We start from the raw sequence: 72,089 nt of genomic DNA, 5'->3' as shown, positions 1-72,089 counted from the left end.
GAAGCTTCAAAGCTAGGTTAAACATCCTCTATACACGTGTATGGAGGATGCAACAAATGCCTTCCAGCTGGTACAGTTGGAACATACTCATTGACATAAACAAGGAGAGAGCAGGCCGACCAGTTCAAAAGGGTTAAGGCGGTCAGTCACCCCCTATGATGAAGCCCCAGAAGTTAGCTTTCCAATGGGGCAAACCTTGCATTAAAATTTCATCTGTGCAAAAAGTTATGCCTGTTTTGGTGAAGCCGCGCAGATTCAGTCCGACCGGATTGATACCCTACTTCAACCAACCATATCTCCCCCGTCCGAATTTGGCTTTAGGAGATTCTTGAGTGCAAAATGAAGCCCCCGAAGTCTTCTTTCCAACGGTGGTGGCCTCATATCTTAAATCCAAGTGTATAGACAGATAAGCCTGATTTAACGAGGATCGCTCGACTCTCTCTTAGCGATTCATGCCCATCCTCTTCCTCAACTAGGTTTCTTCTCTCCACTCTTCTTTTCTTCAACTCCAAACCCCCAAACAAGGTGTTTTAAAAGATTTTTCAAAGATCTCATCTCTCTTTCGTTCATTTCCACTTTGCTCTTGCTCAGTTTACCGAAAAGTGCGACATTTAACAAAATGCGAGCGTCGGAACATCGTAGAACTTTATTTTCAAAACATTTTGAAAGAGAGGGCTTCAAGTCTAAAATCTTTTGATCAAGATTATTTTGGTCCAAAAAAAAGGGGTATGAAGTTGAGATTTGACTCTCTCCTTGCCGAAGAAACTGAACCTTTGCCCTGCACACCTTTCTCCATCAAGTAAATCATCAATAGTGCCCAAGTCTTAAGAGCGGTCAAAAATTGGGTGTCTACAAATATACGCTCAAGCGACCACTCGCATTTGGTATGTCCGCTCAAGCGAGACCCCTGTTTTCAGCAAATTTTGTTAGTATTTTCAAGTATATTTTAGCATCCACATTGCATCCTAGGCATTCCTAAGCCAAGATTAAGACACCATACTGAGGATAAGAAATAGAAACACACCAAGATAAGAAAAAATTAAGTTACTGTTTTTAGGTGTGTAATTCAGTATGTGTTCGTTTTGTACCTGTGTAGGTCATGCACCACATGATATTTGAATTACCTACTCTATTCGTCTACTTGGAGCCATCTGTTATTTATGAGTAATAACTTTGTAAAGTTATGTTTGACTTTAATTACTTTCTGATGATATGAAATGATTAGTTTTCTGAAATGTTGTGTTTCAAATGAATAAACGATCGTTCAAGTTTCTGAAATGTATTCGTGGCATCCTTAGCATCATATGATATGCATCCCTTCATGGGTCATCTGAGTGCCTCTATGGCCGTCCCTTTATGGGTTATCAGAAACGTCTTCGTACGTATGAGTCATCGGAATGCCTTTGTAGCCGTCCTTTTGTAGGTTATCAGAAACGTCTCTGTGCACGTGAGTCATCGAAATGCCTTATAGTTGTCCCTTTATGGGTCATCGGAATGCCTTTACGGCCATCCCCTCGTGGGTCATCGGATTTGTTAACGCTAATGGATATGCCACGCATTATAATGTGTAATGTACAAATTTTGATCATGAATACGAACATGTATAAGATCTATTTCTGATTTGAAATCTAAATATGCATTAGACTATGTATCTACATGGACATCATTCAGTAAACTCCTTACTCTGTTATTATTCACTGAGGCCCAGCTCACTATTTATATTATGTATGTAGGTGACAGGTACGTGACCAGGCCCAGAGTTGATGGCCTAAGATTCTATTTTGTCAGCCAGCCTTTATGCCTCTCAAGGAGGTTTCGGATTAAGTTAAGTCTAATGGTTATATTTTTATGAATGTAAAAGACTTTGCTTCTTTTGATTTACGGACAAGTTTTATGTTTATATGTACATGGAGTGACATGTAAATACTGTATCTTTTGATGTCACTTGTATGTTTATAAAAGTTTAAGATTATCTGTCCCATGTATATTCTCACAGTTCGACGGAGTATGTATATTTTATGTATTTGCTTCCGTAACCCCTAATTATATGTTATTCTGTTAAGAGGCCTTTAGTAATCCAAAGATTACTGGCCAATTACGACGCTAAACCTACAGAGACAGGTTTGGGTCATGACAATAGCGGTAGCAATAGTGATAATGGTAGTGGTGGCGATGGCATGATGGTGGTAGTTGTGGTAGTAGTAGTAGCAGTGGTGGCATAGTGGTAGCGGTAGTGGTAGTAATAGTGGTGATAGCAGTAGCAGTAGCAGTAGCGTTGGTGATAAATTTATAATAGTGTATATTAATACTTACAGTATTTATAAAATTAAGGTTTATATGGCTTCAAATTTTAGCTTACATTTTAAGAGACACTTAAATTTTTAAGTGATATTAATTGTGTTTATCAAGTGAACTTAATTGATTATCACTTAATAGTTTTGAGCGTTGAAACATGTTATCAAACACCCCCTTACTTTTGAGTTTTGTAGAGTAAGTGAGATAATTGACTAATGATTATAGGGCGAATTACACTAACAGTCCATATAGTTTGGGGCTCATATCACTTTGGTTTTTTGACTTTTCAATTGTGATACATTTCACCTTGGATTTTGAATATTATTCCAAATAAGGACAGTTGAAGATACCATTACTCAATTTTAAAGGCAAAATCGTTAATTTGATAAATTATAGACTAATTTGACAAAAACAAATGTCTAAAAAATATTTTTGAATTTTTAAAAATAATTTCTACCCACCAAAGATTAAATTATGTAAAATTGATAAATCTTTTAGATATGTAATTATTTATTTATTTTACCAAATTAATTTTTATTATGTGTTTGGATGATGATCATGTAATTGGTGGTTGTTAGACTTTTAATGTGTAATCGCTATATTTAATATATGAAATGTTTTTAATTTTAGATTTTTTTGATTTAATGAATTGGTTTAATAATGATATCAAAGTTGTCGCCATATTTGACTTTTCAAAAAATAGAAATTAATTTAATGAAAACAAAACAACCACCTATTACATAATAATAATCTAAGCACATAATATAAATTAATTTGATAAAAATAAATAAATAAATGTCTAAAAAATTTATTAATTTTATATGATTTTATCTTTAATGGATAAAAATAATTTTAAAAATTCAAAAATAAATTTTTTACATTTATTTTTGTCAAATTAGTTTATATTTTATCAAATTAATGACTTTGACCTTAAAATTGAGTAATGATATATTCAATTGTCCTTATTTGGAACAAGATTGAAAATTCAAGATCAAATGTGTCATAATTGAAAAGTTAAGGACCAAAGTGACACAAGGCCCAAACTATAAGGACCATTAATGTAATTCGCCCATGATTATAAGATAATTAACTAATGATTAAAGAATATATATGAGTGAGAGTTACTTTAGATAGTTTAATTGATTGTCACATTATTAGAAGATAATTCACTAATGATGAGAGAATATATGTAAGAGAGAGTTACTTTAGATATTTTAATTAATTATCACATCATTAAAAGATAATTAAATAATGATTAGAGAATATATATAAGAGAGAGTTATCTTAGTTATTTGAATTAATTGTCACATCATTAAAATATCATTAACTAATGATTAGAGAATGTATGTGAGAGTTGACTTAGATATTATAATTGATCGATATATTATTATATTTGGAAAATAAATCTAATTTTTAAACTTAAATAACAATGCTCGTACACAAAATTTTCTTTTAACGAATTTAAGGAAAATAGTATATAAATTCACATTTTAGATTTATTTTTTAAATCGCGTAGGCATGTAGCAAACATAGCTAAGAGTGTGCATGGTGCGATTCAGGCAATTTAACAGTACAATTATAAACCAAACTATAAATGACGGATTGGTAAATAGCCAAACCGTTGTTTGGGCAGTTTCAATTTATTAGTTGATTAAATAATATTCTTAAACAATTATCAGGTATTTACATCATATCTAATATTAATTTATATAATATTTTTTTCATATACATGACACAAAAATATTTTACATATACACAACTACTAATTTGCAACAAATTTCATATTTATTTTTACTTTAATATTTTATTAAAGGGGTTTCAAATTGTATATGCATATAGGAATGAATTGTGTGTATTTGATTGTGATTCAGAATTTTTTTTATTGGAATCGTAAATTTTAAATTTTAATCGGCAATTAATGAATGGATCAATGTATGTAGGTGTAAATGAGCGACATTTTGCACAATTTTAAACACATAAATTTTCCAATTGCAATTTGATTGAAAAAACAAAATAGGCAATGATTGGGGTTTGGGAATTTGGTAAATTACCCATAAATCCTTATATAAATCCGCTAGTTCTTTTTAGATCTCGTTTGGCAACATCATTTGTTAGCTTAAAAGCCAAAATGTCGCTAAAAAATAAAAAAGTCAACAACCTATACAAAAAAGTCAAATATTCATTTTTCTCTCTACTTTTTGCACATCTTTTCATAAAAAATCAAAAAATCATATCAAACATGCTAGTTTTTTTTTTTTACATTATATTTTAACTAAAAAGTTAATAAAAAAACTTGTTCCCATATGAGGCCTTAGTCCCAATGTCCCATACTTTTTTATATAGACTCAAAAATACAAAACCTTATTCTATTTCTTTTCTTCTTTCTCTTTTTGATATACACTCGATAATTTCCTTTCTCTCTTTTTCATCTTGATATATAGATCAACGACCACTATCAATGAGGGTTTACTAGCAGCCATCGACCGCTGATTCCTTGTTTCGCTATCACTGACAATGAAAGAGATAAACAGATTTACTCGAATTTAATGTAGATATATTCACATTTGAGTAGATTTACATCAGATTCGACCAGATTTATACAAAAATGATTGTCAGAGTACAATTCTCTCTCTATATCTGTCTCTCCTTCAATCTTTCAGTTTTTATACTTTTTCTCTAGTATGTAATTCTATCTTCGTGTTTTAATGGAGAAAATTTGCAAGTTCAGAACAATTTTTTCCAAGTTTTAATTTATAATTTCCTAGTTTCATTTTTTTTTTTGGTGCCGACATGAATCATACTTTAAAACTATAAAATTTTATAGTTTAATGGCATGCTTTAAAACTATAAAATTTTATAATTTTCATGGCATACTTTTACTGCAAAATTTTACAGTTTTATAACATGTTTTACAGTTTGATTAATAAAGAGAAATGCTTAAAAGAATCATATTTTAAAATTGTAACAATTTTACAGTTTCAAATCATATTTTTCAGTTTGATCAATATTAGAGATTATTATTCACCTAAAAAAATATAGGAGATTATTTGCTTAAATTTTAAAATAAAAAAAATGTGTTTTTTTTTTTTTTTAGAATTTCAGTTTATTATTATTTAGTACATTTTATTATGCTTTTTTTTTGCTCTAATTTTTCATTTTTTTTCCTGACAATATTCTGGACATTCCAATAAGTTTTTGGCAATATTCTTGTTGTCCAGCGATATTCTAGATATTCCGGCGACTTCCTGTTGACATTGAATATTCCAATGAACCTCCAGTGACTGTCTAATAAAAGTTCGGCGATGGTGAAATGTAATAGTGTTAGAAAAATTATGGTTTTTATAGGCTTATTTTGGGCCAATTTTGAGCTCAAAATTGAGTGGGTTCCACACATCTTTTGGGGTGGGTCCAAAGAAATGACGTATTTCTTGCCGCACGGCATGTCACACAATGAAGACGGTTCGTTAAAACCATTTATGAGTGAATGGAAAATTGATGTCATTTTTGGATTCGTGGATTAGGAAATTGAAGAAGTCAAATGTGGGTTTCTTTGAAATGATTATCTCACATTGGAAACTTAAAAGAACTTATATGTGTATATAAGTTGTAGGTGGCAACACTTGGGTTGGACCCCAAGGGGCACCCCAAGTTTGTAAAAAGAAGGAGTTATGGACAATGTAAACCTTGACTCAAACCACCGCACACGCACGCCACTGCCAACGACCGATCGAGCCGTGCCAGGTGTGGGTTGTGGGTCTGGTCGGTTCTAACATTAATTTTTTTGACAAAATTTATTAGAATTTTTTTTTTCAAATTCTTGCGGGAAAAATTATTTGAATTTCAAAACGAAAATAATTTTATTTTTTGCGCCAAAATTTTCTATCCAAACAAAGCCTCATTCGGTCTAATTTCTAACTGTCTAAACTGCTCTAAACTGCCCAGTAGTTCGAACAGATTTAGTTTTCTCCCAGATAGATTTAAATCTGCTTAGGCAGATTTGAATAGATTCAATCTGGGTTTCAACAGATCTAAGTTTGAATTGCACCTGTTCATTTGAAAAATGTACCTGTTCGAATCTATCCACTAGTCACATGTGTGTCTATAAATTTAGAATTTCTCTAGCAGAATTCTACATCTGAAAATATCCAAGAAAAAATATGTTCTCTTCTCATTTTGCTCTTTCTTTGCATAATTCTTTATATTAATTTTTAGGGAATACGTTGAAAGTATAAAGCACAGGTTGGGTTCGCCGTACAAATTGTTTGGAGTGCTACTAAAATTTGTGAAGATCATTCTATCTTGGGAGATAGACGCCATTTATCCGTAAGCACCGAAGCGGGGCGAATCTGTCTTAAGGATAAAGTGTCACACACTCGACTTGATCTTTTAAATATTTTTTTTCTGGTTCAGTAAAATAAATTCGGTAAGTAATTTATTTTATTTGTTTGATTTGTTTCATTATTTATTTTACACAGAAGATTGTTCAAACAATCTTAAGACATATTCGAATTATTCTGTTTATAAAGAATTTTTCGTTTGTTTCCTTTTCTTCATTTCTTCTTACAGAAATTATTTTTTGTGATTTTACAAAATAATATTCTGATTGAAAAAACAAATAGTAGTAATATACTGTTTGAAAAATAGTAGTAATATACTGTTTATTTTCTTTGACAACTAGTAGTAATATACTAGTGTCATTAACAATTTAGAATATTTATTTGTGAAGTTGGTTAGAAATTAATTTTGATTTTCATAAATAATTTCTGAGTTTTCACTAATTAAAATTCTGTTTTCAGTATTTTAATTATTGAAGTGTTACAAAAATTTAATTTTCTCTGTGAAATTAATTTGTTTAAATAAAATTTTATTTTATTTTCAAATTAATTGAAAATAAAAGTTACAATTCTTATTTCTTTTATTTTTACAAAATTTAATTCTGTGATTTGGTTTTTAATTTTCTGTGTAGTGTAAAATTCTAATTATAATTTTTTTTTATAATTTAGAATTCATGGCTACTGAAACTGGTCAAACTAATACTCAAACAAGTATGAGTATAGTGGCAGCAATTGCGCCAACCCCTCCTCCTGTTATGACTGTGCCAGCCAATCATGGTGAGAAGTCAGAGAAGTTCTCAAGAACTGATTTTAAAAAATGGCAACAGAAAATGTTGTTCTATCTTACAACTCTGAACCTGACTCGTTTTCTCCGTAAGGATGCTCCTATTATGAAATAGGATGAAACTGACCGGCAAGTGGTTGTGGTGGTCGATGCTTGGAAACATGCTGATTTCCTTTGCCAGAACTACATCTTGAACAAACTTGACAACACATTATACAACGTCTACAATCCTATCAAGACAACAAAGGAACTTTGGGAGTCTTTGGAGAAAAAGCACAAAACAGAAGATGCTAGCTCAAAGAAATTTATGGTTGGCAAATTCCTAGACTTTATGATAGTTGATTCTAAGACTGTGATTAGCCAAGTTCAAGATCTCCAACTCATCTTGCAGGACATTCATGCAGAAGGCATGTCTCTCGGTGAATCCTTCCAAGTTGCTGCATTAATTAAGAAATTACCACAAGGCTGGAAGGAATTTAAGAACTATCTCAAATACAAGCGCAAAGAAATGACTTTAGAAGAATTAATTGTGTGTTTGAGAATTGAGGAAGACAACCGTAATTCTAAGAAGCGGGCTGGTAAGCATCCAATGGAGTCTAAGGCAAATATGGTGGAACATGCTCCAAAAACAAAGAAACGAAAATTTTTTGGAGAAAGTTTTGCACAAGGCTTTAAAGGAGAGGAAAATAAGAAGTACAAGTTTAATGACAAATGTTATATTTTAATGACAAATGTTATATCTATGACAAAGAGGAACATCGGGCCAAAGATTGCCGTAGCAAAGGCAAAGGCAAAAGGAAAAGGAAAAGAAGAACAAATAAAAAGCCTGCTCAAGCCAATATGACCTATGTGGACAAAATATCCAATGGTGTAAATGACATAAATCTTTCTGCAGTTGTTTCCAAGGAAAACCTTGTTGAAAACCCTAAAGAATGGTGGGTGGACACTGGTGCTACTCACCATATCTGTGCCGACAAAAAGATGTTCACATCTTATTCTATAGTGGACAATGGCAAACAACTTTTTACGGGCAACTCCTCAACTTCCAAAGTTGAAGGACAAGGAAAAATTATTCTGAAGATGACTTCTGGAAAGAAACTCACTCTCAACAATGTGCTGTATGTACTGGACATTTACAAGAACCTTATTTCCGGATCTTTGTTGAGTAAAAATAGGTTTAGGCTAGTTTTTGAAAGTGACAATTTTGTACTTACCAAAAACGGGATGTATGTAGGAAAATGTTACATGTCTGATGGCTTTTTTGAAAATGAATGTACTAACTGTTGTACCCTCTGTTATTAATAAAAATACATTTTCTTCTTACTTGCTTAAATCTTTAAATTTATGGCATGGTAAACTTGGACATGTTAATTATGGATCTTTGCGTAGATTAATTAATATGCAATGTTTACCTAAATTTGACATTGATTTAAATTATAAATGTGAAATTTGTGTTGAGGCAAAATTATTTAAATCTCATTTTCATTCAATTGAAAGAAGTACAGAACCACTTGAATTAATTCATAGTGACATTTGTGATTTTAAATCAATTCAAACTAGAGATGAGGAAAAGTATTTATCGCTTTTATAGATGACTATACTAGATATAGTTATGTTTATTTAATTCGAACTAAGGATGAAATTTTGGAAACTTTCATTCAATACAAGAATGGAGTTGAAAATCAACTTGATAAGAAAATTAAAAAAACTTAGAAGTGATAGAGGTGGTGAATATGAATCACCTTTTGGTTAGTTTTGTAAAGAATATGGAATAATTCATCACGCCACCGCTTCTTACTCACCTCAGCAAAATAGAATTGCTGAAAGGAAAAATAGGACTTTAAAAGAAATGATGAATGCCATGTTAATCAGTTCTGGTTTACCTCAGAACTTGTGGAGGGAAGCAATACTTTCTGCTAATTATATACTTAATAAAGTACGCCGAAAAAAAGTGTATCAAACACCTTATGAAGTGTGGCATGAGAGAGTACCATCCTACAAATACTTAAAAGTGTGGGGGTGTTTGGCTAAAGTGGCTATTCCTAGTCCTAAAAAGACTAAGATAGGTTCTAAAATCGTTGATTGCATTTTCATTGGTTATGCCATGAATAACAGTGCATATCGATTCTTGATTCATAAGTCAGAACATTCCGAAATGCATGTAAATACTATTATTGAATCTCAGAATGCGTCTTTCTTTGAACATGTGTTTCCAAACAAGACTGGACAAGAGACTAGTACTAATAAAAGATTTTATGATGCTATTACTAGTCATGATTAAGAACAAGATAAAGAACAAGAGCAAGAGATAAATCAAAATAAGGAAGAGGAACTTAGGCGTAATAAACGTGCTAGAACCTCAAAATCTTTTGGTTCAGATTTTCTAACATTTTTGTTAGAAAATGAGCCCTTAACTTTTAAAGAAGCTATGTCCATTCCTGAGGCTTCTTTATGGAAAGAAGCTGTAAATAGTAAAATTGAATTCATCCTGTAAAATCACACTTGGAAATTGGTGCATTTGCCACCAGGTTGTAAAACTTTTGGGTACAGGTGGATTTTCAAGAGAAAAATGAAAGCGGATGGATCAATTAACAAATACAAGGCAAGACTTGTGGTCAAAGGTTTTAGACAAAAAGAAGATCTTGATTACTTTGACACATACTCACCGGTTGCTAGAATAACATCCATTAGAATGTTAATTGTCATTGCATCTCTATACAATTTAGAAATTCATCAAATGGATATGAAAACCGTTTTTTTAAATGGTGAGTTAGATGAAGAAATTTACATGGAACAACCAAAAGGATTTTCTATTCCAGGAAAAGAAAAGAAAGTGTGTAAATTGGTTAAATCATTATATAGTTTAAATCAAGCACCAAAGTAATGGCACGAGAAATTTGACAAAGCAATGATGTCAAATAGATTCAAAATTAATGAATGTGACAAATGTGTTTACATTAAAAACACAAACAAAGGCTATGTTATAATATGTCTTTATGTGGATGATATGCTCATCATAGGTAGTAATAATGACATGATTAAAACTACCAAAAAAATATTGAATAAACATCTTGACATGAAAAGACATGGGGATTGCTGATGTAATACTTGGTATGAAAATTACCAAATCATTAGAAGGTTATGTTTTGTCACAATTTCATTACATTGAGAAAATACTTGACAAATTCAGCAAAGATGATGATCATCTTGCTAGAATACATGTAGATGTTAATTTGTTTCTTTCTAATAATGTACAGGAAAGTATTTCTCAATTAGAGTATGCCCAAATTATTGGAAGCTTAATGTACTGGATGAATTGCACTAACCTAGATATAGCTTATGCAGTAAGTAAATTAAGTAGATATACAAGTAATCCAGGAGTAGAACACTGGAAAGCTATTATAAGGGTTCTAAGATATCTCTGATTTACTCGTAACGTTGGGTTAAATTATACTAGATATCCAACAGTACTTGAAGGATACTATGATGCAAACTGGATATTGGATACTGGAGGCTCAAAATTCACCAATGGGTATGTCTTTACTCTTGGTGGTGCGGCTATATCTTGGAAATCTTCCAAACAGACTTGTTAATTATGTTGTTTAATTTTAATAATGTCTAAAATATTAATTGAAAATTTGTTAATAATATTCATATTTTATATTATTTGATACAAAATATTATATATATTTGTTAAATATTATTTAAATAAAAATATTTTTGAAAACTCTACTATTCACTTTTTGAAAAATTAGGCTGATCACTACTCATATTTTGACAAATTGATTGATTGGTTGGCTGATCACTATTCACTTTTGACAAAATTAAAATTGATTAATTGTATTATTTTGACAAAATTGATTGATTAGTTATATTATCTTGACAAATGTGATATTGATGGGTTGTCTTCTTTTAACAAAATTGATATACTCACATGGAGTAGTATGTTATGTTTAGTTTAAAATCTTTAAAAAAATTTAAAAGAAAAGGGTATATATATATTTTTAGATTTATTATAAAAAAAGATTTTACTATGTATGCAAATATTTGATTATAATATTTTATATAATGCATTTAATAGAATACATCACGGAACAATTAAACTACATTTGAGTATATCATGTTACATATATGCATGCTCGCATGTGGAAAGTCATACAAGACATCATTTCCAATAGCTTTTATTTTTGTTTTTTCTGTACAATTTTGACTAAAGTCTAAAAAGGTTCAGATTTGCAAGATTGCAACTTTTCTTTCCACGTGATTCTCTTCCAATTGATTCAACTGACGTCTTGAGGAGCGTCTGTCTCTTCCAACGGGTATATTTTTGGGTATAAATGGAAGTGATGTGTGTAGAGAAAAATTAAGAACTTGAAGAGAAATTTTTTTTATGTACTCCAAAATTTTGAGTATATTGTATTATGCTCTTTCACTTTCAGATCTAAGTATAGCCTTTATTCTTACACTTTCATATCTACTATTTGTGAGAGATTTATTATAAAAGAGGGTTTAAGTACCACTTATTTTTATTTATTATTTTTGTAAGAGATTTTTGTAAGGGTAAGGCATTTATTGTTGAGTGAGGCTCAATAGATAAGAGTAAGTTCTATGCAAAATGCACAAGCATGGTGAAGACTTGGTGGTGTATTAATTCATTTTGATAGTAAAGAAATTCTCAAGGAGGTTCCTTGGGGAGTGGACGTAGGCCTAGCATGCCGAACAACTATAAATCTCAGTGTTTGATTTTCTCTCCTTATCTCTCTTACTTTTATATTGATAATTATTATTCTGTTTTTTATTTTTTAAAATTCTGAATATTGCGTTTATAAATTTTAATATTGTAAAATTTTTTAATAACCCAATTCACCCCCTTTCTTGGGTTACCTACTTTGGATAACAAGACTTATATTGCTAGGTCTACTATGGAATCAGAATTTATGGCTTTAGATAAAGTTCGGAAAGAAGCTGAATGACTTCGTTACTTCCTTGAAGATATTCCAATGTGGCCAAAATCGATGCCTGCTATATGCATACATTATGATAGTCAATCAGCAATAGGTAGAGCACAGAGTGATATGTATGGCGGTAAGTCGCGACACATTCGCCGTCGACATAACACCATGAGACAACTACTCTCTAATGAAATTATTTCCATTGAATATGTGAAGTCTAAAGACAACGTAGTGGATCCACTAACCAAAGGGTTAGAAAGAGAGTTAGTTGAAAATTCATCGAAGGAAATAGGACTTAAGCCTATTAAATAAGAGTTACCACAACGGCAACCCAACCTAGTTGACTAGAGATATTAAGATCTAGGTTCAAATGGGACAACCGAGTTGTGTATGACTCAAAAGGATCACTGGGGAGTCAAACTCCTACCCATTTCTATGATGAAATAGTGATGTCTACAGAGCTTTAGGTTATGTAAAATTTTAATGATTCTTATATCTAAGTAAACCTAGTGGAGTATGGTAGGATGCTTTTCATAAGAATCACCTATGTGAGTGTGAACTGGGCCGGTTCTATGAGATTTGTGAAGGGCTACAATTATCTAGAGCACTCATGAAAGATCAGGTTGTTCAGGGCCAAAATGAACATAACAGTGAGAACTAAATTGTGTCTGGTGATATACTGTGTGAGTTTTGTGTAAGTTCCATTGTCTTAGTTTACACAAATGACTGAATAGTTCAAGACATCATGTTCACTGGTTAGTTAGTAAATCCGATAGTGTCTCGCAAGGGAAGGTTCACAGCCAAAAGCCACCTATCCTTTGCAGAATATTCACAATTTCTGTACTCTCTGTAATTAGATCATATTGTTACTTTTTCTCTTCGTTAAATTCCATTCATGCGGGGGATTGTTGGAAAAATTATGGTTTTTATAGGCTTATTTTGGGCCAACTTTGAACCCAAAATTGAATGGGTCACACGTCTTTTAGGGTAGGTCCAAATAGGTGATGTGTTCCTTGTCGCATGGTAAGTCACACGGTGAAAACAGTTTGTCAAAACCATTTATGAGTGAATGAGAAGTTAACGTCGTTTTTGAATTCGTGGAATAAAATATTGAAGAAATAAAATATGGGTTTCCCTGAAATGGTTATCCCACATTGGAAACTTAAGAAAAATTATGTGTATATATAAGTTATGGGTGGCAACACTTGGTTTGGGCCCCAAGGGGCTCCCCAAGTTTATAGAATGGAGAAGTTATGGACAATGCGAACCTTGACTCAAACCACCACACGCGCGCGCGCCGCCGTCCATCCGTCCAACCGGCCATATCGGGCACGGGTGTGGGTTGTGGGTCAGGTCGGTTCTAACATTAATTTCTTAGACAAAATTTATTTGAATTTTTTTTCAAATTCTTGTAGGGAAAATTATTTGAATTTCATAACAAAATTAATTTTATTTTTTACGCTAAAATTTTCTGTCCAAACAAAGCCTCCTCCGGTCCAATATCCAACTGTCTAAACTACCCAACAGTTTTTACAAATTCAGTTTTCTCCCAGGCATATTTGAACATATTCAAACTGGGTTTCAACAAATCTAAGTTTGAATTGCACCTGTTTATTTGAAAAATGTACCTGTTCGGATCTACCCAACAGTCACATGTGTGTCTATAAATTCAGAATTTCTCCAGCAGAATTCTACATCCGAAAATATCCAAGAAAAAATCTGTTCGTTTCCCATTTTGCTCTTTCTTTGCATAATTCTTCATATTAATTTTTAGGGAATACTTTGAGAGTATAGAACACAGGTATGGTTTGCCGTACAAATTATTTGGAGTGCTACTACAATTTGTGAAGATCATTGTATCTTGGGATATAGATGCCATTTATCTGTAAGCACCGAAATGGGGCAAATTTGTCTTAAGGACAGAGTGTCACACACTCGACTTGTTCTTTTAAATATTTTTTTTTCCTGGTTCGGTAAAATAAATTCGGTAAGTAAGTTGTTTTATTTGTTTTATTATTTATTTTACACAGAAGATTGTTCAAACAAATAATATTTTTAAACCTAATTTTTTTTTATAATAATTAAAAATATATAAGATTAATTGGTACAAATATTTTGTTTTTAGATTAGATTGACCTATGGGTAGGTGCCCCTTGCGAATTTCAGGGAAATTCTATTTCCTCCCACTTGAATAACTCAGAATACATCTTTTCTCAACACACATCCCTGTTAATTTATATATTGATTAATTTTCTCAATGTACACACTAAAAATTACAATTACAACCTTCACTCAATATTATTATACACACACCAAATACTCTTCATTTCCTTTCCATACACTGTTTGAACACTTGAAGACCAAATTTTGAACTTCCACCCACGTGTGACGCCTTGAAGAACAGAGTTCGAAAATTTTCATATTTTTGACCCACCCCTGTGAACAGATCAGACTTTGCTCAAGTGAAAACCTCCATTGAAGACATCCATGGAAGGAAGACCTCGTTGAACCTGTATTGAAAACCTCCAAAACAGTGTTGAAGGTAAAGAATCTTCCCATTTTGTTTTTACATTTATCATTTTGTTATTGCATTTTACCATTTTCAAATTTTTTTACACTCCATTGCCTTGAAATCGTCGAATTTTTCCATGTTGGATACGATTTGGCGATGTCGACACTGGTTTGTTGAATTAGTGCACAAAATTCAGAACTCAAAAACCAAATAAAATTTTATATTTCAACGAAATAGGGTCGAAAATAGAGAACCTATTCGACTTTTATATTCGGAATTTAGAAATAAATTTCGGTTATATAGTTTTGAAGATTTTGAGTGTGTTCGACAGTTATCTTCCGAATTTAATTGAAATTTTTGATTTTCTAGTTTCAAAAAATTTCTATTCTTTCGGCACTGAAGTTCCGAATTTATTTATTTATTTATTTCCTTTTTTTTCTTTTTTTGTTAGACCAAAGTTAGGCCACCAAGATATACTTGTAAAAATTTTGTACATAATTCAATCTATGCTCTACTCATAACAAGTGTAGACTCAGGGCTATTGGACAGCTTATGGGCATAACATAGCTATGAAGTTACTAGTAGTTCTTAGTGAAGGACCTTAGTGAGAACTAGTACCTGGTTTCAGTTGTTGGACAGCTTTACCCTGAGAATTAGCATGAATTAATTTTCACTGTGATATAAAGTTACCAGATAATATTTAATTCTTTAAAGATCTTCATTTTGGAACCCATACTTCAAAGTTGATAAACATGCATGTATTACTCAATCTAATGACTTCAAATTTTCGTCGTCTTCTTTATATTATCTATTCTAATTAGACATGTTAGGATAGAAATACTAATCTCATAGAATAGTTATGTTATGCCTATAAGCATAGATCAAGAGGTTTGTTACAATAAGCTGCTGCTAACTATTTGTTTTTACACGAGTGTCAATGTAACTTGTAACCCTCTAGCATGACTAACTAAACATTTATCTTTTCTATCCTAATGAGGTTATTTATGTGCTCAGAGATTTCTATAGGTAAAGTTTTCAATGGCTTTAACAGAACAGAGCATTGTTACCATTTAATTTACAAAGCTTGTAATTGTGAAACTGTCTGGAATAGGGCAAGGAAATACATGTAGCCTATGAAATTTTGAGCCAATTGTCTCCTGTATTGTAGTGAAATCTTTTAATTTTGAAAATGGGTTTTATTATATGTCGTCTACTCATTGTATTGTCCCAAATGTTACTTTTTTGTTTTTCTTCTCTCATAAGAGGAATCAAAAATAGTTTTGAATTTGAAATTTACGTTTTTAATACAATTTTATTTTCTCTAGAAGTAGCCTTTGTGACAATGAACTTTCTTCATGCTAGCTTGTGAATTTTTCTTACTTTTTCTAGTAATCCCAATTCTGATTAACAATTATAGATGTGAGATAATTTATATATATATCAATGAAGTAGTCAGACTAGAGCACAAATTGCTCATAGTCAAATTGCTTCAAACCAAGTTGGTAAGATAAAAAACAAGATCAAAAAATTGTTAACTGAACTTCAACTAGGCTTAGTTTGGCTGCATATTAAATTCATGAACTCTGGTACTATATAATATATAGTTTTTTTTTCTTCTCCCTTTTGCTATTTGTCATGTCATTTATCCTCGATTACAGGGAAATCTTCTTCTTTGTTTGAATTTATTTTGCTTGATGGCTATAATTCAATTATTTGATTGTATATTTGTTAGTGTTTGCACTATAAATGCTATATTAAATTGATGTGAACAATTTTCCGTATGTAGATGGATGCCAGTCCCTCTCAACGTCGGTTAGTAATAGCTTCGAATAAAAGACTTTGTGAATTAGAGAATGCTGAACGTGGACGTGCTCGAGTGCGTAATGATGACACACACATTGCTATGGATGATGATCCTGTACATGATGCACCAGTTATGGATGATATTGCTATGGATGATGACCGTGATGATGCTAACATTGTTGATGAAGATATCCTTACGCAACCATTTATGGGAGGGCCAACTGATCCTTTAATCCTTAAAAGTTTTAAAAGTCATATTGCTGCAGCTATTTGGAATAGTGCTGATGAAATGGGGCCGTTAAAGTGTCATAATTACTCATCTAAGATTTATTCGTGGTTGTGGTGGGAACAAGGAAACAACGCTACATTTGTAAACATTGTAGAGATGTCAGGACTTGCACACTTAGCTTGTTACACGTATCGCTTTGTTAACAAAATTATAGTGTCTAGTTTTGTTGAGAGATGGCAACTTGAGACAAACACCTCCCATTTCATTGTTGGAGAGATGACTATCACATTGGATGATGTCGTCACTATCCTAGGGCTTCCCATTGTAGAAAAATCTATTAGTCTGCGTAAGTTGTCTGAAAGGCAGGCCATTGCATTAGTAGTTAATACCTTGGAAATTTATGAGCAAGAGGTCAGACATGATGTCTAGTGCTGGAGGCAATTTAGTGCGGCTTGAGTGGTTGAGGGCACACTTTCATAATATCACAGACAATAATTCAATGGAAAGAATTGCATGTGCAGGTAGAGCATACTTGCTATTTTTGTTGGGTTGTACACTTTTCAGTGACAAGACTAGTACTAGGGTCCCCATTGTTTATTTGAGTTTGTTGTTCGATTTGATGACTATATCTTCATATGTTTGGGGTGCTGCTGCATTGGCATACTTTTATAAATAGATGGGGTATGCTAGCAGGTCCGGCGTGAAACAAATAGCCGGTTACATGACACTCCTTGAGGGATGGATTTATGAGCACTTTTGTGGATTTCGACCACACTTGAATATGAATTACACTCGAGACATGCCACATGTTTACTGTTGGACTTCTCGGAGAGAGTCTGGTAAAGAGACACAGTTGCAAGCTTTCGAGAGGAGCTTGATAAGTTGGGTGTACTTAATGTAAGTTAAAAAGTCCTTCAAAATTTGAAACTCTATATCATACAACATTTACAGTTGTTGTTTGTAGGTTATTTGGGACCCGTACTAGAGTTGTAGAGATGTTCATCCGTGTCACCCAGTTACGTTTTACCACGGTTGCCTAAAGTGTTTGGAAGCAGTTGAACCATATCACCCCGATAGAGTTTTGAGACAGTTTGGCAGAGTGCAGACAATCCCTAATCCACCACTTAGCCCTATGCGTGCTTCTCGAGGAGCCATAGCTCCATGATACAATGTTATGTATGCATACTTGGACATCATTTGCGAGACATGGGACAACCATGTGTTATCTGATTGGAGGAGGAGTACACCGGTACGACAACCTTGGGATTGTGTTTCTGGTTACATGGATTTGTACCAAACCATTACCCATATGTATGTACAAAAACCAGCGCGTAATTCCCAAGTGGACCTGAATATCTATCATTATCAGTATCTTAGCCAAGACGCACAGGTATCATTTTTTTCATTTACATTGCAAATTATTTATGTAAATTGTTACAAGTTTGTATATGATGTTATATTTGTTCTCGTAATGCAGTGTATGTCACAGATATATCAGATTACTCATCATTTCGTTGAGGCTAGCTATGAGGACAGTATTCAATATCCTGATAGGCTTTACTACGCAATTGATGCAATCGAACAGCTTCTTCAAAATCAGTACATTAGTGAAGCTGTGCCCAGCACATCCACTCAGGGTTGGTCTGCACCCAGCTTTTCCACTGCACATCGCTTTGGAGCACATTACACCTGCCGGCCATGTAGTTAATAGTAGTTCATAATGTTAGCACAAGTAGTTTCTGATGATGTTGGTAGATGTATAGGGACACAAATATTATTATTATCTTTGGATTATGTACAAGCACACATGTAGTTTGTAATGGTGTGGATGGATTGAATTATTATTTAATATATATATATATTACATATTTGTTTAATCTTATTACTTTTTAACAACAGTTGCATTTGGTTAATATTATTTTCATTACGTTTTGTGTTCAGACAATGTAAAAATAATATGACATCCATTCCATAAATTAGAGAACTATAATGCATATAATATTCTTTTTTTTTAAAAAAAAAACTGACTATTACAAAATCCAATGGCAAAATGATATCCATCTCGTTATTCAATCCTAGTAAATCATAAAAACTAAGGTCTTAAAGCTGTCATTACTACTCTGTAATACATCAATCTATGTTAACTACATCAAATGTCTCTGGAGTAGCTACATTAGGTCTTACATTGTCTTTAAATTTTTTAATGCAACTAACGTATGCATTCTCCTATTTTGATGCACAAGGGTGATGGTGAACTCGCCAAAGCACGACAATGGGAGGAACTAGATGACCAACCTCCAAAAATACCTGCACGTACATCCAAAAAATTGCATATCTTTACCAAATACATAAAATTTGCAATTACACAAATATTAGACAACAATGTTTGGCTATTTTCATAACTTATACCTGCACAAAATGATTTCCATTGACAAATCCAATGGCAATCTCGTGACGATTGGCTAGGGTTACTGGCGGTGATCTCAAAGGTAAGAAAGTGAGACACTGTTGCAATGACAAGTGGTACAAAACTACATTATAAAATGATGCAATAAGATGCCTCGTGTCAGGCATAGTCATCTAATGATCAAAGCCTGGGCTGTCTTTAAAATATGAAAGGTTATGTGTCAGCTCCTTAACCCTCTCATGCGACCTGTATAGTACGGCATATTCATCTGTATGATTATTCAATTCAAGTAGTAGATCACACATAACTTGCACCCAGTCATTCTGTCTAAGACCAAGTAAACCCGCAATAGCTCTAAAACCATAATCCCATCACCATCTACGTCTTTCATCAACTTTATGAATGGTATTAACATAGGCGGGAAGTCATCAGCATATGCACTCGGTAAACTTGTTCTTATACGATATGCCTTTGTCTTCACATTTCGCTTATTCTCATGCACTTTTGAATCTTTTTTTTTTCTTTGACTGACTGGAAGCTAATGTGCTCTGGTTATCATGGCCATTGTCAACCAACTCAAATGCACATGAGTCACGACGACAAGATATATCAATTTTCTTATGTCCTCGACGTGGATTAGGTTTCACATCAGGCTCAATAAGAAAAGTGCTTGCAGGATTTGCAATTTTCCTTAACTTTTTCAACATATCCAATTGTGTGGCAATATCAGACTCTTTGAACCGCTTTAAAATCGTCTAAATTTCTGGGATACAAGTCAATTCCAACTTCTCAATCTTTGGATTATGCACACATATAGTAAGTCGCATCCAATGTACATGTATGCTACTGAGTGGAATAGGACGTCCTTGTCTCATGTAATCTGCAATTTCGTGAGCACAAAGTAAACTATGCGTGCACCTAAGAACACACCCACATGCTGCAACATTAATTCCAACTGAATTTGCTCTCTTGCTCTTTGCCAACACGTACTCCAATGCACAAATAGCCACATTACCTCGGAGCTCTCTGAATTGGGAAGGTTTGAATTGATGTTGCACAGTTGTCAAACTCTTATCGAATGATGCTTTAACTTGAATGTGCTACAACTCAATTAAACAATGTATTTTTTTCAAATGAAATCTCAAATGTTGTTTGACTTGAACCTAACTACCTCTTCAATCTAGCATGAACACTCTCAACCTTATTCATATGGATGTAACCCAAAATAGTCAAGCATAATAATTAAAAATAACAATATGATATATAATAAATTAAAAAAAAAAAATAAATCTTACCGATTGGTTGTAACATTGTCAAAATGCATACACATGTTTGTATGTATCGCAATGAATTTTTTTTGATACGGATTCAACCAACTTACAGTAACATACTTGATTACCTCCGAATAGTTACTAAAATCCTTATATAGTGTTGCAAGGTGATCATTGTATTCATCTTCAGTCGATGACAATATCAAATAGTTCCATGCAGTGTTAAACTTATCCCATTTTTCTTTTGTCTCAAACATTTTCTTGCATTTTGTCAATACGTTTCTATTAATATGCCAACGACATAACAAATGTCGAGCATTCGGAAATGTGTTGTCAATGGCATTCATCAAAGCAAGCTCTTTGTCTGTGACAATGACTTCAGGTAAAACACTGTTGTTCATAAGATCACACAATGTTTGTAACGCCCATGCATAATTATCAATCCACTCAGTTTGCAAGTATAGCCATGAAGAATGTCATATGAGTTGATGTCACTCCCACAATTTCAAGAAGACGAAGCTGATATCTATTTGTTTTATATGTGCAATCCATAATCAACACACGAGGGAATGTACGAAGCAAATCCAAACTCACTGGATGTGCCCAAAACAAGTCCGTGACAGTCATAGAGCCTTCCTCACATTGATGACACTCAATGTACTTATGTTTCGCTAATTCACCCATCAATTGTTGCATCTGGGATCTACCAGCTTTCTGTAGAACCCTATAACAATGTTGTACATTGTAAACTGTCTTCATTGTACTCATATTAAGGGCATCCCTCTGTTTGAGTGTAATGAGTATCTTTGAGTATCTTTTTTGGTCTTATTAGGCTCTTTAACATGTCTACTGAGAGGGTAATTTTTGGGAAGAATTGGGCCGAGCTGCGTGATTGGGCTTTGAGGCCCAAAGTGTGAAGGACTCAGTAAAAGGCCGCAATGATATTCCGGTCCAGAAGAAGCATAGTTACTCCGGCCCAGGAGAGGTATGGTTACTCCGGTTTAGGAGAGGTGTAATTGCTTCGGCCCTAGATGGTATAAAGCTACTCCGGTCTGGAGGTAACTTGATGTTAGTTCGGCCTCACGGTTAGTTTATAACTAGAGTTAGTCCGATCTCGGTGTTAATCCGGTCGCGGTGTATTGTGGTTAGATCGGCCAGAGCTTGCTACTCAGAAGCTTGGTCTAAACGCATCATGGTTGAACAGGGGAAAGCCGAGATAAGGAGTTGGAGGAGAAAACCGAGCTAAGGATAGTTCGGTCTTCACTGTGGCTCAGCATAGCCAGTGTTACTTCGGTCAAATGGTGATTCGGCCATGGAGAAAACCATCCCACTTGGTTTAAGCAGTGGGGGAGGGTGTAAAAGGATAAGCATTATCCTTAGGAGTATGAATCCTAGGAGGACTCTGCATGGAGAAATACAAGTCCTACTAGGATTGTGACACGGGAAACTTATAAAAGCTCACAAACATCACCTTGGAGGAGGTAATTGAACACAATTCTTTCTGAGAACATAGAGCTTTGTCTATTTGTCAAGCTTACTGACTTAGGCATCAGAGAGGTTTCCGGCACACACCCGCCGGCTAGCTCACGTTTGTGTTTTCAGGTGATAAAGCGACGTCGTACGGAGGAGCGTGGACTTGGTCAACAGGATTATACGAGGAGAATTATTTCCTCCCCGTACATCTACTAACAACGACTTTTCATTAGCTGACAATCTCTCTTCATATGAATGTCCTTAGAGATACTTTGCAGCAAGATGATTATGCAGCCCACAAACTACATTCAATGTCCATTCATCGTTTGTTTTCAACTTGAATGCCTTCAAATCAAATGGACATTCGCACTTCTTCATACCAGTTTGTCTCAATAAGTCTTTTGAGCCATCTTTCAGCTTTTTACGCAATCTATACTTCCCACTCCACTCATAAAGCAAGATAAATTCTTGGTCTTTTATGACCGCCACCATAGTCTGATATCCTTATAATAATAACAAAGCCATTTATCCTTTCAATGCCACGTACCCAAGTGAGCAATTTATCTTTGTTGTCGAAAACCTATATATAATGTCACACGACTTTCATAAGAACAAACTAAACAAAGTAATACAAATTATGAACTTACGAATTTTATGTTAAAAGTTATCTGTTTAGCTGTAAAATGACTAGTACAATCCACCTTAATATCCAATCGAACCTCAGGTTCTTTAGTGCATGCCATCTTAAAAGGCGGGGAAAATTTTTTTATTCAGTTTTACAGAGTCGAAATAATTAAAAAAAATTCGGCACTTAAAAAACGAAAATAATAAAAAAATTTCAGCACTATATAGCCGAAAAAATTAATTATATTCGGCACTTAATAACTGAAATAAATTTAAAAATCAGGATTAAAGTATTGAAATGTCTAAAAAAATTCAAAACTTTTTTATCGAAATATTAATGTTAGTTCGGCCATTGATTTTTGAATTAATTGATAAAATTCGACACTGTGTTTCCGACTAAAAAACGCAAAAAAATAAAAAAATTACTACACGATTTTACCTATTCATCATTGATTTTGCTGTTACCATTGTTTGAGTTTGAACTTCCATAGGTTTACAACTCTTTCATATCAAAATCAAGTAAAAATTGTTAAACTAATAATTAAATAATGTAAATAATCGAGTATAAACCTAGAGATTAAAGTAATATAATAGATGTTTTGAGAGTATTGCTCTTTACAAGTAACAGAGGAGTACAAAGTATGTAACAAGCAAAATGACTACAGTAGAAAAAATAGGGTTTAATTGTTTTTATTCAAAATGTGTATATTGAGATATTTTTGTTCCTAGAATATGTATATAGAGAATTTATGTATATAATATTAAGAGTGTTGATAGATGTCTATTATAATAATTTTTAATTAAGATATAATTATCATTAAATTAATTTTTCATTAGGTGTGCGCTTTGAATTGATCAAGTGGGTAGAAATAAAATTTCCCGAATTTCATCTAGAGAAGGGCTTTTTGGGCCTTTTTAGATGGGCTTGACCGACCCGTTACCCGAATACAGGATTCCTCTTTGTGTGGAAGCAAACGCAAACAGCGAACACATCCCCCACCCCCATGGAATTTTGATCTCCAAACTGCAGCAAAGCATTTTCACAAACCAAGTGTTGAGTAGAAGACAGAGAATCTAGAGAGAGAGAGAGAGAGAGAGAGAGATGGGATTAGGGTTGCTAGCTTCTAGGGCTCTGAGATCATCTAGGATTTTCACATCCCCAGTCTCTAGAAATGCCATCGTTCGAACCATTGTCTCAACACCTGAGCTCCAAAACCCAGAAGCCTCAGCCGCGGCCCAATCGCCGCCCGAAGATCTCCCGATTCGAACCCCGGTGGCCGGAGCTAGGGTTGAATTCACCAACCCTGACGACGCAATCGAGGTCTTCGTCGATGGCTATCCTGTAAAAATCCCTAAAGGAATGACCGTTTTACAGGCCTGTGAGCTCGCCGGCGTCGACATTCCCCGATTTTGTTATCACAGCCGCCTTTCCATCGCCGGAAACTGCCGTATGTGCCTCGTCGAGGTCGAGAAGTCCCCCAAGCCTGTCGCTTCTTGCGCCATGCCTGCTCTTCCAGGTTTTCATTTATGATCTACGCTTTGTTTGATTTGATTCAATTGTTGAATTTAATTCCTTAGACTGGTTGTTGGGTTTTAGTGTTGTATGTAGTTTGTGATTGGATTTGTTTCTGTCTGGCAAATATTTTAGAATAAAATTAGAACTTTAGCAGTCGTGGATGACATTTAAAATAAATAAATAAAAAAGAAGAAAAAAGGTCGGAGATGTCTAGGTAGGGATGAAGAGTGCCCCAAATCAGCCATTTGGGTGCGGGGCTCATTAAAATTTCAGGAAATTTGGGTTCATTATTGCTTTTTAGATTTTAGTTCGTTTTTTAGTTATAATAGAAGTAAAACATATACACACATATATATATATTTTCTGGATTACTTGATGTAGGGTTGTTCCTTATTAACATTGCATTAGAATTTTACACAAATAGGGAACTTACATGGGTCTGCTTTGACTACCCTGGTGATGTGGCATTCTAAAAAATAAGAATATAGAGAGAGCCATGCTAGGAAGCACGGATACACGGATACGGATATGATATGAATACGGCAATTCAACAGAACTTAAAAAAATAGGATTTGGCTAAGGCTATGATATGTTTGTAAAAAAATAATAAATAAATAAAATTATTAGTAGTTACATATAAACTCAAGAATGTTGAGAAATCACATTGTAATTTTATAATGCAAAATACCAACCTTTAAAAATTAAGTATTAATTTAAGATAATAATTTGTTTACTTTTTAAATTTTTAATAGGTGTTGCAAATATTTTATTTCAATATAAAGTCTAACATGTTTATATTACAGTTACAATAATAAAACAATCCCCAACTTGTCTCTGTGCTTTTTCCTTTGGCACTAGTAAAAATGTTGTATTCATGTTTACTTGCTTATTTACTTATCAATATTTAATTTTACTATTGTTGTATTCTTTTGTTAGTCCTTACTTTTTATGTAGTTATAGGGGACCTGCTTAAAACAATAAGGATACGTTAATTTATCAAATTCTATTACTTTAACTTTTACTATGTTCTTCTTATCAAAGAAAGAATTAAATAAAGTATTAGAAGTAATACATGACTTGGAGTATCTGATACTCCAAAATTAATAAAAAATTAATTAAGAAGTATTCAAAATTTTAACAAATATTTGATACATATCCATAAGTATTCAAGGAATATCGGTATTTGATACTGATATGATTTGGATACGTCTCCCTTTTTGAAGTATCCATGCTTCATAGGAGCCATGTAGGTGCCACATAGGAAAGAGAAAAATTTAGGTAAACACTACTTTTAATACTATATATATGATATGATTTGGTTACTTGTATAGTTTTTTACTTGATTGACTTCGTAATGTGTCCTTTTAGTTCTCTATCGCATATCGATTATTCATCACTATTTTCATGCTTCTATTTTTAATGTTTCAATATATTGATTAGTTATGATTCTATGTCTTCTCCATTATTCATTTGAGATGGTTCTTTCCTTCTTAATCATCTGATTTGCATGGCTATTTGATTTTTGGTTTTTCTGCAGTTTATATCGCGTAGTTATTTATTTGGGTTTGGTTTTGCTTTTGATATTCTCAATCTCCTTGCGCCCATGTTTCATTTGGTCTTTCACATGTTGGTTTTGTAATATATACTACATTGGTCATTTATGGATAGTTATGTTAGGTAGCCGACAACCAACACATAAAAAAAGTCGTTCAGATCCCTTATGAAAATGAATCCTGCTTTGAATCGTTTAAATGCTAGGTCGTTACCCTTAAGTAACGCGTTGCGCTTGCCTCCGGGTGTTTTGAAAAGTAAGCAAGGGGCGCTGCATCAATGCCTGGGTGCGGTGAAAAATAGGTAAAGGTTTTCGCGTTTTTCTGGACGAGCGCGGGTAAAGAAGCTAGTCAAGACTACAGGTTTAGGGTAGCCACTTGGAATATAGGAACCTTAACTGGTAAGACGATGGAATTGGTAAATGTTATGATTTGGAAGAGAGTATAGCTTGCGTACAAGAAACTAAGTAGACGGAAGAAAACTAGGGAAATTGAGGATACCGGTTTTAAACTGTATTATAGTGGTAAGGACAGATACAAAAATGGGGTAAGAATCATAATTGCCAAGGGTCTGGTGGAGAATGTAGTAGCGGTCATTAGGAAAGGGGATAGGATTATGTTAGTTAAACTGGTTATTGGAGGGAATATAGTGAACGTTATTAGTGCATACGCCCCTTAAGTAGGATTAGATGATCAGACTAAGTGGGATTTTTGGGAGCAAATGGATGAGATCTTACAGGAGATGCCCATAGGAGAGAACCTGGTTATAGGTGGAGATTTTAATGGCCATGTAAGTATAGATGAATTAGGCTATGAAAGGGTTCATGGTGGATTTGGTTTTGGTGACAGAAATGAGTCTGGAGAGAGTATCTTAGATTTTACGTTGGCTTCTGACCTGGTGGTGGCCAATACTATGTATAAGAAGAGGGAGGAGCATTTGATAACTTTTAAGAGTGAGTCAATTAAGAACCAAATAGATTACTTCTTAGTGAGAAAGGTGAACCGCCTAAAATGCAATGATTGTAAGGTGATTCCTGAAGAGAGCCTGACCTCTCAACATAGGATTTTGTTACTAGATTCATGTTTTAGAGGGCAATACCAAGTTAGGAAGGATGGTGGGTGTCGTAGGACGAGATGGTGAGACCTAAAAGGGGATAAACTAGAAATATTTAAGAATAGAATGGATAAGGAAGGTACTTGAGACTTGGAAGATGATGCTAACACTATGTGGAACTTGATGGCCAATTGTATGAGGATAATCTCAAGGGAAGTGCTTGGAGAGTCGAAAGGGATGGGACCCAATGTTAGGGAAACTTGGTGATGGAGGGAAGAGGTTCAAGCGGTAGTTAAGGCAAAGAAAGAGTGCTTTAAAAAGTGACAGAATGATAGAACTGAGGAAAACCTCAAGAGATGATTGGCTAATAAGGAGGTCAAAAGAGTAGTGAGAGAGGTTAAGTTGAAAGCTTATGATGACCTATACACTAGACTAGATAGTAAAGAAGGAGAGAAGAGGGTATACAAACTTACTAAGATACGGGAGAGGAAAACAAGAGATTTTAATCAAGTTAAGTGCATCAAGAGTGAGGATTCTAAGGTATTGGTGAAGGATGAACAGATTAAGGAAAGATGGAAGAACTATTTTGAGAAATTATTAAATGAGGAACGTGGAGGTACGACAATAGGGGAAGAAATGCCGCAATATGATAAATCAAGATTATAGGTTTTATTGCAGGATTAGGAACTTTGAAGTGGAGATTGTACTTAAGAAGATGAAATCAAATAAGGCTTTAGGACCCGATGATATCCCTATTGAAGCTTGGAAGTGCTTGGGTAAAAAAGTGGTTGCTTGGTTGACTAGGTTGTTTAGTAAAATTTTGTTGACTAGGAACATGCCAGATGAGTGGAGGAAGAGTATTTTAGTGCCAATATATAAGAATAAATGAGATGCCTAGAATTGCAACAACTATAGAGGAATCAAGCTAATGTGCCATATAATGAATGTGTGGGAGAGGGTGATGGAACGCCGATTGCGAGATATAACAGAGGTGTCAGAGAATCAATTTGGGTTATGCCCGGCAGGTCAACAATGGAAGCGATTTATCTTTTGAGGAGAGTAATAGAAAAGTATAGAGAAAAGAAAAGAGACATTCATATGGTGTTTATCGACCTTGAGAAAGCATATGATAGAGTGCCCCGAGATATAATATGGTGGGTGTTAGAGAAGAAGGGGTGACAAAAGGTTACATTGATGTGATTAGGGACATGTATGATGGGATGGTGACCACTATTAGATCGCCTGCTGGAGAGACGAATGAATTTCCTATCACTGTTGGGTTACACCAAGGATCTACCTTAAGCCTTTATCTTTTTGCTTTAGTTATGGATGAGTTGACGAGAAATGTTCAGGATGACATGCCATGGTGTATACTTTTTGCAGACGATATCGTGATAGTGGATGAGACTAGAGAATGAGTTAATACAAAGTTGGAGATTTGGAGAAAAACTCTTGAATCTAAAGGTTTCCGGATAAGCAGAAATAAGACAGAGTACATGGAGTATAAATTTAATAACAGTAACAATGAAAGCAGAGGAGAAGTGAAGATTGAGAACCAAGAATTGCTTAAGAGTAGACATTTTTGTTATTTAGGGTCGATTATCACAACAGCAGGGGAGATTGATGCGGATGTGGCCCATAGGATTAAGGCGGGATGGTGTAAGTGGAGAAGTGCGTCTGGGGTACTGTGCGATAGACGAATACCTACTAGACTAAAAGGTAAGTTCTATAGAATGGCTATTAGACCAGCGATGTTGTATGGACGGAGTGTTGGGCAACCAAGAAACAATATGTAGATAAGATGAGTGTGGCTGAGATGAGGATGTTAAGGTGGATGTGTGGCAAGACGAGACGAGACGAGACAGAATTAGGAATGAGTATATTTGGGAATGGGCAGGAGTAGCATCGATAGAAGATAAGTTGAGAGAGAATCGATTGAGATGGTTTGGTCACATTCAACGGAGACCAACAGAGGCAGTAGTGAAGAGATGCGATACTATAACGGTAGAGGGGAGTGTTAGGGGACGGGGTAGGCCTAGATTAACGTTGGCTAACATTGTAAATAGAGATATGGATCTACTTAATTTGACTAATGAAATGGCCTTTGATAGGGCCGCGTGGAGAAGAAGGATTCATGTAGCCGACCTCATTTGATGGGACTTAAGGTTTGGTTTGGTTAGGTTATTTGGGGCACATTACCCCTCTGCTTTTTTGCACCTCTTTTGGTAAACAACAAAAAGTGCACTAAATAAGCAAACCCCAAATAACCCCTTATGTTGTGTGGTTCATTTAGGCTAAGTTTGGGAATCACATAAAATAGCCAAAAAAACCATAAAGTCACTACCAAAATGTCAACTCTGCTCTCTATTTTTCTGCACGTCCTTTCTTAAAAAGCTAAAAAGCCAACCAAAATAGTTAGTTCCCAAAACAACCCTTAGTTTGCTTCTGTTGCTAACTTTGTTGCTTTAAGTAACATTTTGGTTTTTAGATTTTATTATTTGTGGTGTATGTTGGATAGCGTGATATACATTGTTTGATTTGGCGTCAAAGCTCTGAATCTAGGAGGCCATGAGTCAAGTTTTGTAGCATATATTTGTTCCTCGGTCATATTTGCTATTATGTACCATGTAATTTGTGCACCTTATGTTTGTTAACCTCTTCGTGCGCAATAGAGGGTCATACATGAGGAGAGTGGTGGATAGCTTGATACACATTAATAGATCCAATTCCTATTAGTTTAAGCCTTCGGGACAGTGGGTGATTTCACATGAAATCAAAGTTATGGTTTAGGAGGTCTGAGGTTTCAAGTCTCATATTGATTGCCCATTATTATTATTATTATTATTATTATTATTATTATTATTGGATTAAGTGAGAGATTTATTAAAAAAAGAAAGGAATACATGTATCATGGAGGGCATATTGTCACACTTTGGTTTTTAAAACATAATTTAAAAAGGTTTATTCATTTTATTAAATGTGGATGGTCTTAAGGCGTTGAAAAGTAAGTAGATCCCTTGTTCTAGAATGCTTTATTAGAAACCGAGCTTTTCATTTAAACAAAATAGATTTTATTTGAAATCATGGTTCATTAGTCAACATACGTCAAACTTTAACAAAAATTGAGTGGCATGTTCGTTGAACATTGGACCGAAATGGCCTTCTAGGCCTTAAGACAACCACCCGATCAAAATACATGCATTTCTACACATGCAAATTTGCTAAATTGTAAATGTTTATATTCTATTACATGCCCAAAAGAATTTCACATATTTCAAATGTGATTTAAGTACTAGTTACACAATCTCAAAGTAACCATATAAGTCCAAAAGAGAAGGGATCATATGTCCACGAATTGAGATTTATAACCCAATAACAAAAGAATGGCCAATGGCAGTAGTGATTTATTCAATCTTCACAAAAAGGGTTTATGAAGTCCTGCTCCATTCATGACTCATGAGTTGCATGTGAAATTGTTAAAATAAGGGTGAACTCCAACAAGCTCAGTAGGAAACATTTACAATTCCTAAACATTTCTAAGGTGATATGTGCTAGTGAGCATGAATTAAAAAATACAGTTCAAATATGTCTATAAAGAATAATTAATAACCTTATCAGTGATGTTATACAAGTTACTACAAAATTGATTCAAGTTCATCTATTTATCCATTTAATTAATTCCACATTCAGCTTAAGCTTTGGGGACAATTGTTAATCCGACAGTGTACAACTTTGTGTTTTTTTTTTCATTTTTTCTTTGTCTGGATTTAGTCTTTTGGAGTTTGATAACCCCAGTAGATATAACTTATTCTGAAGTTTGTTCCTAATTCATTGTTTTTCCTTGATGTTCTGGAAAAATGTTTTTATAGTGGACACTATACAGTTCATTTTGATTATACATTTTTAGTTTTCTCTAATTTGTTTGAGGCTGTTGGTTTTAGGGATGAAGATTAAGACAGATACACCCATTGCAAAGAAAGCACGAGAGGGGGTTATGGAGTTTTTGTTGATGAATCATCCATTGGATTGCCCCATTTGTGATCAGGGTGGAGAATGTGATCTCCAAGATCAGTCTATGGCTTTTGGTTCTGATCGGGGCCGGTTTACAGAAATGAAAAGATCTGTGGTTGATAAGAATCTGGGTCCATTGGTTAAGACTGTTATGACTCGGTGCATTCAGTGTACGAGGTCAGTAACAAGGGTCATTCATTCAATATTTTTTTTGCTGTGAAATTAAAATACATTCTTTTAAGTGTTAAAAATGAGCAATTATTTTATTAGGTATCATGCCCTTTGATTTGCGCTCTCTCTCTCTCTCTCTCTCTCTCTCTCTACATATATATATGTGTGTGTGTATCTATAATTCTGAACATTGGAGGGGTGTTTCTCCAGAAACTTTCAGGCTGAGTAACAGTAAGTTGGAAACTTCAATTTTCTCACATTTGTAGGCATAAAATTTAGGCCAGTAGTGTTCTGGGAAAATTTATGTATTATGTTGAAGTTGTCCAATACCTAAACGATGGTGGATCAGTTTGTGTGGAACTTCCATAGTCCCATGATTTCATAACGTGGGATGCAAATGATTGAATAATATATTTTTTCAAGTAATTTTTCATTAAAAAAGAAGGGAGGAAATTATTAAAATAAGAATTTGCCAGTTTTGGTTGTGAGTTTGAGGGGGTAAATAAACATCTTGTTTAGTGTCAGGGGCAGAGGGGGGGTTAAAACTAAAATGATCGACCCTCCCATTGCATAAGGATCTGGTTGAAATCCCATGCAATGTCAATTTTTTCATTCAACCCCCCCCAAAACCCAAATAGATTTGTGACATGTGTACATGGTTGAAATACTAAACTAAAACAACAACTACTAGGATTTTAAAGTTTACACAGCCAATCTAAAGTTGATTTCCTTTGGACTTCTTTTTTTTTTTTTTTTTAAAAAAAAAAAAAAATTAAATTTTAAACAATTACCCATCCCTGTAGTTTAGCCATTTAAGATACTTATTAACAATGTCAAATCTTTATAATTCATTAAAAATTGCTTTATACACATTTTTTGAGTTGCAAGAGTCTTATAAATAATATTTTTTCTCTTCTCTATAGATTCAAACCTTTTTTTGAAGCAATTTATTTTCATACCAAAATGCTGAACTTTGATCTCAATAGTATTTACTCTTCCCGGGTTAATAATCCTAGCTCCGCTCATTTCTAGAGGTTAAGAATCGTAGCTCCACTCCTGTCTAGAGTGTTAGATATATGTGGTATAGTTCTTGCCCTTTGAGAGCTTTTGAGAAAAGTCCATAGGAGGGCTTTCTAATTTCCTTTTGTTTTGTGTGCTTGCTTCTAAATTCAATGGCTATGTGGATTTTGAAAAGTTTGTGATGTAGACACCTTTTATCTGCAGATGTGTCAGGTTTGCAACTGAGGTAGCTGGTGTTCAAGATCTTGGCATGTTAGGTCGTGGCAGTGGAGAAGAAATTGGGACTTATGTTGAAAAATTAATGACAAGTGAACTTTCTGGGAATGTGATAGATATCTGTCCTGTAGGGGCCCTCACCTCGAAACCTTTTGCCTTTAAAGCCCGCAATTGGGAATTAAAGGGAACAGAGAGCATTGATGTCACTGATGCAGTTGGTTCCAACATCCGTATTGACAGTAGAGGTCCAGAGGTTATGCGCATTCTTCCTCGTTTAAATGAGGTAATAAGTTATTTTACATAATATTTATCTTTCCTTTATATAGTTTCTCAGTTCCATCTTCTTTATGGCATCTTTTCTACCTCTAATTTGCAATTTTGTGTTATGTGTCAATGACAATTATTGAAATGATTTAAGTTTCTCTTATCTAGATTCAGGATAACGTATAAGGGATTTAGGAGCTGGAGGCATATAAAATGATTTGAACCAAAATTAAGTGCATAATCAATATTAGTGGAGTTTAAGTTATTCATTTCTATTGCTTTTGTTTAGTTTTTAATGCACTAAAAAGGCTGTATCTATCTGAATGCTGACTATATTTATCAAGGTAATGTCTTGCAAAGTTCTATAACTCCATACTAGATGATGTGACAGTTATTTTTTTGATACAATATCATGACTTGTGAAAGGACCTAAAATAATTACTGAAAAGTGCCAAAAAGATTTACCTGGTGTCAATTAAAGCCATGCCTATGGACTATGTATTCTTTGGGTTGTATTGCTGTCCATTTTGAAGCTTTTAACCAAGGTTCTGAAAAGCGGTTGCGGCTGCGGTCGCGGCTGTGGTCGCCTTAATGGTGACGGTGGCGCGGTTGCAGTTGCAGGGTGTAAAGGTCGGAGCGTAACGGTTGCGGTAACTGGAACCGTGAATTTTTTTATTTTTCGCACAATTTGAAAAAAATTACCAATATGCATATTTTTTTCCATGATCATATTTATTGGGTTTAAAATAAATATTGATCAATTTTTGTAAATTTTTAAGTATAATCCAATATATTTCATATTTTTAAACCATTTATAAACTGAGTTTTTTACATTTTATTTTAATAATTAATGACTTTATATTATACAAAAAATCAATCACTAACTATTATATATAAGACAAACAATGACAAAAGTAGGGGAATAAATAAAAGCCTAAATATATATATATATATACATATTTTAACCAAGCCAAATAGATAATGACCACATTTATTATTATTATTATTATTATTATTATTATTATTATTATTATTTTCAAACAATATATAGATAGACATACAAACAAAATGGTTGAGTGATAGTAGCTAAATAGAATAACATAAGTCTTACAGCTTTAACAAATCAATAACATGTTCTTCATCTTCTCTCTTTTTTCTCTCTTTCTCTTGCTCCTCCATCTTCTCTCTTTATCTTCTCTCTTCTCTCTGTCCCTTTTCTCCCATTTTTCAGTTTTTTTTTTTGTGTGTTTTTTTCAAAAGAAGCAGTTCGGAATCGTTACGTAACGGTGCGTAATAAGCTATTACAGCTGTTACGGCACTATTACGACTGCTACGACTGCCGCTACGGCCGACACACCTGTGAATCTCAATCACACTACAAAATCTGCCGTAACGGGTGGCGGTAACCACCACAATCGTTACGTAACGGTTGCGACCGCTTTTTAAAACCTTGGTTTTAACAAATCAATAACATGTTTTTCATCTTCTCTCCTCTCGCTTTATGTCTTTCTCCTCCATCTTCCCTCTTCTCTCTTTATCCCTCTTCTTCCATTTTCAGTTTTTTTTGTGTGTTTTTTTTGAAAGAAGCAGCTCGAAACCATTATGTAACGGTGCGTAATGGGCCGTTACGGTCATTACAGCACCGTTATGACCACTACGGCAGCCACTACGGCCGACACACTTGTGAATTTGAATCACACTGCAAAAGCGGCTGTAACAGGTGGCGGTAACCACCACAACCGTTACGTAACGGTGTTACGTAACGGTTGCAGCCGCTTTTTAAAAGCTTGCTTTTAACTAAGATGACCCTTCCTTCTGTATATTTTATTTTTTCATTTGAAAAGAAGTTTGATATTATTTGTTTTACAAAGATACACTGAGCTGCAAGTTAGGGAATTTGAACACTTTAGGGGTTTCCTTGCTAGATTTATGTGGTTTTCTAGCTTCTTTTGTTAATGTGCAAGGTTTTTAGCCTGATACACTGATCTATTGCAGGACATTAATGAGGAATGGATATCAGATAAAACTCGTTTCTTTTATGATGGTCTGAAGAGGCAGCGGCTAAATGACCCTATGATTCGCGGTGCTGATGGGCGCTTCAAGGCTGTGAGCTGGCGTGATGCCCTTGCTGTAGTTGCTGAGGTCATCCATCAAGTTAAACCAGAAGAAATTGTAGGGGTTGCTGGTCAGTTGTCTGATGCAGAATCCATGATGGCACTGAAGGATTTCTTAAACAAAATGGGATCCAATAATATCTGGTGTGAGGGAAATGGCATGCATCCAAATGCTGATTTGCGTTCAGGATATCTCTTGAATAGTGGTATCAGTGGTCTTGAGAAAGCAGATGTTTTCCTTTTGGTCGGAACTCAGGTTGGTCCTTGCACCCTTTCTTTTAAGATGGCTACAATGTGTACAGTTTTTAATTACCATTGTCTATTGTTTGTTGTACGATTTTGAGGTATTTGGATGAGGACAGGAAGCATTGATGTTAAAAGCACAACTTTTTTGCACATCTAGGGATAGGTTGAGACAAGATTACATACAATTGTGCCCTTTGAGAATTTTGAACATTCATTGTTTTGATAGATAGTTGTTGCATATAGTGATGGAATGCATGTAGAAGTACTCTGAAGCTCACTGATTCTTCACAAAATATTGGTTAGCGTTATGTAGTTTATGTGACATTTATATTATTTTTTATTTTTTATATTTTGTAATCTGCGTAACATATAGTTTCAATATGGGGATGTTCATGAAGGTTATTGTAGAAGAAATAATGAGCTTTTATTCTTCCATTCTAAGCATTTATGCTTGTGTCGTAGATAATGTTAGTGTTAGGACTGGTATTAGGTTGGCAATTTCATCACTTGTATATGCAACCTCAGATAGAGCTCAAGTCACTACCATGAGGAGAGCACATTGGACAGCCTATAATATCTTGGAAGCTTGAAGTGCCATAGGAGATCTTCACTACCTAAGCCAAGGTTTGTCAGCTTGGTCAACCATGATGAGTACTGTGGTCGACATATGGAAGTCCAAAGCGAGTCCTACAGAATGGTCGACCATCCTAGTAAATGTAGTCTACCATGGTGAAAGTACCGAGAGTTGTAGCTAGCTCATGTAGGACAAAATTTGGATTTGATCATAGAGAAGATTATCTATACTGTATTCCCTATTCTTTAAAATATATAAGTAAATATAAATACCATAAAAGTCTAATAATAAACAAAACGAATAAATATACGACCCAATGAATTTAATCTTCCTCCGATGGAATACTTTTCCAGATTAAACTCTCGGAAAATGCTAGACATCCCAAAAGATTTATCAAAATTTCTACTAAATGTCTCACATGGGTGTCTCGTGGATACCATGTGGGTCCCACACCTATGTGAGACATTTGGTAAAAATTTTGGTAAATCTTTTGAGATCTCTAGCATTACTCTAAACTCTCTCCCTCGTTTCACTGGAGGAAAATTTGTGTCAAGTTCTATTACTATTAATGAGTAGCTTTGCGAATTCTTATGGTCAGAGGCAAAAATTGACAATTTACAGTATGGTTGATCATAGTGGTTGATGGTTGGATTTATGTAGCCAAAAGTGTTTTTAAAGGCTCAAGGTGTACTAAGGCGCTGAAGGTCTCTCGGGGTCTAGGCGCAAGGCGAGGCGCGGGCTTTATTGAAGTAAGGCGCACAGTCTTAGTAAAAAATAGAAAAATTAACATAGACTAATCATTCATAATACTAAGACAGTTTTTTTAAAAATAAAAAGTAATCAAGATTCAAGACAAAATATAGAATAATTCTCAAAACCATGAAAGTGCATATTACATAACATTTCAAACATCCAAAAACATAAACATAAACACTAAACATCCAAAACATAAATATCCAATAAATACTAATATATGTCTTTAACACTTAAAAACATCAACATCAAAAGAAAGGGTAGGCTAGGTCAGTCAGTCAATCATCATCCTCTACATCAATGGCAAGCAAACTATCATCTTCTTCTCCATCAGTTGATTTGTATCCCTCAATATCTTCCGTCTCTGTGTCATCTGAGCCCGCTTCCTCTTCATCTATTAATTGAAGTAGAGTTAATCTTGATGATTTAGATATCCTCGGTTGTGCCTTTGAGCGTGAACTTGTTGCTCTACTTGCATGGCTACTTTCTTCTACTCCAGAAGCTCTAGCAACAGTGGCCCACGTCAAGCCATCATCATCATCAAACACAGGCTCATTATCTTCATCTGATTCTCCATCTATCCTCCCAAGCAACCACTCATTGCTTTCATCAATATTTTGCAAAGATATGGGATCAAGAGTGTTGCGCATGTCATACCTAAATCTCAATATTCTATTATATTTGACAAACACTAAATCATTGAGACATTGTTCCTATCTATTTCTTTTCTTGCTATGAACTGCAAGTATTAAAAAGTGCTGGAAATTTGTGTTAATGCATATAATAAGATAGTGGCATATGATAGTGGTGTTGGTGGTAGATAGTGGCATGTATAGAATATGATAGTGGTGTTGGTGGTAGCTAGTGGCATATATAGAATATGATAGTGATGTTGGTGGTAGATAGTGGCATGTATATAATATGATAGTGGTAGATAGTGATAATATATAATATGTAAGTGGCATATAATGGGTTATAATGATGTTTGTAATATCTCCTATATAAGGAGTGTCATTTGGTCTTGTAAAATAAGAAGTTTTGAATATAACAGAAATATATTCCTTCTTCCTCATATTTTCGGAGTTCTTCTTCCTCATATTTTCTAAGTTGGTATCAGAGCTACAAAAAACACAGCAGCCCTAAAACCGTCATAGCCATGTCGGAAGTCACGTCCGAAACTACTTCAACCCCTGCCGCTGCCATTCCGGTGAAAACGTCCAACTCTCACTCTGTCCAAATCACCACCATCCGCCTAAATGGTGATAATTTTCTCCGCTGGTCACAATCTGTCCGGATGTATATCCATGGGCAAGGAAAGATCGGTTACATCACTGGTGACAAGAAGGCTCCTGCTGTTAATGATCCGCTGTTCGACAGTTGGGACGCTGAAAACTCCATGGTTATGACATGGTTGGTCAATTCCATGGAGGAGGATATAAGCTCTAATCACATGTGCTATCCTACTGCACAAGAATTGTGGGATAATGTTAGTCAGATGTATTCTGACCTAGGAAATCAATCTCAAGTTTTCGAATTAACTTTGAAGTTGGGAGAGATTCGTCAAGGAGATGATTCCGTCACCAAATATTTCAATTCGTTGAAAAGGTTGTGGCAGGATCTTGACATCTTCAACACATACGAATGGAAATCGGTTGATGACTGCAACCACCACAAGAAAACTGTGGAAGACAGCCGTATTTACAAGTTTCTTGCCGGCCTCAACATTGAGTTCGATGAAGTGCGAGGAAGAATTATTGGCAGACCTCCTCTCCCATCCATTGGCGAAGTATTTGCCGAAGTCAGAAGGGAAGAGAGCCGAAGGAGCGTCATGCTTAAGAAAAAAGGTACTGGTGAATCAATTGAAATTTCTGCTTTAATTAGCGATGCTGCGGCCAACAAGGCTGCAAATTACCAGCGCAAGTTTGATGATAAGCCACGGGTCTGGTGTGATTTTTGCAACAAGCCTCGCCATACACGCGAAACGTGTTGGAAGATCCGTGGCAAACCTGTCAACTGGAAAAACAGCAAACAAGGAGAGAAAAATCGTGGCTTTCCTACCGCTAATGAAGCCGATTCAGGTCCCTTCAACAAAGAGCAGATTGATCAACTCTTAAAGCTGATAAAATCCAACTCCTCATCCGGTACTCCTAGTGTTTTGTTGGCACAAACAGGTAGAAATCCTAAAGCCTTCTCTTGCCTAAACTTCTCTCCGTGGATCATAGATTCTGGTGCCTCCGATCACATGACTAGTTTTTCCCATTTATTTAGTACCTATTTCTCTTGTTCTGGTCATGACAAAATCAGAATAGCCGATGGTAGTTTTTCACCTATTGCAGGAAAAGGATTTATTAAACTAACTGAGAAAATTAATCTCAATGCTGTTCTTCACGTCCCCAACTTAGCCTGTAACCTTTTGTCTGTCAGTAAACTATCTAAGGATTCTAATTGTCGTGTTACATTTTTTGAATCCCATTGTGAATTTCAGGACCAGAACTCGGGGATGATGATTGGGCGTGCTAGAATGCTTGAAGGTCTTTACTACTTTGATGAAGTACCTGTTAGTAATAAAAAAGCTCAGAGCTTTAATAGTACTAGTTCAATCTCTGTTCGAGAAAAAATAATGCTATGGCACTATAGGCTAGGACATCCTAGTTTTCTTTATCTGAAACATTTATTTCCAGAATTATTTAAAGGGATTGATTGTTCTTCTTTTCATTGTGAAAGTTGCATTTTTGCAAAATTTCATCGCTCTACTTATTTGTCAAAACCTTACCAGGCTTCCAAACCTTTTTATTTGATTCATAGTGATGTTCGGGGCCCTTCTAAAATCACTACTCTTTCTGGTAAAAGATGGTTTGTTACATTTATTGATGACCATACCCGCTTATGTTGGATTTATTTGATGAATAAAAAATCTGACGTGAAAAATTTATTCACAAATTTTTACAATATGATTGAAAACCAATTTCAAACCAAAATTGGTATTTTACATTCTGATAATGGAACAGAATATTTCAATGAGCAGTTGGGTGAGTTTTTGGAAAAAAAGGGGATTTTTCATCAATCTACATGTCGGGATACCCCTCAACAAAATGGCATTGCAGAACGAAAAAATAAACATCTACTTGAAGTAGCACGTGCTATAATGTTTTACATGCATGTTCCTAAATATTTATGGGGTGAAGCAATTTTAACAGCCTCTTATTTGATAAACAGGATGCCTACAAAGGTGTTAACATACAAAACACCTTTCGATTGTCTCAAAACTTTTTTTTCCTGACACGAGGTTGTTTTCTGATTTACCCGCCAAAGTTTTTGGATGTACTGCCTATGTTCATGTTCCTAGTCAATTTCGTTCAAAACTTGACCCCCGTGCTATAAAATGTGTTTTTTTGGGTTATTCCTCAAACAAAAAGGGGTATAAGTGTTTCGATCCTCAAACCAAGAAATCTCATGTGAGTATGGATGTGTCATTTGTGGAAACAAAATCCTATTTCCCCAACACTTCTCTTCAGGGGGAGACAAGTGGAGTAGAAGACCGTTTTTGGGATATTTCTATCCCGCTTCCCAATGTCATTTATCCTACACAAAAACCACATCTGTCTGATAATGATCACTTAGGAGAACCAAGTTCTATGGTGCCTAGTCAAGAAGATTCTTGTTTAGGGGGAGAAGTACTACAAAATGATCTAAATCCTGAGCTTCAGGTTTATATTAGGAAGCGGTTTCATCTGAGGAATAATGACCCGAATGTCCATCCTAATGACCCGAATGTCCACCCGAGTTCTGGCATCGAAATTTTAGGTAATCCTATTCCTTCTATTTCCGACCTTGATGTTCCTATAGCAATAAGGAAAGGTGTCCGAAATTGCATTAAACATCCTATTGCAAATTACCTCTCCTATCAAAGACTGTCTAAAAACCATAGAGCTTTCACATCTAGGATTTCACACTTGTTTGTTCCAAGGAATATACAGGAAGCATTGGATGATCCGAATTGGAAATTAGCAGTCATGGAGGAGATGAATGCTTTAAGGAGAAGTGGTACTTGGGAGATAGTTGATCTACCCAAAGACAAGAAAACAGTTGGGTGTAAATGGGTGTTTACGATAAAATGTAACGCAGATGGAAGCGTTGAGAGATACAAGGCGAGACTGGTGGCTAAAGGCTTCACTCAAACTTATGGGATCGACTATCAAGAGACGTTTGCTTTTGTTGCTAAAATAAATTCCATCAGAGTACTGTTATCTCTTGCAGTAAATTCAGATTGGCCTCTACATCAACTTGACATTAAAAATGCATTTCTCAATGGTGATCTTGAAGAGGAGGTGTTCATGAGCCTACCGCCGGGATTTGAGCAGAGACTTGGAAGCGACAGAGTATGCAGATTGAACAAGTCATTATACGGACTCAAACAATCACCAAGAGCGTGGTTTGAACGCTTTGGGAAGGCAGTTATCAGTTGTGGCTTCTCGCAGAGTCAAGCAGATCACACAATATTTTATAAACATTCAAAAAATAGTAAAATTGCAATTTTGATTGTTTATGTTGATGACATCATTTTAACTGGTAATGATGAAGCAGAGTTAGCAGCCCTCAAAGAGAAACTCGCAAAAGAATTTCACATTAAGGATCTGGGAGCCCTCAAGTATTTCCTCGGAATGGAATTTGCAAGATCCAAGGAAGGTATATTCGTTAATCAGAGAAAATATGTTCTTGATCTCCTTGGAGAAACAGGTATGCTTGGTTGTAAGATGGTGGAGACTCCGATCGAGCCGAACTTGAAGTTACAAGCTGCTAAGGCTGAAGAAGTCAAAGAGAGGGAACAATATCAGCGACTTGTCGGGAAATTGATTTACTTGTCTCATACGCGGCCTGATATTGCCTTTGCAGTCAGCATGGTAAGTCAGTTTATGCACTCACCAGGGGCAGAGCACTTTGAGGCCGTTTATAAGATCTTAAGATATTTGAAAGGAACTCCAGGGAGAGGCTTACTGTTCAAGAAACATGGACATCTTCAAGTTGAAGTATACACAGATGCAGACTGGGCAGGAAGTGTTACAGACAGGAGATCAACATCCGGATACTGCTCCTTTGTAGGTGGGAACCTAGTTACATGGCGGAGTAAAAAACAGAATGTGGTAGCTAGAAGTAGTGCAGAAGCAAAGTTCAGAGCTGTTGCCCATGGAATCTGTGAAGTAATGTGGATTAAAAGAATTCTTGAAGAATTAAAGCTTTCTCATCCGACACCTATGAAGGTCTATTGTGACAACAAAGCAGCTATATCTATAGCTCATAATCCAGTTCTACATGATCGCACAAAACATATAGGGTTCGTTTGGTTTGAATTTCCCAAAAAATTTTGAGAAAATTTCTCTACAAATGAGTTTTCAGAAAAATTCAAACCAAACAAATTTTTCCAAAAAAATTTCCCAAAACTTGTAAACCAAACAAGTTTTTCAAACAAATCTCTCTCTCATACACATCAAATCAATCACTTTTTCCAAAACTCTCTCTCAAAATAATTTTCCAAAACATCTTTCCAAAAAAACCAAACCAAACAACTTTTCGTACTTTTTATCTCCCAAACTCATCTCCCAAAATCAAACCAAACAAGCTCATAGAAGTGGATAAACATTTCATCAAGGAGAAAATCAATGCTGGCATAATCTGTATGACCTACCTTCCAACAGGTGAACAATTAGCTGATGTGCTTACGAAGGGACTACACAAGAAGCAATTTGATAAGCTGACTAGCAAGCTGGCTATGGAAGATATCTTCAAACCAGCTTGAGGGGGAGTGCTGGAAATTTGTGTTAATGCATATAATAAGATAGTGGCATATGATAGTGGTGTTGGTGGTAGATAGTGGCATGTATAGAATATGATAGTGGTGTTGGTGGTAGCTAGTGGCATATATAGAATATGATAGTGATGTTGGTGGTAGATAGTGGCATGTATACAATATGATAGTGGTAGATAGTGATAATATATAACATGTAAGTGGCATATAATGGGTTATAATGATGTTTGTAATATCTCCTATATAAGGAGTGTCATTTGGTCTTGTAAAATAAGAAGTTTTGAATATAACAGAAATATATTCCTTCTTCCTCATATTTTCGGAGTTCTTCTGCCTCATATTTTCTAAGTAAAAGATATTAAATTCTATATAATGAGAATAAAAAATATTTGAATTGAACAAAAAATTAGTTAGAATGTTAAATACTCACATGTTCAAAGACAATCCAATTTTGTTCACAACCCGATGAACTACACGTTCGGCTAAGGACTTTTATGGCAAAATTTTGCAAGTTTGGAGTTTTAGAACCATATGATGCCCACCAATCAGCTGCGATAATCCACTAGTTAGAAATAATTGTTACCAAGTATTGAATTTTATTAAAAGTATTACTAAAAATAAACTCTATGAGTCTACAATATATTACCTGGTGCCCTTGTATTTCTTTACCTAATCGCAACGGACTTGCTAAAAAGACTCTCAGCCTTCATATAAATGCTCATCTCATTAGTGATCAAATCTTGAACAGTGACATCCGGGACCAACCTTTGCATGTATTCATAAAACCTATTCATCACTTCATGATCTTTTTGCACCTCTAACGCTTTTGGGTAAAAGAATTCTGAGTTAAGAAAATGTGCAGTTGCATGTAAAGGCCGATGCAATTGGACATTCCATCTTTTGTTGATGATTTCAAAGATTTCATTATACTTCTCTTCTTTATGATCAAATGAACTTGCAATGCATTCTTTTACCCTATCCATTGCCTGATAAATGTATCCCATGGGAGGTTTCTTCTCGGTATCAACCAATCTAAGCACTTTGACGAGAGGACCCGAGACCTTAAGGGCAAACACAACAATATTCCAAAATGAAAGCATCAACAAAGTCTGTGCCATTCTTTTACCTTGTGACTCCTTTGCCCATTTGCTTGAGGTCCAGTCTTCGGAGGTGACCATCTTTCTCAAATTGTTTTTTTGTTGATGCATCCTAGACAAAGTTAGAATGACGGTTGCAAATCTAGTTTTTGCAGGCTTGATCAAATTCTTCAGATTTGTATAACGCCTCATCATGTTTAGCAACGTAGGTCGGTTGTAAATGTAGCCATGTACCGCAATACCCCTTTCAAATGTCTTTTTTAGTCTAGGTGTCTTGAAAATGTCTTCTAATATCAAAGCAAGCAATGAGCAGCACATGATGTCCAATACAAGTGTTCATACTTGGTTTCCAAAAACCTCCCTATAATGTAACAATTACGAAAAATTATTATTTTTAAGTTTTTAAATTTTAAATGCAAAACAAACTACGAGTAAACAATTTTGACGTAAGGAATGAGTAAATATTCTTACCCGCCAACACATTAGTTGCAGCACTATCAGTGATAACTTGCACCACATTCTCTTTTCCAACTTTCTCCACAAACTTGTCTAGTAATTCAAATAACTTCTGCCCATCCTTTGAATAGCTAGAAGCATCAACCGACTCAACAAACATGGTTCCTCTTGGACAATTTGCTAAAAAGTTAATCAATGTCCTTCATCTCTTGTCAGTCCAGCCATCAGCCATTATGGAACACTCGTATTTTGCACAATGTTCTTTATAATTCTTCATCAAATCTTCAGTATGTTTCACCTCTTTTTTGAGTTGGGTAACTCGCACTTCATGGTAAGTTGGTGGCTTCATACTGGGACCATATTGCCCAATAGCTTCAATCATTGGTCCAAAACTCTCATAATTTACTGCATTAAAAGGGATACCAGTATCATACATCCATCTTGCAAATCTTTGCACTGCCCGAGCTCTCATTTCTTTTTTGTAAGGGTCATTCGCATCAATTTTGGTTTGCTTCCTTTTTGCTTGGTCTCTTCGATTTTTCACCATTGATTCAGGATTGGATGTGAAATAAACATCAATAGGCCCTTTTCTCTTTGGCATTTTTAAATTAGTTTTGGATTTGGATGAACTTTGGCTGCTACTTGCCAACTTACGGCGTTGATTGACATTGATCTCAACATCTTCATCTTCATCTTCATCTTCATCTTCCATGTCCATGTCATCAAAATCAGGCAGCATATTCATTTCTTCTTTTTGTGTCTTCTTTTTTGACATGAACTCTCTAATCTCTTCTCTTACGTGAGCTGGACATTTCGGGCAAGCAGTGACATTCCTATAACCTCTCGCGAGGTGTTGTTTCACCCGACAAACACCTCCATTTGATACTTTACCACAAAAATTACACTCAAACTTGTTTAAATTATTCTCCTCTACCAAATGGGCATGTTGCCATGCCGGATCTTTTCTATTACTTTCCGATGATGTCATTTTCTACACAACAAATTTAATAAATGGAAAATAATCTCAATGTAATGTAAGTGTGATTAATTGTGTAATGTAATGGAAAATAATGTGTAATGGAAAATTACACATTAGCACAGACAGTGTATTAATTAATGAAAAATTAATTAGTACAATGTAATGGAAAATTACACTCAGTGAGTGTAATGTAATGTAATGGAAAATAATGTAATGTAATGTGTCAATTTAAAAAATAATTAATGTAATGTAATGTGTCAATTAAATTTAGAAAATAATGTAATGTAAACAGAGACTAAATTATTCTATTTATTTTTTAAAAAAAAATTATTCTAATTAATGTAATCTATTTTTTTTTTGTTTAAATTATTCTATATATTTATTTATTATTATTATTTTTTAACAGACACTCAAAGGCATAATTGAAAAAAAAAAAAACAAAAACAAAACAGAGCAGAGTAGAATCAGCGAAGAAGACAGAAGGAGAGAAGAAGAAGAAAGAGAGAGACGATCGAAGTCGAAGAAGCCGAGAGAGAAAAGAAAAAAATAAAAAAATAAAAAATAGACGACACAGACCTGGAAGTCGAGAGAGGAAGACGACAAACACCTGGAAGTCGAGAGAGGAAGACGAAGTCGAAGTCGTAGCCCAGCCAGTCCAAGTCAAAGTCGTAGCCCAACCAGTCCAAGTCGAAGTCGAATCGAAGTTGAGAGAGGAAGTCGAAGTCGAAGTCGAATCGAAGTCAAGAGAGGAAGTCGAATTGAAGTCGACACAGATTAGGTTAGGGATTTCGTTTCAGTCGAAGTCGTATTGTATATAAGTTGTAATCCTCTGTGTTAGAGCCATTCGAACACACACCACCACAGCCGTTAGATCAAAATTAGGGCGTAAATCATCAATCGTGCCTAGGCGCGAGCCTTGCGCCTCTCTCGCCTGCTTCCAGTCGCGCCTAAGGCGCGTGACTTCTTCAACGCGCCTCGCCTGGTACCAGTTCAGGCGCACAGGCTGCGACTTGATGCGCCTTGCGCCTAGGCGCACGCCTAGGCACACTTTTCACAACACTGAGCCGAACCCATTTGATGGGACTTAAGGCTTGGTTTGGTTTGGTTTGGTTTATAGTGGTTGATGGTTGACCCCGATGACGTATGGTCAACCACACTTCAACCCAACAACCCCATTTGGGGTCTCTTGACGAGCGGAAGGCACCAAAAGCTATAACACAATTCTTATAGACCCTCATACTTATTTGAGTGTGAATTCTACCTTGGATAGAGAGTGCAACCTTCATTCCTTCAACACAAATCCTCCAACAGCTTGCTTCAAGGGAGTCTCAAAGTTCTTTGCTTGTAGATGGGTATAAACTCATCTCTTTATTGTAGTATATAGACTCTATTGATAGCACACACCACACTTGTCTCACAGAGAGACTTTGTTGGGGCTTAAGGGTATTGTTTCCCCTTGTTGAAGCCCATTTTCTAGATTTGTAAAATATTGTGAAGTGGTAGGTTTGTGTTTGGAGGTTGCATTTTTTTTGGTTGATCCTAAACCCATTGTATGTTGTGGTAGAGGTTTTATCCTAGCAAAAACCCTTGAAGGAGTGGTTGTAAAGGTTTTGGGTGTAGGCTAGTTGTTGAACTACTCTAAATCTTGGTGTTCATTTCTTTAGTAGTTGCACTTTTTAATTTGATTATATACATTGATGATATTTTGAGATGAATGTATGGTAAATATGTTGTACCCTTGCTTCAAGTTGAATTATGAATAGATTGGGCCTTCAGTGATTAAAGGAATTAATTTGATAGACATAGTTTGTTCTTGGCTCTAGAGTTGAAACCAATACCCAACAAATCCCTTAGGTTGTGCTAAATAATTAGATAACACTTTAATTAAGGGCTAAGTTTGATTAGAATCTTGAAGTGTGTCAATAGTGAAGGAAAAAAACTACAATATGTACGAAATTTTTTGGAGTTTCCTATTTACCCCACTTACCTTTAGGACACACTTTCAGATTATAGCGGGCATTAGCTTCTGAATAGCCAATTGCACAAGCTGTCTTTTTGCGAGGGGAACTAATTATGTTTGGTCACTTCAATATTGTTAAATAAGTCATTCTGTATTCTTTTTCATTTAGTTGAACCCACCTGATTGGGACACAAGACTTTGGTTGGATTTGGTTTTATGGACATGCATGGTCATCTATATGCATATAAATAGACCATAATTAATTTTCCTTCCAAGTTTAAGATTTCTTTTTTGGGATCTCTACATTTTGGAGGATATCTGCTTACGCTGTTCTGTGACAAACATTTTGGGGTAGAATTTAAGATGGAAGCGTGACAATACGTTATTGTGAAGATGGAATTTGTATTGCTCGATTTATTAGCATTAGGGATCATGTTTGTAGAGGTCTGAAATGGTTATTTCTTTTAAGGAAATGGCAAGAATGTCACTTATGCTTCATTTGGATGGATATGGATTTGAAATCAATTGATTTGAGATTAAATTCTACCGAAATAGAGGAGAGTTTCTTATTATAGGTAAATTGATAAACTAGAAGGGAAAGTAGGTTATTACAACTAGAATCTTTTTTTCAAAGGATTTCAAATAACTACTTCTACATTGTTATTTCCAAATCCATCATAGTGAAGCTCTCAAATTCACCAAGGAAATACATATCTAAACTACTAAATCTAAATGTGATACTCTTTGAAAAATGAGTGTCAAATACCTTCATTTCAAATCAATAAATCCAAACACAACCTTGGTGTGTCATGGGGTGGTGAAGAAGGTGGTCAAGCAGCATTGTCTCGTTGATTTAACATTCGAAGTGTGCTTTTAGTTCAATATTTTAAGACTGTGTTTGGATCATAGGTTTGGATAGGGATTTGAAAAGGGAAAAGGAAAAGGTAAGTGAAATGTGAATGAAATATAACTACATTTCACCCACCTTTTCCCGTTTCCTTTCCAAATCCCTATGCAAATCTATGATCCAAACACAACCTAAATAAAAACATTTACCCAATGATGTTGAAAGCCTTGAACAGTAAACTTCTACTTTTATGCCTTAATTATACTTCTGGATCTCATTCCAAACAAAATATATTTATACATATATGGGTAAGGAGTATATGTAATGAAAATACTAACCAATATTTAACCTCATTCAAAAGCTGATGAATGTAAAATACAAATTACACTTTCCTTTTTATTCTGGAAATGACCTATGGGCTCATGTCATGTCCTGGCAGTTGATCTGTTTAAGTTTAAATCTGAACAGTGAATTAGGTAGTGTGTCAGGAGTCCTTGAGAAGTTGGGGAACATCATAAACAAACTAGGGTGCATCTCTTGCATTGTCATGGTTAAGAGACTTTGCTGCTGTTGGGAAATCTACCCAGTGATTTGACAATAACTTGTGCTGCCATGAATCTATGGAAATTAATAATAGGGGGAGCTGATAATTTTTTTCTCATCTGAAAGAAAATAAAGAAATGTTTACGTTGTCTTACTGGTGAAATATGGTCACTTGCGTTGAATTTTTGGAATTGGTTTAATGGATTAGCAGCTTTGGGACTTCACAATTATTTTATAAGCTGCATGGATGTGTTTATCTTTGTTGTTTGCTCCTTCTTGTGACTACTTAATGATTTGGGGTGGGTGGGCAAGGTTTGTTCTGATCCCAAATTTACATATTGAATTGCCAGCCAAGGGTTGAAGCTGCCATGGTGAATGCAAGAATCAGAAAAACAGTCCGAGAAACCCACGCTAAGGTGGGCTACATTGGCCCACCAACTGATTTCAACTACGATTACCAGCACCTTGGCACAGGTCCTCAAACACTATCTGAAATCGCTGAGGGTCGCCATCCCTTTTACTCTGCCCTCTCAAATGCGAAGAACCCAGTCATCATTGTTGGTGCCGGGATCTTTGAGAGGAATGATATGGATGCAATTTTCTCAGTTGTTGAAACTATTGCAAAAAAAGGGAATATTATCAGACCAGACTGGAACGGTCTCAATGTATTGCTTCTAAATGCTGCCCAAGCTGCTTCGCTAGACCTTGGACTCGTGCCTAAATCTGAACACAGTATTGAATCTGCAAAGTTTGTGTATTTGATGGGTGCTGATGATGTGAGCTTGGAGAAAGTTCTGAGTGATGCGTTTGTGGTTTATCAGGGCCATCATGGTGATCAGAGTGTGTATCGTGCCAATGTCATTTTACCAGCGGCAGCATTCACCGAGAAGGAGGGTACATATGTAAATACAGAAGGGTGTGCTCAACAAACTCTGCCTGCAGTTCCCACTGTTGGTGACGCGAGGGATGATTGGAAAATAATTAGGGCTTTGTCTGAGGTGGCAGGGGTACGTCTGCCTTACGATACTCTTGGGGCTATCCGGAACCGGATAAGGACTGTGGCACCGAATCTCTTGCACATGGATGAGAGACAACCGGCTACTTTTTCTGCTTTATTGAAACCTGAGTCTGGCAACAAGATGAGTTCGACTCCATTTGGGACTGCCGTGGAGAATTTCTACATGACTAATTCAATCACGAGGGCATCAAAGATAATGGCACAGTGCAGTGCAATGCTCTTGAAGAAGTAGCTGATTTGATTACTACATCCTTGTAATAAAGGTGCAGATTTAACTGTTTTTTGTGCTCCGGTTATTTCTGTTTGAGCCATTTAGCAATTTTTGTTTTTGTTTTTGTTTTTTTGGGTTTCTCAAAATTGCACTGCCATGGTGGACTTTTGATGCTCATAAATGGCAACTGTTGATCTATGGTTTGTAATTCTGTAATTTAGAGTCTGGGGCTGTTGTCTTACACTCTTATCAACAGTTGGAAGATATCTGTTCTGATCTTGGTTGCTTCTAAAACGGTTGGGTAAATTACACCGACAACCCGGAGTTTTGTGCCGATGTGATTGCCTTTTTTTTTGTTTCTGTTTTTCTTAAAGATAGGTCATCTGTCAATTACACCTTGACCGTTTAAAAGTTACATCCTCCTCTTTGAGGTTTGTAATTGCATTATAAATTGTCCATGTTATGCAACTATTGGTTGTTGATGATGTGGGCATTTAAATATTTTAGTAAGTCAATTTTACCCCTACATGGAGTTAATGAGCCTATTTTTTAAAGAAAATGGTGGGTTGTCGGTGGTGGCTATGAACAGCAGTGGGGGCTATCAGTTGATACCTCCCTCCACCCTTGTTGTCTGCCCTTTGTCTCTCTCTCTCTCTCTCTCTCTCTCTCTCTCTCTCTCTCACTCACTGTGAGCCACCATATATCAAGAATGTTGTTATTTAGCTTTAATCTTGTTGCACAGGCAGCAGTTGATGATACCGGCATTAAACAAAAATCAGCATAAAAGTATTTGCTTTTGTTTGGTTTCTGTTGCAGGGGAGCCAAGCTCATCATGGCCACTCCATATTATTAAACTGAAGTCCAGGGATTTGCTTCCTGCTATAAAATCATGGTAAAATGTCAAATTTACCAGATTACATTAAGATTTGGATGCTCTCCCAATGAATATTTGCTTTGATATTTGTGCTATATGAGAAAGCCAAGATATATTGTTTGTATTTTCGATTGGTTCACAAGTGTCTTACCATACATCTCCATCCTGCTAAATCATAACCATATTCTGTAAATATAACTGGCTGTTGTTTCAATTATTTTGGATGAATCAGATATGGTGAAGATGGTAGTCGTGGTGGTGGGTCTGTAATGGTGATGGTGATGGTGGAGGTGGAGGTGGAGGTGGGGGTGGTGGAGTAGGTGGGTGGCTGATTTTGTGAGAGAGAAAGAGAGATTAGTTTGGTATTTTCAAAATTTTAATTTAGAGCATTAAGGTCATGTCAATATTTCTCTTTCCTTCTGTTAAAACACAAGCAATTGACAAGAAACAACAGTATAACTTCTGAAATGTCAAAGATTGTATTAATCTAAACTTGAAGGTGGTGTCAGTATAATTTACCCAAAACAATTCAATGAAGGTGGTTCATAAATAGTTTCATTTCTTTTAACAGCAAACCAAATCCTACTATGTAATATTTTCAATGCAAAACCCGACTTTAATTTCAAACTACATATCTGGTCCGCCATATCTCATGATGTCCACCAAAAGACACAAAAATCCTTCTCCGAAGTCATCAATGCCAAGCCATTAAATGATGAGGTGTTTCCTACATCCACACATCAGAAACTACTCTCCCGTTATGAAAAGCCAAATAGGTTACACTCCACATTAAGCTGCCGCCTCTGGCTATATCAAGAAGTGTTATTGTTAGTAAAATTTGTATTTAGGCCTAATTGACAGAGACTTAACAAAACATTTACCAAACAATCAAAAGAAATCAGGCAATCATGTTGAGGTTCAATGCCTTGAAACATACAAGGAAATCTTTGGAACAATGACAGAACAAAAGTAAACAAAGGACAATTTCAATTACAACTTCAAAGTTTACAAGCACGAACTGAAAATTACAAGGCTAAAACTACTAATATAATCTATTCCTAAAACTACTTATGCTAGTTTGATGTGTTGTGTGTTGATATGCCTCTGCTCTTGCCTTCGACTGCCTTTTATAGTCCCTTCAGCCTCAGCCTCATCCTCATGCTATCCTGCTTTGTAGCCACTCTGCAGTCATGGGAAACCATGTCCCCCATTTTTTAGCCATATATCATTTGGCCTTCCATTCTCTATGCCTAAACTGCCCATAACCACTGCTTCCTCCTTCATTTCTCATGCTAACATCACTATCTCTGCTGCCTTGCCACGTGTCACCTGTCACCTTACACCCCTTTTGCTGCCATGTGTCATCAATTACTGCCATTTCCAAATATGGGTGCAAACAGTTATAATCACAAATCACTTTGTACAGTTCTCAAATTTGTTTAATCTGGATTTAGTACACAGTTATTAGGTGAAATACAGTTCAAATTTCTTCCAAACTGAATTTCTGAGGAAAAATAACAAAATCATAGTTATTAGGCTGGGAATGGGACTTGGGCTTGCTGCCCCAATCAGATAGGGTTTTATTGCTTTTATGAGCTGCCTCCTGTCTCTTTCCACCTCTCCTTCACAGACACACTGACGCACAATGGTGAACTATTGATATTATCATCACACAACCCGCACACAACCATGAGCCATGAATATTGTCATCACCATTGCAGCCACTGTTGTGGGCTTACCCTATAGCTGTTTCCATCTGCGTTATCTTTGGCTGTTTCCATCTGCGTTTTCATCTTTTGTATTGAAATAAATTGTCCTTAAAGGTAATTTATTTTGTATTGAAATAAATTTTGTCCAAGGTAATTTATCTTGAGGGTATATTTGTAATAAAAAAAAGTCATAATTTGGTGGATGTATTGAGATAGAAGTGTGGTGTAAATAGAAACTCCATAGGACACCACAAACTCTGTTAAGTAAAATTATAAAAATACCACGATCTAAAAAACATATGTATCTATTGACTAGTTCCTCTTCTCATAAATCCTCAAAGAAACAAACCGAGACAAATTTTCCCTTCTCATTGGATCATTGACTCAATTCAAGAATGCCTTGAATGCCAACAACTTCTAGACATACTGGAGTCTCAAATTATCATATTGTTAATAAAAATCTAACTGAGCACGATACTACATGCTATAGCACAAATAATGAGGCAAATTAAGCTAGCCCCTAAGACAAATTGGAGGATTATAATAGAATTTCCAAGAGCACAATTATAAAGCTTTGAAGTGACATTACTCATTCCATTTTAACATGTACCTGGGCATGTTTTACCTCTTGATTTTGAAATGACCAACCAATGAATTACACTCTATACCTAAACAATTCTCCAATAGATAAAAATCCCTCACTAATTATCCAATTTTATCATTACATCTTGTTCTTGATTTAACATATTAACTCTCACACACGCACACATGAGAATTCATGTAAAAGTGAAAGAGATTCTAATCAGCAAGAGATATGATAATATAGAAGAAATCCAAAAAAACACTCTTTGGTCTCTCTTGCATGGCTTTTGATAAGGGTTCTTATTGCAGCATAGCTAGCAATCACATCAATAGTTATAGAAAGCTTATCAATCATCTCACTAACAGGAGAAGGTATAGCCAACATTTGAATTCAGGGTGCAATATTAGTACATGTACCTTGGGAGGGCATTACGCTGCTACTTTCTCTAGATGACCACCAGGCAAAGCAGATTTTTCATGCCTTTTCCTGCAAGGCAAAATAAGTTTGTTGGCGTTTGAAGTGTAATAGTAGTTTGGAGGGAAAGCATCATAAAGATGGCATATAAAAAGGAAGCAAACTGGGATAAAAATAAAACACCAAGGAGTTTTTAAGTTCTCTCCACTTTTTTCAGTTTCTCCACCAAGTGCAAAAGTTTTAACACAACCAAACATATGGAACCCCAATACTTTTTAAAGGATTCTACTCAGTAATGGATACTCAATTCTACAACAGTACGGTTGGATAAAACCTAATTACTCATACCACTACCACTACGATTGGATCAAATATTGAGGTCATCTTTTTATTTATTTATTTTATTTTATATTTTTTTATCAGCAACAAAAAAGAAATATTACAAAATAAAAAAGTACAAAAAGATACAAAATTATACATAACACCCAAAAAGAAAGAAAAGGAGAATCGAAATCACACATCACACACCACTCCACAATCTCTAGAAATCAAAACAAAGGGATCTCCTTGAAAGGGATCTCCTTGAAAGGAGATAAAACTGCACCCCAAAAAGAAGACAAAAAATTATATGCCCCAAACTATGAAGCACGGGTACTCCAAAAATGGTGCCGTACAAGTACTAGATACTTACCAGATGCGAGGACGTGTACCAGTATGGCTATACGTATACCGGATATGGAAAATACATACTAGGTACGGCAAATACGTTTGGGTACATTGTGGGTATGGCATGAGTATAGCACGGGTACGACAAGGTAATTTTTTTTTTTTTTTTTTTTTGCAACTGCTAGAATTTATTGCAGCCTTTATTATTCTTCTTTCAACTTCGAAAATCATCAAGTAATATATTTCCAACATCCTTTATCCATGAGTCATGGTTTTGCTCTCTTTTGCATCATGTTTTAGACAATCAAAAAAGAAAAAGCAGGAATTATATAATTTTTCAGACAAGTTGTTCTCTTTTTAATTTTGATATTAAAACTTTGATTTATATGTTAGATGTTTAACTATAAATTAAAAAAAAAAAAAAAATTGGTGTACCCCAGCCGTACTAGTACCTTACTTTTTAAAGAATTTTGCCGTATCAACATACCCGTATCGTACCCGTATCAGTACCCACACCCGTGCTTCATAGGCCCCAAAGCATCTAATTCTTTAGACTTGAGAGTTCAATTTTTTTGCTTAAAAGGGATTGTTTTTGTCTCCTTGTATCCTTGCCTTGTAGAGACTATTCCTTATGTGATTTTATAGACTTTTTTTGCGGAGTTGTATATTTTTTGTTTTTTGTATCATCCTATTTACAGGGCTGCGCCCACTTTTTATATTTACATATAAAAAATAATATGTAAAGATGCCAGGGAATACAATTAATTCAACAGAACTTACTTCTCATAAAACTTAATAATTGACCTTGGCCTCTCATAATAACCACCTTCCTTCGCTTGAGGCTTCGTCTTTGCTGCATGCCTTGATTCTGGTTTCCAACAGGCTTTAGTGAGTGACTGACCCAGTAAGTCAGCAATATCAGTTGCCATTGCCTCAGCCTTCTTCACATAAGGAAAAGTTTCCTCCTTGAAGTGGTGTGACAACCATAAATACATAGACAACACCTGGTGCTTAGTCTCAAGGTCCAAGAGTTCAGAATCATTACGAGCAGAACATTGTGGCATGCCCATTGCTATACTAACAGGCAAGTTTTGGGCATACGATGAAGCGAACCTTAGCAGATGATACATTGCTTTTGGATCTCTTATATTAACCGGAGCAAAGCAAAAGTTGAAACGATCTTCAAGAGATAATCCCTGAACCTTCTCCAACATGTTAGCAACCTTCTTTATATGGCCATGCTGGCACAAGAAGTAAGAACCATCCAAACGGCAACTTTCACTAAACTTCTCAAGTAGCTGGGGGAAAGTAACATTTGGAAGTTGCCCTGCAAATAACTCCACCTGCTCAAAGAAAGGAAAGAGACCCACTTTCGTAATGTCATCAAAAGGTTTCTTTAAACATTCAATTAAATAATCCAAGTCATCAAGATGCAAGGTGGTTGTCAGCCCATCTGGATAGAGACTTCCTCTCCGACCAGCTCTTCCTGCAATCTGCTTTACCTGGGATGGGGGAACCGGAACGATCTTGTCACCATTGTACTTTGAAAGGCTATAAAAAATGACCCTCCTGATATTAAGATTCAAACCCATTCCAACTGCATCACTAGCAACCAAAACGTCAAATTGACTATCTTGATCATTAAACAAGTTAGCTTGATGCCTACGAGTCTCTGGGGGTAATGCACCATAAATAACACAACAACGATGATTTGTGTGCTTCTCAATTGCTAATTTCACCTCAAATATTTCTCTCCTTGAGAAAGCAACAACACAGTCTCCAGATCGAACATTTCGAAGATCTCCCAAAAGGGTCTTGGCTTCAACCACTAATGGCTTGAATCTCTCATAATGGTTTTCATACAACTCATCTCCACTGTCTGAACATATTTTTCGAACAATATTCAAAACGCTGGGATCCCCACACAAATGTATCTCATCAGCCTTCAAACCAAGCAAAGCCCTCGTCCACGCATAACCTCTATACGAGTCTGCCATCATTTGAATTTCATCAATAACAGCCACATCATATAATTCATCCGTGGATACCATTTCCACCGTACAAGCAACATGGTCTGAAAACGGAACATGTTTCTTTTCTTGCCCTGTAAGAAGACTACAATAGACGCCGAGTGCATTCACCTTATCAAAAACTTCCATCGCCAACAGCCTAAGAGGACTACAATAAATACCCTTCTTCGCTTCCATAAACCGCTGCAAAGCATTATATGTTTTCCCACTATTAGTTGGGCCACAGTGATATACAATCTTGCGTTTCATTGCTCGAGCAAATGGAAACCAAGTGTATGGCTTTGTAAGGTCTGCTGACTCAATCATACTCCTAAACCGCCTAATTTCATCTGGAAACTCCTCTATGCAAAATTCAACAAATATTGGGAAAAGGAACCGGTCAGCCGCATCGCCAGGACCAAGTGAAACCAAGTACTTGGCAACATCCGTCTGACATTTCTTGAAGAAAAAATTCCGAAACTTGTGTGCAGCTGCAGGGAAAAATGACGCTCCAATATACACAGCCAGTGCCTGATTGGATGCCCAACCCGATTTCGAAAAACTACGGAAGATTTCAGTGAGTGTACCCCAATCACCCCGAGTTTGCTTCTCAGCCTTGCTGGCATTACGAAATTCCCTATAAATTTCAGCTGGATCACGGGCTCCAACATACACGTATCCAGCAATTGTTTTCGAACCCACTTCACCGTCAGCGGTCTCATTGCACTCGGATTCAATCATAGTTGATTCAAGACCATTATTTTCATTGTCGACCAGTGTTGAAAATAGTTGTTTGCTATACATTGAGAGCTTAGATTTTGGGTTATGAGAGGTTAGTTGATTGATTAAGGAAGTTGAAAATGGCAGGTGGGTTGGGCAAAGTGGGGATTTTTGGGGGTATGAGGGATACAATTCTCGGCATGGGTTTGAATGGAAGAAGAGAACCCTAACCCTAGAGAGGTTGTTTTTGGATGAATATAAACGCAATAGATATGATACAGGGCCTCTCGCCATGAAAATAAAGTTACATATAAGGAAATGAAAAACAGAGAATGAAATCAAAAACACAAAGCCAGTGATTGTGGGAATAATTGAACCCGGAACATACCTGGATAGGATGAAAGCGAAATTCGAATGGTTGAGAGAGAGAGAGAGAGAGAGAGAGGAATGGTTGGAGTTAACCCACCCAAAAGCCTAAAAAACAGGAGGCTTTTCCCATATTAGCCAAATTACCATCTTAATTTATTTGTAAGTTAGGTCAGTTTGGATGGAATTTTTAAATTAGTCTAAAATGTTATTACAAATTATGTTTTCATTGTTTGGAGTAGAAAATTTGATAAACAGTGAAAGCGTTATTACAAATCACGTTTTTAATTAAGAAAGTGTGGTTACAAATCACGTTTTTAACATTTCTGAAGAAAGTATGGTTCTAAACCACGCTTTTACTGTGCATATTGTTTAATTTGCTTTCTGAAGAAAACGTGGTTCCAAACTACGCTTTCACTGTGCATACAATTTAAGTTTGTTTTTGAAAGAAAACGTGATTGTGAACCACGCTTTCAATGTTCACTACAATAAGCGTGGATTGAAACCACGTTTTTACTGTTCATTTAAATTTTATTTTATTTTATTAATTTTTAAATTTTTTTTTCTATTGTCATTGTTTTGGTAATAATGTAATTCATAAAATTTTTTTGACTTTTCTAAAGCCGTTCTCATGTTAAATTTTTTTTTTCTTGTCTTTGTTTTGAGTTAGAAGGTGTAATTCAGGAATTTTTTTTGGCTTTACTAAAGCCGTTTTCATGTAATTTTTTTTTTCTTTTGTCTTTGTTTTGTGTTAGAAGGTGATAATGTAATTCAGAAATTTTTTTTGGCTTTACTAAAACCGTTTTCATGTAAAATTTTCTTTTTTTTCTTTTGTCTTTGTTTTGGGTTAGAAGGTTTGGGTTAGAAGGGGATAATGTAATTCAGAAAACCGATTTAGTAAAACCATTTTCATTAAAATTTTTTTTTTCTTTCGTCTTTGTTTTGGGTTAGAAGATGATATACATGGTCTACAGTTCAAAGCACACCCAGACACTGTGTAGTTCGACGAATAACGACAAAGGGTGAGATGCGAAGAGCACCGCGGAGTAGGCCAAGAAGACGAAGGCCACCGCGAGAGCTGCAGCAAGAAGGAAGAAGAGAAAAATCTCAAATTTTGGTGATGTATTTTTTACATATGAATGATACTTTTTTTCGTTTTTTGCTATGTAATGTAACTTGTATGTAATTTGAATTTCGATTACGAACATGAACTTATGTAATGTAAATATTGGGTTGGAGTTGATGTTATTGTGATTCAATTGGTTTCGCTTATTTCATAAGACTGATGTTGTGCAATGAATGAATGAATGGAAAGATTATTTGTTTTATTCAATTGGTAGTGAATTTTTTGTAAGAATGAGAACGTTATTTGTTATATTCAATGAATAATGGTTACATTTTTGAGTTATCACGATTGAGAAGATGAAGAAGTTAAGAGAATGTGTATTTCTCCTAAAATAAATTTTGTCAACATTTTTGTAATAAAACTTAATACATAATATACGAAGTCACTAATTTACTAAATACTCATACAGGTATGAAAACAACATAACTGAAGTTGCAAATGTAACAGTTTCCAGTTACATAGGTAGTACAGACATAAGTCTGCCACAAAAATACATTCTGGACACCATGAACTAAACACACAATACATACATCCTGGACACCCTGAACTGAACACACAATACATAAACATAACAGTTAGACAGACAACTATTAGGCAGACAATCTGACAAACTCATTATGGAAACACTTAGTCTAACACAGACATTACATATTAATGCATGATCTAATATTGCCGAAGTATACACATTAACACCTAATTCGCGCTTAAATCGGCAATCTCAGAGTCTGAATAATCCGAAAGCTCAGCGTTAGAGATAAGTTCAGGATCCTCCATGATACCCTTGATAGTCGCAACATTTGGTTCTGTTCTGTTCTTCTGGGCATCCTTCTTAATTATGTATAGTTGCATATCGCGGGCCAACCTACGGCCCATTTGAGAAATCTCACGTTGTAGTCTTTTACATAGTTGATCAACATTATCAGGATCTTCCTTTTGGATCTCAACAGAATGTGCTTTTGGCACCTTAAGTTGATTTTTCCGACTTAAGGTTTCCAGCTGTACCCGCTCTATAAATAGTGCGGGCCACTTGAGACGAGCAGCGTCAGATAAACCATATCCTGTTTGATTGTCAGATGGGTCCATACATGAACCTCCTTGAACTCGATAATACTTGGGCATAAAAAAATGTCGCTTCCCAAACCTATCACGCTAACCACAATCTAAAACAGGTATTGTTGTTTCGTCTTCAGCATCGCCACGTCCCCTTCCCCCATCCTCGTCGTGAACTGTCACCCCTTTGCAAGTTCCTACCACCTCTGCGATTCCCACTCCCTTCCATGAATCGTGTAGCCATGCTAATTTTTTTAAACAAATGAATGATAATTTCGTAGGGCGAAATGAGTTGTAAGGTTGTGTCTTCACCTTTAGTCGTTTAAATAGTTGGTTATGAACGGCTTTAGAAAGATGCCTCTGCATCACAATCTCACATATACGAACAAGGTATGAGTTGTCACTAGAATGACAAAATAGAGAAAAGCAAATACTGTGTACCAAGTCACGTGACTTGACAATCCATCTGCATATACCGACAAAATAAGGGCATGCTCACTGTAAGGTAAATCAGTGAATTCACTGTTACCATGTGACTTTCTGAATTGACAATCCCACATATATCAATAAGAGATGAGTTGCCACTGTAATAAGAAAACAGAGAAAAGCAATGCCTCTGCACCAAGTCACATGACTTGACAATCCATCTGCATATATCGACAACATAAGGGCATGCTCACTGTAAGCTAAATCAGTGAATTCACTGTTGTCATGTGACTTTCTGAATTGAGAATCCCACATATATCAATAAGAGATGAGTTGTCACTGTAATAAAAAAATCGAGAAAACCAAAGCCTGTGCACCAAGTCAAATAGTGATCCTCTAGGTAAAGAATTTTTACAGTTGATTAATTACATATTCAATTGCATATTAGAATTTTCTCATAATTTTTGGGAGTCAAAATCTATATTAACTGGTGCATTCAAATATGTCCAGAAAATTGGTGTTAAACAGTAATTTCGGAAGTGTTGTTCTCTTTGGGTATAAATCCGGAAAATCTCAAATCAGCATCACTAGAACTGCTTAGAAGTCTAGTTTCTTAGATTTTTGGCCTAGCGTTGATTTCTATTCTATACTAAGAGAATCGTCAATTTCTTTAAAGAGGTGCATAACACAATCTGTTTCGGTATAATTAATTGTAAATAGATATTTTGACAAGCAAATCAAGTAAAACCAATTGGGTTTTAAACTTAGTCCCCCAACTGGACCAACCACTTGGCTTTGAGCTTGTTTGTCCAACTTACCAGGGTTATCATGTTGACTGGACTTCCAGGAATTGGAAGGCGACTCTTTTTTCTTTTCTGATGGAGATTGAAATTCTTTACCTAGATGATCACTATTTGACAAGCTACAATTTATTAAGAGAAGCTTTTCATCGAGCTACCTGTTCTATTTTATGTGTTGTTGAAGGCGGTAGTTCGTTAGTCCCCCAACTGGACCAACCACTTGGCTTTGAGCTTGTTTGTCCAACCCCCAAGTTTAGTTTTCTGTCAACCCCCCATTCCTTACCAGAGTCATCATTTTGACTGGACTTTCAAGATTTGGAAGGCGACTCTTTCTTCTTTCCTGATGGAGATTGAAATTCTTTACCTAGAGGATCAGTATTTGACGAGCCTCAGTTAAGGGAAGCTTTTCACCGAGCTACTCCCATTCTGTTTTATGTGTTGTTGAAGGCGGTAGTTTGTTTGTTTGAACTTTATTAGTTCTCCAACTGGACCAACCACTTGGCTTTGAGCTTGTTTGTCCAGCCCCCAAGTTTAGTTTTCTGTCAACCCCCCATTCCTTACCAGAGTCATCATTTTGACTAGACTTCTAAGAATTGGAAGGCGACTCTTTCTTCTTTCCTGATGGAGATTGAAATTCTTTACCTAGAGGAACAGTATTTGACGAGCCCCAGTTAAGGGAAGCTTTTCACCGAGCTACTCCCAATCTGTTTTATGTGTTGTTGAAGGCGGTAGTTTGTTTGTCTGAACTTTGTTAGTCCCCCAACTGGACCAACCACTTGGCTTTGAGCTTGTTTGTCCAGCCCCCAAGTTTAGTTTTCTGTCAACCCCCCATTCCTTACCAAGGTCATCATGTTGACTGGACTTCCAGGAATTGGAAGGCGACTTTTTCTTCTTTTCTGATGGAGATTGAAATTCTTTACCTAGAGGATCACTATTTGACGGGCCCCAGTTAAGAGAAGCTTTTGACTGAACTACCTGTTCTGTTTTCTGTGCTGTTGAATGCGGCAGTTCGTCTGTCGTAACTTTATTAGTCCCCTAATTAGACCAACCACTTGGTTTTGAGATTGTTTCTCCAGCTAACAAATTCTGTTTTATCTGTCAAAATGCATTTGTTTTCCTCTCCCTATCATTTTCCATGTTCTATTGGAATAGATGATGCATTAAGTTTTGTATGTTTCTAAAACTTGTACAATATATTGTTGTTATGCAATGCAGCATTGTTGTGATTTTGTGTTTGCTTGTATTCATGATATTATATTTATATTTTAATTTCATTTTGTGGGATAATTGGTGGGGGTAAATTTTCATGACACTCCTAGTGTCTACAAATTTGAAAGCACAAATCTTAATTTTGTTTTCTCTATCTGTTTCTCTCTCTCCCAGGTTGGGTTTCATAAAATACTCTCATAAAAATCATAAAAAAAATTATTACCACAAATTTTTAAAATAAGTTTAAGTTTTTTTAAATGTCTTCATAAACATCTAAGATGTAAATATTTGTTTGAAATACTTCAAAATTTTATAAATATGTCAAGAAGATGATTGGTTGATAATTAAATATTATCTGATTATCAACCAATCATCTTCTTCACACATCACTGAATCTATAAAGTGGGTACAAAAAATGGAGTTGTATATCATGTTTGAAAAAAAATAAAAAAAAATAAAAAAAACCTTAAGTATTCACATAATTCAACATACATTAATCCATTCATTAATCCAGAACATTCATTAACTCATTGCAATTCAATAAAGAAAGTCATGAACTAATAAAGAAAATACTTATAAATCTAGTTATTTCATAAACTTTAGGTTCATATAACAAATACTTGAAATACATCCGTAAGTTAGATAAACAACAACATTGTCTTACACTCCAGTAACGAAGATACGACACAACATACAAACATATATGAAAGATAAAGGTGTTTGATTTCTCATTCCTCATCTGACATGTAGTAGTCAGAGAGATATTTTTCATTGTTTAAGACATTATTTCACTCAATCACTGTCAAATCTCTGTTGCTTGCTTCTGCCATTTCGGTGGCTAGCTGAAGCATGAAATGTCGACATCTCCGCATCAACATTCTGTTGTTCTCCTTCTTAATTCTGCTAACTGCTTTTTCATAGTCACTCACATTTCGTCTAGCCATGGTCAATGAACGACGATGAGGTACCGGTGCCCCAAAGTTACGTAGATCATTAAACAATCCTTCTTGCTCCGTTACCCTGAACACCCATTCTGCTCGGATACCAGCATAATAATCCTTCGGACTCGAGTACTTTTCGCTCTTGTAGTCATAAGTAAATGGAGGTAGCAGCCACACTTTCGGATTTCTTTCCCGACGTGAACTTCCTACACCTCTTGAAGACATTGTTCATAAAATAAAAAAATTAATAATAATAGTAATTGTAGATATATTATTATTGTTATGACTTGAACAAATATCATACTGGGGGTAGCGCTATTTATAGACATCATACTGGGGGTTAACTACAGATGATCTGGTGACGATAATTGAGTTGGGACACTATGGAAGAAGTGATACCCGTGATATTATTTGATCTTATTCATTTCATGCAATCCTGAGTACCCGTGACTTTGTGTACCTGAATTGATGTAGTCACGGACGTGGTTGTCAGATAAAACCATAATTGTAGGCCGTCCTTTTCAATATGCAATCCTTTCATATTCGAGCAGTGAGTTGTCAAATTAATCAGTAATGTAGTGAGTTGTCACATCGCCACATGAAACTATTTTTTCATGCTTACGTTTTTTAATACAGTAAGTAGTTACTTCGAATTGATGATTTCAGTACAAATTGGAGTTTTCAAAAATTTATAAATGAAATCATAAAATGAAACAGTGGCTTTAATTTTCTTTGTTTTAAAGTAATATTGTTCATAAACAACTATGAAACAGAGTGCAAGTAAATACACAACTGTCCAACTCACTTCGACCTACAAAACTATCGTTGATTTTTTCAGCAAAATAATAAAATGGTCACCTGATAAAAAGTAACAAGATTGGCACTGCAGCCTATATTTTATCTTATTTTCACTTAATGAACTTCACAGTCATCTCCTTTTCTCCTCTTTGCATTTTCGGCTTCTTTTTATATTCGGTAAATTACAATTAACTCCTTCAGTCCTTTATATAATTGTTTATCAACATTATTGCCATGTGGTCGTATTAATGTGACTCACATGAATTCATAAATGTGAGGAAAAAACAAAGCATCTAAGTTGCGCTGTACAAAGTCACATGTATCACGTAATGTGAGGAAAAATTCACAAAGTATACAAGCATGCCAAAGTCAAAAAGTCACATGCATCACTGCATAAAGTGACATGCATCACTGCATCACTGCACAAAGTCACATGCATCACTGTATCACTGCATAAAGTCACATGCATCACATGCATCACTGCATCGTTGCAAGAAGCCACATAGCATCTGAGGAAAAAACAAAGCATACAAATTATTACGTCTGTTTAAGTCACTGGCGAGCATCACTGAGAAATGTTGGACGTATCACTGCGCTGAGCTACAATTTATTATTGTACCATACCTACTGTGCCCATGTGAATTATGTAATTCATAAAATTTTTGAGGGGGTGTCAGAACAAAATAACAAAACAATTAGATCATTTGTGTTTAAAAAGCCACCCTATGCAGCCCCAAATATATTCATAAACGTTGAAGATAAAATATTATACAGTTAGAATGTATTAAAGATTAATTTGTAGTAGAGTTAGAATGAATGGGTTTTTCGTCATTTCGCAACTTGAAAGTGTTACAGATAAAACCTAGCCTAGTATGCAGACAAGAACAACACCGACTTAAATCAACACATAATTAACTTCAAATTAAATTGGTCAAATTTCTCCAATTAAATTAAATGAAATATGTAAGGTAAAAAATGAAATTAAATATGTCGTCAAGGCAAAATAAATTGAATTATATTTGTAAGCGGAAAAATTAAATTAAATTTTCAAACGGATTTGAACTTTGCTTAAAACCTTCAGATATGCACTGAGTAGTAAATAAAAGTCGAAGTGACAACTCCTATCAATTTGATGCATAGTTGTTCAGGTCATAAAAGTTGATGTGACAACTCTGATGCATAGTTGTTTACTATAATTTCATACATACAGCTACTATGTGTATATATGGTATAAATATCGCATCATACGACAACAAAAGTTTTATAGCTATTTTGAGCGATATCATCATGAGATATACGATGGTTGATCTATATTCAGCAATGGTCGCTATTGGGTTGCAGATGGAGATGAATTTCAATACTCATTAAATCCAAATTTGCGTTACAAACATGCCACCATCAATACCATGAGAGCTGAGTGGGAATTTCGCATAACTCGAGCAAACGTTCTCGTTGAGTTATGTCGTAAAGTTAATATTAAATTTCCTCGCCGGTTAGCCATACGTATGCCAACTGACACTCCACAATTGTTGCAAAGGGCATTGCATTGTATCTGCGACGAAGTTAATCGCATGACCTAACGTTTGCAAAGGTCCTCATTAATGAAGACCGCAAATGAGTGTGCCGAAGATAGGTTAATGGATGATGCACACCAGTACTTCGCCTGGAGCATGGATGTTATGTATGAATCTGATATTGAGATGTCAGATGATGATGATAATGAATGAAATTGTTTGGATGAATGACCAAACCATTTATCTTGTAATGGATTTGTAATGCTTATCCACGACTTATCAATGAAGGGAGATATTTCAATTGTCTTTGAAGAGTTCTTGTAATTCTACAAATAACAAATATCTTTGCTTTCTCTCCTTTATTGTTATTTTGAAGAACGCTTTCAATACCAGCCACTCCATGCACTCACTTTTTTCTTCTCTCTCTCTCTCTCTCTCTCTCTCTCTCTCTGACACACAAACACTCATCCCCCACACACACAACAAACCACACACACACACACCAAACCAATATAATTTTCAATATATATAAATTTTATTTTATAAAATTAAGACCAATATTAAATATATTATAATAAAATTTATAATAGCAAATAATAATCAACTATATGAAATTAAGACCAATATTTTCAAATAATTTTTTTCTCAAATAATTTTTTTTTCTATTAATTTTTTTTCAATTAATCTTTTATTTCAATTAAATTTTTTTCAATTATAATATGTGTGATCCCATTGTTATAAATAATAAAAATAAATATAAATATTTTGGGCCTGAACAAAACATATTTTTTATTTTATGTTTTTAAAATTTTTTAAACATTTTGTTCAAACCAAACGTGTTTGTAATTTATGTTTTTTTAAAAATAAACAAAAATCAGTTTATAAAATTTTTGTAAACATAAACAAAAAACGTAAACGTTACCAAACGCTACCTTAGTATTTAGGGATAAAATTTATTTTTTTTATTTAAAGGTTTACAGTTTAATTCTTAAAATTTATTTATTTTTATTTTAGGGTTTAGGATTTATAGCTTAATTCTTAAAATTTATTTTAACTTCATTTTTATAAAAAAATAAATCCTAAACCCTGAAAAATAAATTTTATAAATTTTATTTTTTCAGAAAACGTGATTAGGAACCGCGCTTTTAATGAAATCATAAAAACGTGTTTTGAAAACACGTTTTCACTGTTGCACTCAATCTTCATTTTCATTCTCACACTGACACTCACACACACACACACACACACTCTCTCTCTCTCTCTCTGCGACACATACACACACACCCACCACACTCACATTTTCTTAATATAATTTTTATTTTTCGAGTGGTTAGAAATAATTTTTTACAAATTAAATTGAAACAACCATACGTATATATATAACCTGCCCAAAAGTTAAAATGATAATTTATTTTTACCCTTAAATTATAATGATTTTTTATTTTTTATATCTTAACCAAATTAATTTTTAATTTTTTGAAAAAAATTCTAAAAATCAAACCATACATAACCTAAAAATCTTTTGATAAGTCATTTCTTACGTTGGTAACTTATTTAATTATTTGTTAATTTGAAGACATTTTTACCAAATTTTAAAAACTATCATGAAAACTTGTTTGATAATTTTTTTGATTTATAAATGGTTGTCTCAATTTGTAAATTTGAGGAAAAAACGTAAATTACTATTAATAATGCAGAGACTACGGAGAATGAGAGACAGATAGAGATGTGAAAGAGATTTGTGTGATTCATCAAAATAAGTAAGAATAAAAAATTGTGAAATTATATTTTTGAATAAATAAGTATGACACATTTACATCATCTGTACAAGTTTGATTTATAAAAACTATAACAATTACTACAAATAAAAAAAACTATACACTTCATATCACACCCGCTAATGCCCTAACCTGCCCCCAGTCCCACAACCCCGACCATGGACCTCCCTCCTCGGTCTCCTGCGGTAGACTCTCTGAGTATCTGGCACTCCCTCCCCTGCATGTGGCCCTCCATTGACTGCCTGTGGAGGCTGTGAGTGTGATCCCCCCTCTCCTGCATGTGTTGCCCCTGATCCTGTCTCTGGCTGAAGATCGGATACTACTGTGAGCTGTGAAACTCCCTCATCTGGTGCAACTGTATCACGATCTGCAGCTGGACCTCGACCTCTGCCTCTGCCCGCACCCCGATCTCGGCCGCAACGTCCGCCACGACTATAACCTCGGCCTCTCCCTCGCACTCTGGGGGGGGCTCAATATGGGCCTCATCCTCAACGTGGGAGATGTCAGTGAGAACTGCATCATGTGTACTCATGGTCGCGGTCGAACTAGTCCCCAGAAAAGCAGGTGGTAACTGGGTGGGTGGGGTAACAATGTCATGCATGTATCGGGGCGGTGTCTAATCAGGGTCAGCATGCTGGGTAGGATGTACGTGTGGGGAATCTGGAGAAATGTATAGGGTACCATGCAGTGGGGTGACTAAAATCCAAGGACCTGCTGTGGCTGGCGCTGAAGTAGAAGACACTGACGTGGACGAGACTGATGTGTCTGGAGCAGCTGCTGCACTGCGTACACCGTAGTGGCCAAAATGCAGACGATCTACCCGATGGGCATGCTAGATCCCCTCGTACAATAACTCTCGGATCTCTGCAAGGGCCTGCATCGCATGCTGTCCATCACGTCTGAAAAGGGCGTCCTCAGCCAAGTGATATGACCTCCCAGCTCGAACCACCTGAACAAAAAATTCAGACGTATTAGGCTATAGTTGACTGAAAGTAAATCAATTATGATCTTAACAATTATCTGACACATACTATGATACTCACCAATGTCTCGAGAGAAGGCCCAAGTCCCTGATATTCGGACTCAAATAGGTGGCTCGGATTACCGACTAGTAGGTGTGCATGTCGCCGATACCACAATATGTAAGAGTCGGAAGAGGAGAGGACCTCATCGCTCCAGTCAGCCTGTACAATACTATCGCGACGGGCATCCCACAACTGTATATATCGCATATGAAACAGACTCCAGTCAGTGCCGGCTCGGCCACGTCTATCAGGTGCATGCAACCGCTACTCGGTGTCGTACCGATCCGGCACGGACTGGACCTGACCAAACTATCGGAGGACACGATCAGGGAGATGCCACTCAACTACGTCAAAACAAATGAGTGGCACTTTCGCCATCCATATCTCTTCACCTAGTCGGCAATAGTCTGGGAGCATACTGAGGACCCCAGCATAAGGCTGCCAGATAAACTACAATAACGACAAGTCTATTAAAAATCGCTCATGAACATATACACTCCATATGACAATTAAAATTTAGGTATTTAAATTTCATACCTCGCCCTCTATCATCCGGTCAAGCTGGTCTCTATACACGACGACTACGTGGGTCGATACGACCTCGTGGCCCATGTCAACCCTCCACCGGCTACCTCGAGGTCCGACTGGCAACTGCATGTCTCCCTGACCGATGGGAACCTCACCAGGAGCGACCACTTGCCGCCTAGACGGGGCAATGCGAATCAATCTCTTCCACGTCCAAATCTGCAATAGTTTGAACGCAATTACAATACTGATATATGCCATACAATATGAATTGACATGTAATAAAATTCTTACTAACCTGTAGCAAGACAAGGGGTCCTTCGATCTCCTTCGCACCCACTTGAGATGCTCGACATAGCATCTTATACAAGCATGCCAAAGCCGCGATGCCCCAGCTGTACTGGCCGATCGCGTCAATGTCTCTCAACAGTGGCAAGTACATTAGCTTGAGCAGGTTCTATGACTTATCAGGGAGAAGTACCCCCCCAATAAGCCACAGAATATATGCTCGGGTATGCTGCTGTACTAACTTATCTGGAGCCTGATTTGGAAGATGGCCCTGAAACTGCTCGGACAGCCATCTCACTCTCAGTCTACCTGCTTGTAAGTCTGCAGGTGTAGGTGCTACTCCCAATAGCTCAGCACATAGGGCTATCCACTGGTCTGTCGTCAATGATGGGTCAGCTCCAGTAACTGTTCACCCATCAATCCGTAGACCATATAGGACAGATACGTCCTGCAATGTGACGGTGGCCTCCCTAATCGGGAAATGAAATGTATGAGTCTCTGTGTGCCACCTCTCGACGAGAGCAGTGATGAGTGGGTGGTCCAGTCTAATGTGGCTTATACGATAGACACCATAGAATCCTGCGCGTAGTAGACACTGCAAGACTCTATGGTCCAATGGACGCTCCCACAGGCCGGAATCTCCCCGCCGACATGTCACCATGGTGCGTGCCTTGTCCTGCATAACCGAAGGACTAGTTTAAATTATAGCATTATCACGTAATATAAAACAAAATGCAGGGTATTTTCATTGTAAGCGTAAAGTCTAACAAACGTTATTGCATACCGGATCCTCCCATATACTGTCAGCCCGATGTGGATGACTGAAAAGTGGGACCTCATCAGGTAGATGTGTCATGAAGCCTGTACAAGTGAAATACTAGATCATAACAATAAAAGTCTCATTTAATCATAACATGAAAACTGTAATTATTCCATAAATTACGATTTGTAAAAGAAAAGTATGCTCAACTATTTACAGATTTATATTTGTGTGACACCATATATGGAAGCAATTCATTGAAATGTAATTAATTTTTATTTAAAAAAACTGTATTGCTGAGCATGTAATTTAACTATAACAATTAAACTCTAATTATTCCATACATGACGACTTGAAAAACAAATATGGTCGACTATTTTAAAATTATCAATTTGTGTGCCATTAACATGGAAGCAATTCATTAAAATATAAATTTATCAATTTATGTGCCATTAAATATGATAAGCAACTCAACAGAACCTACCGTTATCTATGCTATAACTAATATAGAAATCTTTTACAAAATAATTTTAGGGTTTCAGTTACATAAGCTTAATAATGACTAGTAACATGTGGATAGTTTTCCTACATAAATATTTGCGAAAAAATTGAATGAGAATTTTTTTTTTTCAATAAGAGGTTGCTAATTATATTTATGGCATATTTGACAAAACTTCATTATTGATTTTGTAATGGTAAAAGTTCCTATAAAGTATAAAATTTGTAAATTACGTAGATCTGATTCATAAATTGTAAATGTAAAAAATGCTTGCAGCATTCGAAAATATTAAATTTATTCATAAATAATAAATTTTAAAACAGTAGAAGAACTATGTGATTTTCACTAAAATTTTGTAATAGACATTTTTAATCAAATAGAGAATAAAAAACATAGGCCTATGTGGTATAGTTAAATGTTTTTGCATACATATTTAGTTTAATTTATTTGTTTAGTATGTTAGTTGTAAATTTTTTCAAGGAAATCAAACAATTACAATATATAAAGAATTAAAAATTAGAAATGATTTATTACAAATAAAAAATGATCTATTTAAATGTACGATCCCGTTTACAAATAAAGAATTAAAAAATGAAGAATTAAATGATCTATTACAAATAAAGAATTAAAAATGATCTATTACAATATGTAAGTATTACATAGTCTTCATCGACCAAGTCGCGCCGGACATGTTCGCCTGTCATGACCTGTCTGCTGGCACTCACTGCAACGAGCGGTCAAACGCCTATCTGATATATCCATCTCATTCAGAATACGAGACATAGATGTACGACCCCGTTTTACTTCTCGCAGGCGAAGTATACTAGGCATTAAGGTTCACTGTGGATCATCCCAATAACCTTGATGTGGTATTTGATTGAATTTAGTTTCCCAAACCCTTATGTATACAGGAAGCCTATATACTAGATCAACGTACTCGAATGGATTGTCACCGCATTCAGACATTACAGCGAGCATATGGGAACATGGATAGTGTCTTATCTCATATTTCCCACAACTGCACGTGGGTTGATTCATCCACACAATTTGTGTATTGCGACCTCGTCCATGGCGAAAAGATGTTTGCACCTCAAATACGCAGCGGGGCCTATCAGAAAATTGTAATATAAACTAATCAAGTTCATGTTTTTAGGTGTACTTAACTTCACAATATAATAAGAACAATTTAGTTTATATTACAAACTAACCTGTCATACGATATCAACTTGAAAGTATTTGCCCTTGCGATGCCATCCTCAATAGTTTTTTGCATCTCTTTAGGGTATTGGAACTCATTTCTTACATCTATTTCAGCTTGGGCTCCCATCTCGTCAAAATATTTTACGAGCCGCTGAAATATAAATTCAACCGTAGTTGAGATAGGTAAGTTCCTTGCACCTTTCAAGACGCTATTGAAGCACTCTGCATCATTGCTTGTCAATACTCCCCACCGATATCCACCGTCATACAAGGGCCCACTCCACAAGATTCATCTTGTGAACCCAATTGATGGCATCTTGGTTAATAGCCTGTATCTGTTCTAAGTAACCATTACACTTTCGTCGTTGATGAGCACTCCCTGCTTTCCATAGAAGTTGTTTTAGCTCCTTATTTTTGAACCTAGTGTTAAAGTTACTACAAACATGTTGAAGGCAGTGCCGATGATATCCAACAAATTAGAGCGAGGGATTCAGCTAATGCCGCCTCACAACAGCTAAAATACTCTCAGCTCGATCAGATAACAAAGTCACTCCCTGTCAGTCCATGACAATATGTTCCTTGATATTTGAAATGAAGAACGACCAAGACTCCAAACTCTCCCTGTTGACAACAGCGAATGCAAGCGGTAATACTTTGCCATTGGCAGTGACAATCGTTGCTACAAGCAACACACCAGTGTATTTCCCGTATAAGAATGTACCATCTATGGTTATAACAGGCCTACAATATTTGAATCCATCGATGACGGGTTTGAAAGACCAGAAAACAAAGTGGAAGACGGGCATAATGGTTGTACCTCCGGTATATCTATGCTTCCATTGCACGATGGTGCCAGGATTAGATGTTTGTAATGCATGCATGAATTTAGGCAACAACGTATATGATTCATCCCAATCCTCGAATACCATTCTAATTGCCTTTGCCCTTGCATGCCACGCCTTCTTGTATGATATACTATAGTTCATGGTCTTTTTGATATCTTCGATGACATTCTTAATTGGCATATCAGGTTCATTCTGCATACGACAATACCTATGAGTCAGATTATTTTGGTGTGAACACTAAAAACAAACAAATATGTATATATATGTAAACATTTATTTTGTATACTCACCGCAACTTGTCCCAAAAGATGAGAAGCAATGTAACTGGAGCTAATATTAGTGTGGTCCCTGCTCATTTGTGGGTATAAACAATGGTGAGGACCCCTATACTGCTTTATTTTAAAAACATGTTTCCTACTAAGAGATGCACGCAACCACTAGCTGCAATCGTGCTTGTAAGCACACACCCAAACGTCTCGCTTGGAGGTTACGACTTTATACTCTCGATTATTTGTTGCATGGTACAATTTCACAGCATGTACGAGTTGTTTCTTATCAACGAAAACCATCCCTTTGCCCAACTCTGGATTTTCAGCGTTTCAGATTCGGTTACGGGGAACGACATCGCGGTTACTAATGTCAAAATCACCACCCATGTGGATGTTTTCATAGAAAGGGATTTCAGGTCTAGGTGGAATGGGGGCATTGTCAAGGTCAACGGGAGCGTCGGCATCATCTTCTTCATCATCATCATCTGATCCGCCCAATAAATTTTCTTCATCACACATTTCATTCTCATCATTGTCTAGGGCGACATCAGGACCGTACATGTCACTGTCAGCAAACTGCACATAATTCACCGTTTCAGCCATATTAC

At 35.6% G+C, this 72,089-nt stretch overlaps 3 protein-coding genes across 6 annotated transcripts; 1 reads left to right on the top strand and 2 right to left on the bottom strand.

Annotated features, from left to right (window-relative positions):
* Positions 1-21,034: 21,034 nt before the first annotated feature.
* On the bottom strand, positions 21,035-22,552 carry LOC145824235 (uncharacterized). The gene is made up of 2 exons (XM_082923860.1): positions 22,332-22,552; positions 21,035-21,311 (listed from the first exon to the last, which is right to left on the bottom strand). The coding sequence occupies exons 1-2, from the start codon at positions 22,550-22,552 to the stop codon at positions 21,035-21,037; spliced, it is 498 nt and encodes a 165-aa protein (XP_082779986.1).
* Positions 22,553-23,579: 1,027 nt separating this feature from the next.
* Positions 23,580-57,703, top strand: EMB1467 (NADH-ubiquinone dehydrogenase). Of its 4 annotated transcripts, none has more exons than XR_014327908.1 (7): positions 23,630-24,201; positions 30,746-30,992; positions 32,211-32,505; positions 34,482-34,856; positions 48,209-49,139; positions 49,904-49,979; positions 57,383-57,703. XR_014327908.1 is itself a non-coding variant. In XM_028256202.2 (6 exons), exons 1-5 carry the CDS (start codon positions 23,787-23,789, stop codon positions 49,106-49,108), a joined length of 2,232 nt encoding a protein of 743 aa, XP_028112003.2. In that variant the 5' UTR covers positions 23,630-23,786; the 3' UTR covers positions 49,109-49,139; positions 49,904-50,178. The 4 variants fall into 4 exon arrangements, 2 of the variants coding, with proteins under 2 accessions (XP_028112002.2, XP_028112003.2); XR_014327909.1 differs by having other exon boundaries at positions 49,830-49,979; XM_028256202.2 differs by lacking the exon at positions 57,383-57,703 and having other exon boundaries at positions 49,904-50,178.
* LOC114310249 (ATP-dependent RNA helicase) lies at positions 50,932-57,221 on the bottom strand. The gene is made up of 3 exons (XM_028256200.2): positions 54,114-57,221; positions 52,670-52,739; positions 50,932-51,332 (listed from the first exon to the last, which is right to left on the bottom strand). The coding sequence occupies exons 1-2, from the start codon at positions 56,354-56,356 to the stop codon at positions 52,682-52,684; spliced, it is 2,301 nt and encodes a 766-aa protein (XP_028112001.2). The 5' UTR covers positions 56,357-57,221; the 3' UTR covers positions 50,932-51,332; positions 52,670-52,681.
* Positions 57,704-72,089: the final 14,386 nt, after the last annotated feature.

This window comes from Camellia sinensis, chromosome 4 (assembly GCF_055761805.1).
Source record: "Camellia sinensis isolate YWXY chromosome 4, ASM5576180v1, whole genome shotgun sequence".
NCBI lineage: Eukaryota > Viridiplantae > Streptophyta > Magnoliopsida > Ericales > Theaceae > Camellia > Camellia sinensis.
This window is presented reverse-complemented; position numbering and strand designations above follow the sequence as displayed.

What these genes read in the sequence shown, in the direction of transcription:
- LOC114310249 (XM_028256200.2), bottom strand. Translation starts at nt 56,356, where the DNA reads ATGGCGAGAGGCCCTGTATCATATCTATTGCGTTTATATTCATCCAAA. An exon ending in ATTATTAAGTTTTATGAGAA is followed by an intron (nt 52,740 to 54,113) that starts GTAAGTTCTGTT and finishes TTTGCCTTGCAG; the next exon opens with GAAAAGGCATGAAAAATCTG.
- LOC145824235 (XM_082923860.1), bottom strand. Translation starts at nt 22,552, where the DNA reads ATGGTGGCGGTCATAAAAGACCAAGAATTTATCTTGCTTTATGAGTGG. An exon ending in CATAATCATCTTGCTGCAAA is followed by an intron (nt 21,312 to 22,331) that starts GTATCTCTAAGG and finishes ACATTGTTATAG; the next exon opens with GGTTCTACAGAAAGCTGGTA.
- EMB1467 (XM_028256202.2), top strand. Translation starts at nt 23,787, where the DNA reads ATGGGATTAGGGTTGCTAGCTTCTAGGGCTCTGAGATCATCTAGGATT. An exon ending in TTCTTCCTCGTTTAAATGAG is followed by an intron (nt 32,506 to 34,481) that starts GTAATAAGTTAT and finishes GATCTATTGCAG; the next exon opens with GACATTAATGAGGAATGGAT. An exon ending in TCCTTTTGGTCGGAACTCAG is followed by an intron (nt 34,857 to 48,208) that starts GTTGGTCCTTGC and finishes TTGAATTGCCAG; the next exon opens with CCAAGGGTTGAAGCTGCCAT.